The sequence below is a fragment of the Mytilus galloprovincialis genome, chromosome 10 (assembly GCF_965363235.1).
Source record: "Mytilus galloprovincialis chromosome 10, xbMytGall1.hap1.1, whole genome shotgun sequence".
Classification (NCBI taxonomy): Eukaryota; Metazoa; Mollusca; class Bivalvia; order Mytilida; family Mytilidae; genus Mytilus; species Mytilus galloprovincialis.
In genome coordinates this window covers 46145051-46217139 of record NC_134847.1, presented here as the reverse complement: position 1 = coordinate 46217139, position 72089 = coordinate 46145051, and the positions used below count along the sequence as shown (strand labels likewise).

Here is a 72089-nt window from a genome sequence, read left to right as displayed (position 1 = left end):
TTCAAAGAGTATCAACATTAAGGCAAACTCTAAACGCACTAAAAATTCATGTTTTGTTTGTCAGTTTTTATGGTAAAAGAGATGAAAATATCTAAACTGTCCTGAAAATTGTTATCCGAGTCAAAATAACAGTTACAAAACTTCGTTTATTTAATGCTTGATTATTAGGATGTTGGACACCATATCACTTAAATGAAGAAATAGTTACATATCAATGAAAAATAGGAACATTAACTGAATTACTTTCCCAAATATTGGTTTAAAAATATAGTAATGTGCGATACCAGCTTCCTTTGAGAAATAAGTTGGATTATGTTCTCCCAAAATGTGTTCTTACAGAGAAGTGGACATAGATACTTTAACTTCATGACTTTATGGGTTCTTTGCTCAGTGGTAACATGAAAAATATGACGCCAGAAAGATTAGTGTTCAAACCTCACTGCTAGGGTGAAAAACAAAATTTCCAATTCTAAATGAAACTTTACTTTACTTAACTTTACTTTCAGTTTCATTTACACAACTGAAATGCATGCTTAAGTTGAGTTAAGAATAAATCTATATTTCTACCACCCCCTTTCCTCTCTCTGTTTTTGAAAATTCTTAGCCAGGGTACTAAACCATGCCGGATAATCAATAATTATTCAGTGAATATTCTTTCGTGAATGCTTTTACACTAAAAGTATGTTTTATTTTGATCATTAAATGTCATGCACTTGAACTGTACACTTTTTCGTGTGTTTTAGCAAGTCACGTTATTTTGTGAGAGATACCACGTGATCAATGAAAGGATTATTTTCTTTCAGTTAAATTACTGGAAACTTCAACCAATTATCTATCGGATGAGTCCAATATGGCCTTTGTATATTGAAATGTACAATTGATTGAAATGGAACAGTGTTAATTTCGTTTTGAAAACGTCAAAAAATCCATAAACATAAAAGTTTAATAAGCTCTACGACTTAATTCGATACAATTACGGTAATGTATAACATGATCAGAACGAATCATTTTATAGTTTTAAAGTTTTTTTACATTGACTAGAGGTACATGAGAGGGTTGAGATCTCACAGAACATGTTTAACACTGCACATTTTAGCGCCTGTAACAAATCAAGAGCCTCTGGCCTTTGTTTGGTTTGTATGAGTTTTAATTATAGTTTTTTTTATATATTTCAGAGTTTAGTACGACGTCCATTATAACTGAACAAGTACACATTTATCTTTAGGAGCCAGCTGAAACACGCCTCCTGGTACAATATTTTATCGCTGTGTCAGAGACCAATTGGTGGACTTGAGCTTGCCCTTTGGTCGAGTTGTTTTCTCTTGAACACATTCCCCATGTACATTCTCATATTTTTGTCGTTTAAGTTCATTCTTTGAAAACCAATTCATTATAAAAATAAAGCAGGTTGAACTTGACGAAAGCTGTTAAAATAAAATATCCAGATTTTTTCGAACGCCATTAAGCAGTGAACAAGTTTATATAAAAAAACAGCATTTCGATATATATATCGATTTTTTTCAAATAGAATAGAGATAAGAAACGGAAAAGAAAGTCTCACGCATGTGGGTTTTTTTTTCTACGGAGTATCATTGTACGTTTTATTCATACTGTTTGTCATTTAACTTACCACTATTATAAGATTGCGATAATCAATATAATAAACTATATAAACACCACCTCATAAGCATGTTAGATATATATCCTACTGGCTTTCTTTCTTTTCGAGAATTTGATATCCATGAATGATCTTTGGTATTAGTTTCAACTGTTCTTTACTCGAGCGATTTCCCATTGAAAGATTTTTTTCATAACTTGTGTATTCTAGCAGTCAATGTTGTTCTCGTATTTACGCACATCTTATATTCTTTCTTGTTTTTTTTTTTTTTTTCATCTTTATATAAATTAAGAAGACCACTGTGAAGCCATTTGGAAAAAAAATCATTTTGATTTGTAAAAAAATAATTATTACCAGATTAGGTCAAAAGTTCTCCAAAGAAATCAGATGTGTCCATGCTAATACAAGTGAATACCACATATTATCAATCATAACATATACATCGTTACTTCAAATTTGTTGTATCTTAATTTATTTAAGTTCCCTGTAAAAATTCTAACATTCCTTTTTTTGTCATTCAAATTTGTTCCAAACTAGTTTGAACCCGAAACTAGTAAGACATGTGTTTCTCGAAAACTTTAACAATCGTCCTTAAACAAACAATTATTATAAAGAAATTACTATAAAAAGAAAATCATTCAAAAACCGAAACCCATAACTATAACTTATTTGACTGCAACAAATACGCCATAAGATTATGCTTCCAAAGTGTCTACAATAATTTGTCAAGTCAAGAAGAAGTAGTCGAAAATGATAATTGCTGAAACCAAAGGCACTTGCTCGTTTAGTCGATCAAGGTGATGATAATTAACGCTAAACCTCTCACTTGTATGACAGTTGCATCAACTGTCATTATATTGACAACGATACGTGACTAAAACAAACAGACATAATAGGTAAAAATGTAAAAAATATGGGTACAGCAGTCAAAATTGTGTTATAATCTTAATCACAATAAAAGCAAAATATATTTAACAAAGAAGCACAAAAAGATATATATCAAATTGAACAAGCTCGTTCGTTGCTGTTTTTATATATTTGTATTTTATTTATGTATGTTAAATCAACTCATTAAGGATTGAAAGATTTTAAGTAGTGGGACTGAATAGATCATAAACTCTGTCGTGGAATCGCGCGTACGACGTACATCAATTGATCAGAATGTAAAGCTAAAGACAGTATGAAGTATGAAAAGAACAATAATTGCTAGCTATGTAGTGGGCTGGTAGTTTCCGTCGTATAATAATGCACTTGGTTACATGAAATAATGCGAATTGAAAAAGAGAGAGTTTCACATTTAGTCATGATTGAGTTTTATATAGCCATCTATAAGGTACGGTTTTGCTTCAGGCGTGCTTCAATCAACTATATTTATCCTCTGTTAGATATTTTTTTAATTGCAATATTACCACATTTACTTTTTAATGTCAATTTTGAAAATTATAGTTTTCTAAACACAAATTGTTTGTGGTATAGAACACTTTCTGGAGCAAAGACAAAAAAATACCCCAGCGGTTTTATGTTTGTTAACAATGGCAAAAAAGGTATTTGTTATACTGAACACTCCATTTTTGTTACCGGTCATAAATTTCAGGGTGCATAAATTCAAAAGGATCTGTAGTAAATGTGAAAGATTGATCCACAATAGTTCATGAATGAAAATTTTTACCCAATCATGCTGATCTTAGTTTTCAGAGAGGCTGAAGATATTTGATAAAAATTCATGCCGTCGTCAAAGACTTCCAATAATTTTTTTTCGGTCATAATGGTGCATCATTGTATGTCTGTGTTTTTATAAATTGAACCTTGCCTAAAATACTTATACTGTTGTATCATTTATAGAAACAAAAAAGTGATGAATATATAAAAAGAAGATGTGGTATGATAGCCAATGAGACAACTCTTTACAAGAGATAAAATGACATAAAAAGTAACAACTATAGGTCACCGTAAGACCCTCAACAATGAGCAACGCTCATACCACATTGTTAGCTATAAAAGTTCCAAAATTACCAAATTTAATGTAGAACTATTCAAACGAGGAAACGAACAGCCTAATTAATGTACAAAAAAAGAACGAAACACAAATATGTAAAACAGGAACAAATGACCATAAATTAAAAACAGGCTCCTGATTTGGGACAGGCACTTATATACAGAATTGATTTATAAACATCGAAACATACAAAAGAAGCACACATGAAATGACTTTGATGATATTATCACGATTTTGCTTAAATTTTTAGCAATCTTTTTTTACTTTGTATCTGTTTTTGCTGATAAAGAATTCCTCTTTCAGTATATTTGGTGAGTCTTATATAAACGAAACACGCTTCTGGTGTTCTAAATTAGAAGACTTGGATCTTTAATAAAGCTTTATAAACCGCTACATTTCTAGAATCAAAGATGCTACCTAAAACCATAGAATATGAAACAAAATAAAAGGCAGTTTCATCATGTTCATACACTTTGGCGTGAATAGAAAATTTATTTTACCCTTTTTCAAAAGTATTTTTACGACAATATTTTTGTCAATAAAAGAAAGTTAAATCACAAAAATATTTAACTAAAAAAGGAAAGTTCCTTATCAAATGCCAAAATCAAAAGCTCTTACACATCAAACGAATCGATAACAACTGTCATATTCCTGGCTGGGAACATGCATTTTCTTATGTAGAAAATCGTGGGTTAAAACTGGTTTTGAAGCTAGCTAAACCTCTCACCTGTATGACAGTCGCATTAAATTTCATTTTATTAACAACGGTGTGTATATAAAACAAATAAACACAATAGGTAAAATGTCAAAAATAGGGGTATAGTATATAGTCAACATTATAATATAATCTTAAACACTTTAAAAACAATAAAATATGAAACAATGAAGCACAAAATGGCTTAAAGAACAAGCATATGAACAAAAATTAGATAGGTTAGTATGACTTACCCATTTGACGCCTATCGATTTCCGTTGTAAGTCCTCGTTGTTCTAAAATTTGGTAATATCTATACCATGTCCGTACCAATGCCTTTATTTCTGGTACGGACATATTTCTTAAATTGTCAAACTGTGTATTAAAAACAAGGCTAAATGAACAACTAAAAATCAATGTCAGGGAAAACAAAACCTGCAACGATGAAAATTGACATCTGTAATATCTCATTATCTCTGACTCCAATCGTTGTCTAATACCCTTTTTAGTATGTATTGGAATTTATCCATATATTTATACAAACATCTTAATCTGTTTTGGCGATAATCGAATGATCATTTGATGTAAAGGTGATAAAAAGGCGTGGATTATACCATAAAAAAAGTATCAATTGGAACTTATTGTTTATATTTTTTGACGTAATAACAGGTAAAAAATGTTCATTCGTCAACCTAATTTGGTTGTCAAGATCTTAAAATATTTGCTGACAGAAAGGTTTTCTGTGAATTATTTATTACCCTTTTAAAACAACACGGTTAGACAATTTGGTCAGACACGTTCATATTCTATGAACTTTTAAGGGAAGATTATGCCTGCGATTCCAGTATCTTTGATTAAAAAAAAACATCCAGACAATTATTCTGTGTGACAAGGCGTTTATCTCCATTTGTTCTAAATGAAAAAAAAATATTAATTGTCAAATGTAAGAAAAGACCCAATTGTAACCATGTAAGTGCAGAAAAGTATATCAAAGTAAGTCTTATTAATGAGGTCCTAATTCATTTAATTATATGGTATTATTTCCACATTTAAAGTAAAATATTGAAAGTAGCATAAGGAATATAACTGAGATTTCAATCCAGCTGTTCAAATTAAGTTATTTAAACTTTTTTTAGGATTAACCAATTTGATGAAATAAAAAAGGCTTTTGATAAACGTTCATGCAAGTATCCGTTGGAAAGTGAAAAACTTTGACTCAGCCATATTGTCTGCAAGAACAATGGATTTCAAGCGTCATATTGCATTCGGGCTTCGTGAATCTTAACTCATACGCATAGAAATGAGTTAGATAATAGCACACTTCGAGTTCCGAAGTAATCTGTATTCTTTTTATACATACACATCATAAATAGGTGCTACCGCTTCGATTGATCCACAGTAAATTCCTACATTACATAGACGCAGACCATTTCATACTTATAGGGTGTGTTGAAGTACTTTTTCTTTCCGTTGAAAGCACTTAGAATTTAAGCAGAAGAAATATTTATAAAACGAAAAGCGAGAATTATTAACATTTTTATACAAGCATTACTGTCTTAACTCTTTTCTAAAGCACAGGCTCATATTTGCTTTGGAATTACATGCCTCTTATGAGAACTTTTACTGTAACTGCTAACGATAATTCTGAAATCATTTATTTGATTTATGAGTTTGACTGTCCCTTTGGTATCTTTCGTCCCTCTTTTATTTGAATGAAGGGTACGTTACATTTCAGAACAATTTTATACGTATACAAACATTGTTTGAATCTTTTCATTGTTATACAGATGCTGTCATTGTTGTCAAATCAATAAAACAAATGATCTTTTCACCATATTTTTTTAAAATACTGTAACGGTTATAAAATAAGTAAACTTTGAAATTTAGTATTTCTAATAATGGATTGCATTTCATGAGATGGTATTAAAATGATAGTATAGTTCGACTTGTAAATTAGAAATGATTTTTATTAATTTCCTGTGATAAAAAGTGAAATGACAAAAAAACAGAACTCGGAGAAAAATTTAAAACAGATAGAACATAATCAGATATCAAAATCACAAGCTCAAACACATTAAACGAACAGATAACAACTGTCATATTCCTGACTTGGTTCAGGTATTTTCTTATGTAGAAAATTGTTGATTAAATCTGGTTTTAAATCTAGTTAAACCTTTTCTTGTATGGCAGTCGCATCAAAGTCCATTATGTAAATAAACCAAACAGACATAATAATAAAAATGTCAAAAATAGGTTTACAGCAGTCACATATAAGTTACAATCTTAATCACTATAAAACAAATATGTCAACAAAGAAAATCAAAAAGGCATATATACAAATCACATATGCAAAAAACAAAGACAAGATAACAAAATGTGTCATAACACAATAACACAATGATACTTATCAGTAAGTTACGAAGACAACAAAAAGATACTATAACACGTAATACAGATGATAAACAGCGTCAGTACAGAGAATTTATCCACAAGACCGCCGTGTATTATTTGTGAAGTTGATATGAAATATTTACAACAAGGTATTGGTTTCTTCCGATAAACATTTTTAGAAAAATGATAAGACGCTCTTTGACTCAAACCTCGTTCATCAACTTTTTGCTTAGACATTGGTGACTTTTGTAAAGTCTGAGTACCAGCTTCAAGCTCTTGAATACCGAATAAGTTAGGAAATGTATATCTCATATGCAGTATACGTTTTTATATTGCCACTTAGGTGTGGAAAATTGTTATTTTCAAAATTAGAATCATTTCGTTTGTCAAATTTCTGGTACTGAAATGACCACTGTTGACATATTTGAGGCATACACCTGAAAATGACACAGAGGAATCTGTATCTGTTGTTTCATTAACCTTTAGTTCTCAAAGATTTATTTATGGAACCCAATCAGAGAAACAATATCATCAATATATTTAATAAATGTGAAATTAAATGATCTGGCTTATTTGATGTTCTTGTTTTTGACAAGTGCCTGAAGAAAATTCGACTCATATGAAAATAAGTAGAGGATGAGAAGGAGAGGCGCACTGTTTGTAACCACAATTATAATACTGATTTTTTTTACTACTTATTATTGATTTGAAACATATCAACTGTTAAAAAAGTGAGAATAAAAAGAAAACACATTATTTGTGAGATGACAGAATATTGAAGGTCAATTATTAACTAAGTTTGAATGCTATTACATGGCTAAAATTGGTCCAAGAAAAATCGTCGTCAAAAAGTCGCATGGTGCAGTTAGTATTGTAATCTAATTTAATTTAGATTCATGCTGTTAACTTATACATGTATATCTATTGTAATGTTATTCAATAATAATGCATAATACTTTATTCAGTAAGCGATAAAAAAAAATAACTACTAAAGTCTTTCAAACAAAGTTATGAATCTTAAATAATAATCGGGTACAGGTTGTCGTTTCACCAGATATTAATACAATACAGTAAAGTGAATTAAGTGTATAGAAACTAATAAAAATTTATAAAACCACAATTTCCTGTTTCAGACATACAATCAAAATAAGATTTTTGAAAATACGCATTTTAAAATCAAAGTCTTAGACAATTTCCATGAAAGTTGTTTCTGGCCGTCATTGAGCTGAATAATGTTTTATATTGTTTTAGGACTTCATTGTTTTTTATTTTGTTTTTGATTTATTCTTTTTTTTTTTAGTAAGTTTTAGAAATTGAGTTTCAAAACAATCGTAAAGATGACAAAATTATGAAGTCCGTTAAAACTAAGACTTTACACTTCTAAGATGCATACACATTATAACCCATTAAGGAGTTATCTGTCGGAAATCAGTATTAGATTGATTGTTTGATCAATCATTCAAAGTAAATCGTTGTGTTTTGATAATGTTGATACGCGTAATGATGATTTTTACTCGAAATTGATAAGTGACTTTGATTCATTCGATCAAATTCTATACACCTATTGACTGAGTGTGAGGGTGATAGCAAGTTTGTTGTTCCTGAGATACCAATTATTGCTATAAGTGCAAAAGATGGTATGCAAAGGGACAACAAGCTTGACATTATCCACACACCCAGTTATTAGGTGTTTTCTATACTGAACAACAGTCATTGATATAAGTGTTTCATTATACTGAAAAAAAAACTTTCTAAAGGTCTACGTATATCATCATTCTACTTGTCCTGATATATTAATTTGAAATGACAATAGACACGAACAGAGTATACCGATATAAGAGTTTACCATTGTCAAGTGCACAAATCGAAGCTGAATACTTGATAACGTCATAATTGTCCAATGAAAAATAAGTATGAAAAAGTACGGAAAAATATCCAGGGCAATAATCTTTGAAACTATTGACTGGCAAATAGTTTGTGGAATGAAATAGCACAACTATTTCATTATTTTTTATATAGAAAAAAACATACTGAGGTTTGATAAATAAGGAAAATTTGGAGATTGTTGATCATGAAGCATTACAATGTTTACAGTTCACAGTCTTATTGACACTAATCGTGAAACCTTGCTATCTGTTTTTTTTGGCATACATATACAAAACACAATTCATACAGAAACTCCTCCAAGACTCAAATAAAAGCTATATTGTCGAAATTCTGATATATTGAAAATGACCTTACTCTCAATAATTAACATTTCAATCAAAGCTTACATTTCAAATATCCATGTGAACTTGTGATACTCCGGAAAATGTCTATCCAATATCCTGACCTTCTCTTTAATAATGACCAAGCTCAACCACTTCAAAATGAGATCAATGACGAACGTCAAGTGATAATTTCAATTCCCAAATTCTCAATTTCTCTTTTATCAACAGCTAAGCTTGTTTGAGCTTTTGATTTTGCCATTGGATTACGAACTTTTTGTTTTGAATTTTCCTCGGAGTCTGGTATTTTTGTTGTTTTAGTTTTTATAAACCTCTGCTTGACATATTCTATCGACGACTACATTGATTTTGAAGTGCACAAATTGTCGAATCAAATCATGTTGTATATTTTGAATTTAGAAAATCATGACTCTGGTCACCGAACTATATAAGTTCAGAAAACTTTAATGTGTTATTAGTTACGTAGTGTCCAGTGACCTAAAACGAAATAATTCGGTACCTTAACTAATTGAAAATATATTTTTCAATAGGTTACAAGAATTAAGGGTTTTTTTTCAATAGGTTACAAAAATTAAGGTTTTTGTTCAATAGGTTACAAACATTAATTTTTTTTCAATAGGTTACAAAAAAAAGGATTTTTAAAATTAAACTTACAGGTCAAAAGACGGTCTTCAATTGTAACATGGAGCCTTTGCGCAAACCGAATCGCAACAAAGAAACGTATGACATTTGCGCCGATTTTTAAAATTTTCATTCTTTCATTTGCGCCGATTTCATATTTGCTCCTAATTGCATTTACAGTTTAACACATATGAGACTAAGTAAATAATTGTACATGTACAAAACCATGCAGGTATATCGGTAAAATTTGAAGAGTGCATCACTAGCTGTTTTTTACAGAGATTGTCGTAAGGATACACTAGTTTTACCACGCTACCCACCTCATATTTGGGCAGCTGCACCCGTTAAAAACTGGAAGAGGACGAATAAGGGTCCAGAATATTTTAATTCCTATTACAACGAAAATTTTATTACCACCACCCTAACATATGATTTTATGGAGATTATCATGAAAATCCAGGCCGTCACGTATGTTCAAATGAGAACTTGAACTAGAAATGCCCGTACTAAGCCAAAGAAAGAAAAGATAGACTTCGTTATTGACAATCCTTCCGGAGCACATGAGATTGCCCCTATTTTTTGGTGGTGTTCGTGTTGCTTATTCTTTAGTGTTCTATGCTGTGTCATGTGTACTAAAGTTTGTCTGTTTGTCTTTTTTCATTTTTAGCCATGGCGTTTTCAGTTTATTTTCGATTTATGAGTTTGACTGTCCCTCTGGTATCTTTCGGCCCTCTTTTACGACAAATATAGAAGAGACAGGAATATATTAGATGTGTTGCCTATAAATTCTCTGCAAGAACAGATTTATGATTTTAATGTATTCAGTTTTTATGGATTTGAATGTTACAAACATATTTTTTATTCATCATTTTAGTACAAACCGAGGGCTTTTATCTCAGGTTTTTACTTCTTGATTTTAAAGTATCTGAATTTACCATAGTGCTTTTGAATTGACTTATCCTGCTCTTAATCCTACTTCCACCTCCCCATTGTGGTCAGGCCTAGGAACAACAAATGCTATGATTGACAATTCATAACTGGCTAACGGAAGAGGTCTATAATGATAAATAAAAAAATAACATTCACATATAACTTACCTGTAATTTACCTGTAATAAAAATCGGCGCAAACGAAAACAAAAATCGCCCCAAATGAAAGAGAAAATCGGCGCAAATGAAATGCAGATCGGTGCAAATACAAAACGCCGCAATAAAGGGCCCTAAAAAGTTATTTTTTTACCTTTTGATTTTATCGATTTATCTGATTTAATTCCTTGAACAATTCATTGGAAAAATCATATTTGATTTTTGAAAAGGCAAATATTTGATTGGATTATCAGGATACTTTATAGATAGTATGTCTTGATAGATGTTTTAATTCTCATCTATCATATCATTAATAAATATTATACCTTTTTCATCTATTTTATAAAAGAAACATAACACTCTCCTTGAAATTTATAATTTTGTTTCCCCATAATTAATATGTGTCGTCTTTTAAAATTGAAAATGGTAATGGAGAATTTGTCAAAGAGACAACAACCCGACCAAAGAGCAGAAAGCAGCCGCAGGCCATCAATGGGTTTCAAAACTCAAAGTGAATTTGTTAAAATTTTATGTGGGTCTTTTATGGAGTAAACATTGTTTGGATTCATATAAAATAAACATGAATTCTTTATCAAATTAAATAAAGTAAAATGTCAGAATAACTTTCCAAAATTAGCAAACTAATATGCTGTTAGTCTTTTGACCCATGCTATTTTTAGTGCATATAATTATTGTCTATATCTGTCGTCTTAAAACCTCCATCAGTAGTATGTTTTGTTTGTTATGGTTTTTCTTCTACCCTCCTATTTAAAATTTTAAATCAGGGTTTTAAACTCTTGAAAAATCATGTGGTATGTTTGTGATTGAAGATTAATATGCCAGGTTTGGTATAATAAGAGATTTAACAATTGTTATTTTACGTATCTTTGTTATTCAATTACTAATTTGTTTGTCACATTTGTGTATATCTTTTTTTTCAATATCAAGCTTATCGCATTCAGCTCAAATTGTTTCAAAATTAAATCCTAGACATTTAATTGGTCCTTTATTACATTTCATACGTTATCTTTACAATGTTTTCATAACGAAATGCCGTCTGCTTTGATCTGTTTAGTTTTAAACATGATAGTATTCTAGAGATTTCTATAATATTCGGGGTGTGCCGTACTGCATTTTTCGAGTTGGCTTATAGTGAAATCATTAAAATTTGAATTTTGTATCAAGGTTAATATTTATGTATAAGTGTCCATTTGTGGTCTGACTGTATCCTTTGTCTTTTAACTTTACTTTTGAGATTGCAGCGTGGGCACTTGTTTTTCTGTTTTGCACTTTTTGAAATTATCTATAAAAATAGCCTGCAGAATTTTTCAATAATCTGGCTGTATTCAATTCAAAGATCCAGGTTTTAAGTTTCGTTCTCCCACCGACCGTATGAGGGTTGTAAATCCAGTCAAGGTAGTTAAATACTTCCATCATCATCGTTCGCCAACCTAACATTTCGTGTACATAAATTAGAATGCTTTATCAAATACGAATGTTTGAGCTTTTATAATCAACAACTCGAAAAGAGTATTCCAAATACAACTAAGGCAAACAAGTGAGAGGTTTAGATAGCTATGAAAACAGATTATATCCACAATTTCCTACATAAAAAATGACTGTTGTTATCAACTCGTCCGATGTGTTTGAGCTTTTGATTTGTTAAGGAACTTGTTTTGTAACTTCATTGATAAAATGAAGATATGTGATATTGTATTCAAATCAATTTTAATCGATAAGGATTTGAGGTTGAAGGTTATGATGTCACGGAATAGAATTTCCTTCATAATATAAGTTCCAAAAGGAAAAAATGTTCTGGAATATTATTTCCACAGGAATAAATATTACAGTAAATGTTCCAAACGGAATAAATGGTATAGAATATTTGTTCCAACAGGAATATATATTATGACCATATTTATAACAAAGTTTCCATATGAACTTCTGTTAGGTTGATCAAATACACGTTGACAATGATACAGGGATTTTAAAACGTCAGTGTTATTTTACATGGCTTTAGATGAAAAATGATGCAAGGTTTTAAGTATAATATTTCAATTAACGTCTAAGATATATAATACTTATTTGACGTCATGCTTATAAAAGTTTCTGTTTACTTTCAAAAATCATTTTTCATGTAGTCATATAACTACCATGACCACATGATTTGTATCAAACAATGCGTAGTTATTTAGACAAAGTTTGTTCAAAATTTGATTTTTTTATCTTAATTTTTAATTTTTGACATTTCTATAAACATCTCATATGCCTTTTGTATACTATCATATATATATAAAGAAGATGTGGTATGATGATTTCCAATGAGATAACTCTCCACAAGAGACCCAAATGACACAGAAATTAACAATTATAGGGGTCACCGTGCGCCTTTATAGTAGCATTTGGTAATCATTTTTTTGGCATATACTATAAGTTCGTGTTAATACCGTTTCTAAATTATTTATTTTTTAGTCTACAAAAGGCATATGAGATGTTTATAGAAATGTCAAAAATACTTCAGCTACTTATAAATGGATCAGCAAACTAATAACCCTGAGTTAAGTTCAAATATATTAGAATAATTTAATTTTGGATGTAACGCGTCTTCTGATTTGCAGACGTTATTTTGTTATGAGCCCATAGACATGAATTTAGTCATGAGACCGTGACGTAATTAACGTTTTTTCATGGTTTTCTACGGATTTAACAATGGAATTTAGAATTAAATTATAAGAAATGACTGTAATATTTTTTCTGTCTATTCGAAATAACATAAAAAATGTGGTGCACACTGTTAAATACCCGCTACGCGCGTTATTCAGTGTGCACCAAATTTGTTATGTTATTTCTTCATAGACAGAAAAAATATTACAGTCATTCCTTAAATGAATAAGTATTGCTCAATTGTTTTCTGTGTAGTGTTTAGGGGTCTTTTCCTTTACTGTTTTGAGTTATACTTTTGCTCCTGATGTTGTCTTTTTTTTTTTCGATTGAACTCTTTTTATTTCATACTTTTATCATATATCTGATAGTGAGTGATAAGATGAATATAAACTGCTCATATATACCATATTTTGTACGCCAGACGTCTAAAAAAATGAGTATTTCGAAAAGATATCTAAACATTTAACTTATAATTACGACATATGAATAATAATAATTGGTAAATAAGAAATTCCAAACTCTTTCATGTCTTCATGACATGGTTTCAATGTTCATAAGATAGATGATATGTATCAGGAATATGACAGTTGCGATAGGTTTGAGTACATTGTTTTGTTGTTCATTGTCCAATTACCATTACATTTGAGGTTAAATCTCCTTTGATTCGTACTCTACAAATATCATGTATAATATTAACTTACTAACCTTTAATGGTATTTGATATTCGCTAGAGCACATGTTTAAAGTCGAACACTTTTTCTTACTTAGTATAAATAAAATGTGGATCTAGAAACCAGAATTTTCGTATACATAATTTCACCAGAGGTTGGTGCGATAATCAAAAAAGTTCCAAAGCTAGATTATGAAAAGAAAAATACCACTCAGGATGAATAACATTTTATAATTGGTGTTTTCAATTTTAACCAGAAATTCCAAAGAGTATATAAAACAAGGAAAAACAGCAACGAGCAACACATGTTCAATACAGACTGTCTTGGTACAGGCACAGAATCTGGAAGGGTAAACAACTCTTAACCTTGTCTATTTAAAACATATTATGTGTCAAACTAAAACACACATTCTGTGAGAAAAGATTGGCAAAATACACAACATTAACAAAACTGAAAATAAACTACTAATGCAATGACAAAAAGTGAAAAGGAACAAAAGAGAAACAAAAGTATACAAGACACATCATTCAAAACTATAGACTGAGAAAAACGAACCCTACCAAAACAGAAACAGATATGTCATAATGGCCAACCAACTCGTGTTGGCTTCCTTACAAATCTCGAAGGGAAAGAAACTATTGGTTCAAGAGCTGAAATTCCTTGATAGCATGAACTCTCTTTCAAGTAAAATCATGAAAGGAAACGTAAGTTCTTGAATATCATATCAGATTGGAGATTAATACTCCATATGCAGTCGCTGAGAATCCCGTGACATATTCTTATCATGGATTTGTAAATCCTAATCTAAATATTAATATAATATCTTTCATCTATTCATTTAAAGTTTATTTAAAAAATGATTCAAAAGATTTAATTTATTTAAAAAAGCAATGACGGTGATTCACAATAACATTAATCCCAAAACATCAAATGCAGCTTCATGACATTGAACACAGTTGCTTTTAAGTGGACCAAAATAGTCAAGCAAAAATAACAACGATGAAATGACCATTGTCAGATAATATTGATTTCAAAAACGACGAACGACGAAATGACAGAAGGATAAACAAATAAGATCAATTTACGGTCAGGCCACTTAGTGTGGACGAGGGGTTATAAAATAGCTCTACGTTTTACATTATGGAAGATAACAAAAACAAATTCAGATATGTTGAGATATGGGTACAAAACCTTACTGTACCAAATAATAAAGAATTGACTTATCTTCTTTTGCATTTTAAAAAATCGTGATAATACTAAAAAATGTCGAAGAGACATAAGGACAATAGACATATATTGTATTCGATCATCATTTGACAAGTATAACTCACACACAGTCTTTTCAATAACATATACGCTACCGCTTTGTATATGTGTCATATTTACCAAATTATAGAGACTGAAAATGTTTTAAATTTAATATACAATGCGATCTCAAAGTAAATATTTATTATCAGATTGTAGTATTTTTTTATTTGATACTGTGGATTCTTTAATATTCGTTAGATATTAATTTTCGCGGATTTCGTGGGTACAAGGCAACCATAAATTTAATTGATCAACCAGTTATAGATATTTATAATCAATATATGAAGATTTCGGCAAAACCGCAAAATTAAATATCCACGAACATACGAGTTTTCCTCAATCCACGAATATCGGTACCCACGAAAATAAACGAATCCACAGTAATAAAATTGTCTGTGCATACAAATTAGTAAATGTCTCTTATATAGCAAGCATAAAATTTTACACATTAAGGATGTTAGCTGCTCTGTTTAAAAATAATAAGCTTGAAGAAAGGAAATTCATAGCGGTCTATCTTAGAAATTATTATTCTCTACTTCTCGTCAAAATAACCATCTTTTCTTTAATTTGTTTTTTCTACCTATTATTATACTTCTCGTTAAAATTCACATTTTGATCGGCTAAAACATGAGAGATTATTAATTCAATCCAATGACTCAGAGAGAGACACACACACTTCTGAATGTCACACTCTCGTGCTGACAAATAAAAAATCGATAATCGAATTCACTGTAATGAATGAAAGACAGTGTTCTTCGTATTGGCCAAAGACGTTTTTTCAGACTGTCATATAAAATAAGTATATTTCTTCACCAACGTTGCTTTCTTGGTTACTGTTACGTTGTTGTGTACGTGACGTTATAGATTTTTCAATTCAACCTTTAGCTTTAAAAGATAGTATTCAAAGAACATTCAGTTAACACATTGTCGAGATAGTGAATATTGGTACCCAATGAAAATACATAAGCAACTCGACTTCTCTTCAGCTCACAGTGTTTAATTGGGTCACAACCTGTTATTTGTTATTTATATATATTTGTATCTATCGTCGAACATTATAGTGTTATTTTTTACTTAATGATCAGAAAATATTTTCAAATAAAAAAACAAAATAGTTTACTGTATCTATTAGTTTTACATTTTGGCAGAGAATGGTACAACAACTTTAATAGGTGGGGAGTACTGATTAATAGGCAGTTAGTTATCAAATAAACTCATTTAAGGAACATGTTTTCAATCCTTACTGGTACACTATTTTTGTTATATAAAAAAAAATGGTCTTCTCGACAATTTAAACTTACAAGCACACAATTAGATAATAGTTACACCATAATGAAATCGACCTGGCGAATCGACAGAGTAATATATAATGGTATATAACTAAGATAGCTGTATAGTTTGATGAAAATCTAAGAAGATTTGAAAAAGTTATTTAAAAATTAAAGTGTACTATCTCTATTTGGTTCGAACTGCAAATTCTAGCTTTTTTGACCTAGATTAATTTTATTCTTAAATTTGACAGCAATACAACAAAAACCAAAATGACCTGGGATGTAGTAAGCTTAACATGCTTAATGTATATCTAAGATAGCTGCAATGTTTGATGAAAATCCAAGTTGTTTTGAAAAAAGTTATTCAAAAAATTAAAGTGTACTATCTCTATTTTGTTCGAACTGCAAATTCTAGCTTTTTTTACCTAGATTAATTTAATTCTTCAATTTGACAGCGATACAACAAAAAACAAAATGACCTGGGATTCAGTAAGCTTAATATATATCTAAGATACTGCATAGTTTGATGAAAACCCAAGTTGATTTGAAAAAGTTATTAAAAAAATTAAAGTGTACTATCTCTGTTTTGTCCGAATTGCAAATCCTAGCTTTTTTTACCAAGATTACTTTAATTCTTAAGTTTGACAGCAAAACATCAAAAAACAAAATGACCTGGGATTCAGTAAGCTTAATATATATCTAAGATAGCTGCATAGTTTGGTGAAAGTATATTTGAAAAAGTTATAAAAAAAAAATAAAGATGCCTATCTGAATTTATATAATAAATTTTATTTTTACCTATTGTAAAATTAAATTCTTTCATTTCACAGCAATACATCAAGCTACCTAATAAGCTTGAATTTTGTAAGATTAATATTTAATTTAGTCAGATGGGCTGATTTATACCAGTCAAAACTAAATTTGGTCGAGACTGGTTGAGACTGAGTCGAGACTAGTCAAGACAGGTCGAGACAGGTCGAGCCTTGGTCAACACCATTTCAGACTTAACAAAGATCATCAAGTACTGAATCAGACTAATTGAGTAAAGTCGAGACCTAGTCGAGTACACTTAAGTACAGTTAAGTACAGTCGAGACAATGTCGAGACTAGTCGAGTAAAAGGTGTGCTCGATTTTACTGGTCGAGCACAATAGCTGGTCTATTCAGACTCTGATCAGTTTGTAGTGCTAATGAATTATGACACAGATATCGTTTTCTTCAACCAGTTTATGATGGTGAACGTAACATTTTTTGCAGTCTTTCTCCATAAAGCCCCGGTCACAACAGATCGTACGATATTTTGTCGTGGAAGATCTATAAAACAGTTGTCGTGGTGCTGTATTGCAAAATATGCCTGCACGCGTCTGATTAAGCTTGTGTGTCTGGCGGAATATTAGGTATATCTATTAAATGTAAAAGTTATTTATATAGCACTACTAAGCATGTTAACGTTATTTCATATGATTAGGCATACATAAATTATATAACTATCCTCGTCAGTTTGTCTTACTATTTATACACGCCAAGATAGATTGAAAGCTGATAGTTATTTATAGACCCTCTATTTGAATAATATATCATAATACCTTACATATATTATAAACAATTATATATGGTAAAACGTTATATCATGACATGGAATAATTCAGTTGATTTTCATTCAATTGCAAGGAAGGACAAATAACCAAAACAAAAACTTACACCAGCTATGAATAACCCTATTATTCACCGGCGAATAACATTTTGGGTGTCTTGATTTTAATACGAGTTATCTCCAATGAAAATGACGTCACACACAGATGTAAACAAAATTGCAACGTACAATTCACAGAGAGCTCATCGAGTGGCAAGCAACAAGGCTTTAGACATGCATGTAGTTCCGATTATATCTCTAATAACCAGTCCTTTTCTAGGCCTTCAATACTTTACATCAAGAATCTACCTTTGTTGTACAAACGAGGAATTTTAAGGGAGCAACTATTTAACTTCAAAGAGGGGTTATGGTATTTTGTTCGAGTCAGAATGCTTTTTTAACATTGCAATTTCAATGAGAGAATAAAACATAGGTTACGATTGGCTATTTTAAATATTTGAAGGCCTGTTTTGAATTATTCCAACAATAAAGATAGACTCGTTTTGTTATAAAAATTAGATCGTTGGTTTTCCCGTTTAAATGTTTATACATATTTCAATTTTTGGACTCTTTATAACTTGCTGTTCGGTGTGAGTCTATGATGAGTTTATATACACATACTACCTTCACTAGCGACATATTTTTGTCGTCTTAGATCTTAAGATGCAAAAATTGCTTTCTGATCTGTGAAGTAAACCGTTGGACTTTATAACTGTATGTGACAGTTTAATAAGTATGGGTTCGCATGACGGATAATGTTGCATAGCATATTTTAAGTAATGATATGAGCGTCCAATTAGGAGGTAATCTTCAAATTTGCAATACACCCTGTTTGTTGGTATATCTGAGATTGCTGATTACAATAAGGCTATTGGACTAATATATCCATGTCTAAAACCTAGTCATCCCTTCGAAAGTGCGACATCATCATGATTGTATTGACCTTTAAGATATAGCTGTGTCATCGATATCTTCGTATCCACAATCTCGTTCTCGTTTCTCTGAGTGTGACATCATAGTGTAACACTTATCACCGGCTTTGTACTGTTTATGATTAACGTGACGGGTGTCATATGTGAAACAAACTCCGCTCAACATTTTTGGACACTACAAATAAAGGCAACAGTAATATACTGGTGTTCAAAAGTCATTAATCATTTGAGGGAAAACAAATTCGAATTATAAACTAAAGTTAGGGAAACGCATCAACTATAATTAGAAAACAATGGAGCCTAATTTTTAGTGGGGTTCCAATTGCGCAGTTTACAGTTTTCTGTGTAGTGTTTAGTTAAATGGTGTTGTCTCTTTATCATCTCTAGTTTTAGCCATGATATTGTTGGGTTTTGTTTTGTTTTTTTTTAGACTTTTGGTTATCCTCATGGTAAGTCTTAACCTTTTTAGAAAATCAAAAGCAACATGTTCCGGATACAAAACAAGTTTTCGTCGTACAGTTGTAACAAAGGGGAGACATTGAAGCGGATTTTTATGTCCTAATATATTGTTTGAATATTCCTACGTCATTTTGCAATATTTAAACAAACAAACAAAATTAAGAATTGAAATTGGGAATGTGTCAAAGAGACAACAACCCGACCAAAGAGCAGACAACAGCCGAAGGCCACCAAAGAGTCTTCAATGCAGCGAGAAACTCCTGCACCCGGAGGCGTGCTTCTGCTGGTCCCTTAACAAAACTGTATACTAGTTTAGTGATAATGGACGTCATACTAAACTCCGAAATATACACAAGAAACTAAAATTAAAATTCATATAAGATGTTACCATGTTATTAACCAACTAACTCAAACACCTTCAAACATTATCTAGCCAAATTTCTCTTATGAAATATGTATTTCGAATAATAAGACTTTGACAAATCCCCAACGCTTATTCAATTGCAAGCCACTTGTGATCATTGATATCAGTTTGAATACCTTTACACTGCAGATAAAACAGCCGAAAAAGAACAAAGTCTAGACGATGTTAATAAACCAATTTATTTGAAAGGGAATATGCATGTATCACCTTTCATGCAAATGTCAAAAGTAAAAATTGCAACAGCTTAAAACGGGAAGGTACGAAATATAGATTCAGATAGACATTGTTTTGAAAACAAAAAGATCTACCTACGATCAAATGATTTTGGTGTAAGTACATATAGGTCCTCGTATATATTGTATCTGTAAGACTGAATATATATATGGTACATGAGATATTTTAGTAAATATAAGTATTGATCAGTTTATACGCTTAATGAATGTGTAATGTGTAAGACTGTGTGATTAAAGGGACATTGTCGCAATAAAGATGAGTTTTAAACATCATAGTTTTCATCAATGTAGCTGTTCAATTGGAAAATGACTAATAAAAAATACCAGTTAAAATTTCTGTACCTTCGTTTTGACGATGTTTTTCCTAAACATCCTAACAATGTTAGAATTGAGGCTATAGAAACAAAAAGCAAAAAACAATCCTATACGTATCCATCTCTAATGAGGATGGCGGTAATATCTTCTTTTTCATTGTTCACCGATGTCCCGATCCATTACCATTAAGAGACAAGAACAAGAATACACAAAAAATAATTAAGGGATGACTTAGGCTTAATCAAGGTTGTAAACGTTTCCTTGTAAGAATTTACATTGTATGATGCAAATCAAGATAAGTTGCCTCCTCATGACTTAATAAACATGTCAATAAAAGAATTTGGCATTGCATATTTAGATCGAGGTCGTGGAAGAGTTTTATATTATGATGTTCTACGATAAGTTGGTCTTTTTCCGTAACCTTGAATTGCCAATACGATCATTTGGAACTTTTCGCAGCAGGTTAATAACAATAGCGACTGATGACAAAAAATTGGTTCAATTTTTTCCCAGTCCTTTTATACTATAACAAGAAAACATCTTGTCGAATTCTAACAATCAGTGTGTCTCTTAAACATTTTACTATTCGTAAGAATATTTCATCATAAATCCATCAATTATATTTTATTTTCTATTCCACGTTCAAACCGATCCATCCACATAACGTAGTAACTTCACTGCGTGTATTTTATTTGTAGTAATGGTACAATGTCACATAGTGTATTTTCCAAACTTAGAAAATTTGAAGCAAAGGTGTTATAGAAAACATAAACATGTTTACTTTTACTAATACATGCCTCTAGCCATATTAGTGTTGGGTTGACCTATAGGGGAATGCGATGGCTGCTGTGACATTCAAATTCATCAAAACATTTGGCAAAATTACCTGTTTAATCCATAACATTTATACGGGTTACTGTCAAACTTGAATTTAAAAGTAATCCTGGAGGTTCGGGTATTTTTACGGTTGAACAGGTACTGATTTGAATCTTAAGCATTGACGGCCTTGTGCACAACACTAGCTTATAGGGAACACAGGAAAATAATAACTGATCCAGTTTATCAGATTTTCTCATTGTAGGATAGTTTACATTTTTGCCCTACGTCTCCTTAATGTTTCCTTAGAAATGTATTTTTTTAAATCATAATCAGACTCTGATGTTGCAATGCAGGTCGTTTGCAATAGCATAAATTGTTCTATATAATAAGGATGTTCTTATCACAAGCAGAAAACCCTAGCCGTATTTGGCACAACCTTTTTCAACTTTTGATCCTCAGAGCTGTACAACTGTGTACCCCTTTTTAGCTCACCTGGCCCAAAGGGCCAAGTGAGCTTTTCCCATCACTTGGCGTCCGTCGTCCGTCGTCCGTCGTCGTCGTCCTGCGTCCGTCGTCGTTAACTTTTACAAAAATCTTCTCCTCTGAAACTATCAGGCCAAATTTTACCAAACTTGGCCACAATCATCATTTGGGTTTCTAGTTTCAAAAATGTGTCCGGTGACCCGGTCAACCAACCAAGATGGCTGCCATGGCTAAAAATAGAACATAGGGGTAAAATGCGGTTTTTGGCTTATAACTCAAAAACCAAAGCATTTAGAGCAAATCTGACAGAGTTAAATTGTTCATCAGGGTAAGATTTATCTGCCCTGAAATTTTCAGATGAATCGGACAACCCGTTGTTAGGTTGCTGCTCCTGAATTGGTAATTTTAAGGAAATTTTACTGTTTTGGTTTATTATCTTGAATATTATTATAGATAGAGATAAACTGTAAACAGCAATAATGTTCAGCAAAGTAAGATTTACAAATAAGTCAACATAACCGAAATGGTCAGTTGACCCCTTTAGGAGTTATTGCCCTTTATAGTCAATTTTTAACCATTTTTCGTAAATCTAATAATCTTTTACAAAAAATTTTCTCCTCTGAAACTACTGGGTTAAATTAATCCAAACTTGGCCACAATCATTTTTGGGGTATTGAGTTTAAAAATGTGTCCGGTGACCTGGCCATCCAACCAAGATGGCCGCCATGGCTAAAAATAGAACATAGGGGTAAAATGCAGTTTTTGGCTAATAACTCAAAAACCAAAGTATTTAGAGCAAATCTGACTGGGATAAAATTGTTTATCAGGTCAAGATCTATCTGCCCTTAAATTTTCAGAAGAATCGGACAACCCGTTTGCCCCTAAATTGGTAAGTTTAAGGAAATTTTGCTGTTTTTTTGGTTATTATCTTGAATACTATTATAGATAGAGATAACCTGTAAACAGCAATAATGTTCAGAAAAGTAAGATTTACAAATAAGTCAACATGACTGAAATGGTCAATTGACCCCCTAGGGAGTTATTGTCCTTTATAGTCAATTTTTAACAATTTTCATAAAATTTGTAAATTTTTACTAACATTTTCCACTGAAACTACAGGGCCAAGGTTATTATAAATAGAAATAATTGTACGCAGCAAGAATGTTCAGTAAAGTAAGATGTACAAACACATCACCATCACCAAAACACAATTTTGTCATGAATCTATCTGCTTCTTTTGTTTAATATTCACATATACCAAGGTGAGCTACACAGGCTCTTTAGAACCTCTAGTTTTGACTTTCGAACTTTTATATCTGGGCGTCACTGGTAAGTCTTGTGTGGACGAGGTGCTTTCTTGACGTTATGAATTTTAAACCTGATGCCTTTTGTTATCTATTATTCATGTGTTTCTTTGCCTAATACGTTCTCCCATTTATTTGTATTGTAATCCTGTATTATTATGTTGTCATTTTAATGTTATAATATTTAACAATACCATCAAAGTGCGAGGTTTGGCATGCCACAAAACCAGGTTCAACCCATCATTTTTTTCTTTAAAAATGTCCTGTACCAAGTCAGGAAAATGGCCATGTTATATCATAGTTCGTTTCTGTGTGTGTAACATTTTTGTTTTGTGTTTCCGTTGTGTCGTTTGTTTTCTCCAATATTTGAGTGTGAATTCAAATTACTATAAGACGTGTCACGGTACTTTTCTATCCCAAATTCATGTATTTGGTTTTGATGTTATATTGGTTATTCTCATCGGATTTTGTCTAATGCTTAGTCCGTTGCTGTGTGTGTGTTACATTTTAATGTTGTGTCGTTGTTCTTCTCTAATACTTAATGACTTTCCCTCAGTTTTAGTTTGTTACCCCGATTTTTTTTTGTCCATAGATTTATGAGTTTTGAATAGCGGTATACTACTGTTGCCTTTATTTATGACGTGTCCAGAACTTAATCGCTAATAATTTTATAAAAAGTTATCAAAGGTACCAGGATTATAATTTAGTACGCCATACGCACGTTTTGTCTACATAAGACTCATCAGTGACGCTCATTTCAAAATATTTATTTAGCTAAATAAGTAAAAAGTTGAAGAGCATTGAGGATCCAATAGCTGTATTTATCGGCAATTAGAACATTTTCCATTGTCAAACTAATCATTTCCTTATTAGAAACTTCAATACATTTTGTTCTTTATTGGAAATAATCACGTTTTCATTTTTGTATATTCAAGTGAAAAATGTGTATATTTATTGTAATACAACTTAAAACACTTAACACTTATCAATAGTATTCTCTTCTGATTCTGTATACAATGACTCATTTAGACACTTTATTTGCTTCCAAGAAACAATATTTTTGCACAAATTCAGCTTAACCATAGACATGACAAACAGCGTTTTTATAATTGAAATACAAAGCACATGGCGATGTAATAACAATATCATCAATTTACATGTAATTTCTTGAGTTAGATTAATCAGTTAAAACGCAACCTTTTTGATCAGATAATGATATTATGTAAGGTATTTTTCAGACGTATCATTGATAAACATTATCATTAAAGCTACCTACATAAAATGGTACACATTATTGCTCACTTCAGGTTTCTTGTTGTTTCGTTGTTTTCCTCTTATAATAGTTATCAGGTACCAGGATTATAATTTAGTACGCCAGACTGATCTGTTTTCCTTGGTTTTACTTTGAAACCCGGATTTCTTCTCTCTCAATCAATTTATGACTTACGAACAGTGGTGTACTACTTTTGCATTTATTTATTCTATTATTGTTTAATTTATAAATATATAAAGACAAAAACAAAAATTTTATTGCAATAGTTCAATTTATTATTAAATTCATTACGATAAACAGTTTTTTTGTAATGAACGTACGATTACAATATCCATTGAAGATACTACTTAATGCACTTACTACACAAATAAAATAGTTATCAAAAATACCAGGCTTATAATTTTACATAAGACTCATCAGTGACGCTCAGATCAAAATAGTCAGTAAGCCAAACAAGTATAATGTTGAAGAAAACTTAGGACCCAAATTCCAAAAAGTTGTGCCAAATACGTTTAGGTAATCTATGCCTGAGATAAGAAAATCTTTAGTATTTTGAATAATTCATACTTTTGCAAACAGTAAATTTATAAAAATGTCAATGTAATTGATATTCATGTCAATACCGAAATGCTTACGCCTGAACTGGCGATACCCTCGGGGACGAAACGTCCACCAGCAGTTGTATCGACCCAGTGGTGTAAATAGTTATCAAAGGTACTAGTCTTATAATTTGATACGCCAGACGCGTGTTTCGTCTATAAAAGACTCACCAGTGAGCGAAACAAGTATAACGTGTAAGAGCATTTAGGACCCAAAATTCCAAACAAAATGTTGTGCCAAATACGGCTAAGTTAGTCTGTGCCTTAGTTAAGAAATTCTTAGTATTTTGAATCATTCATACTTTTGCAAACAGTAAATTTATAAAACTGTCCATGAAATATATATGCATATCAATACCGAAGTGCAGCTGACTACTGGATTGGCGATACCATCGGGGGAAAAACGTCCACCAACAGTACTTGTTCTCATTCTTGTCATATAATTCCCTCAAAAAAGTAAGAAAACGGTATAGTTTATCATCAAAGCGGTGTCAGTTGTAAGTAATTCATAATCTTTTCTTTTCTTCAATAACAATCTTTTAAATCTTCAAACTTTTTACTTTGAAACCGTCCACTCCTATTCTAAATCTAAATATATATATATATTTGTCTCTCTTCATTCAGCAATGTTTCCCTTATATTAATTGGAACCCTGAAATACAGTTTTTTATCCTGCAATTGGGTGTCCTACTATACAGAGATACAGCCCTACAGATATCGCTATGCTGTATCTGTATACTATACAGATATCCGATTTGCTTTAAAGCTCCGCCCACTGCCGGACTGAGTATTGTTTGAACCTGTGTGACCTCAGAATGTGTATTCCAGTTGCATTCCAATGACGATGACAATTGCCGATTTCAAAACTTGAATGTGTATGATTGTGTTACAAAATCAACCATGTCAATTTCAGCATGCACGCTTAGTGAATTTCAAGTCTGAAGCGTAGGACAACTCATACACTTCTGTTTCAAATATAACAATGTTTTGTTATTTGTTTTTACTGTTGAAATTAGTTGTTATGTTTAAATAGATAATTATTCACCTTGAGCGATGTATTATTGTTGACAACTCGAGATTCTTTTTTTGCGAAGCCGTCTTCAGCTGAATGTGTGAATACTGTATCGTATGACTACACGGGCCTCAAGGGGTTTCAAATCGAAAATAAATGCAAAACACGAGTTTTTGTGTCTTTCAAAACAGAAATAATATGTAGAAGTAATTGCAGGATAAAGACAATAACTGCTTAGTGTCTTTAAATATCAGCTTGATTTGTACTCGGCTCGAAACAGGTGTAGTAGCTCGCTAAAAGCTCGCATACACCTTGTTTCCTAGCCTCATACAAATACAGCTGATATTTAAACACACTAAACAGTTATTGTCTATATATCAACTGTAGAAGGGGAACTTTCTGCTGTTTAGAAACGCCGATTCAAGCACTAAATACATCTGAGTAAATGTTAACCAAATAATGTTTTTATGTACAATATGATTGTGATGGGTTCCCCATAAAACATGTCGGTATTCTCAATGGAAAACTTTGAACTCTTATAAGGCAAAACAGAGTTTGTATTATGGTTTTAGATACATTGATGATGTTCACTATATCAAAATTCATTTAGACAGTTTTTTTCCCTATTTTATTTGAAGTAAAAAGTAAAATCACAAAAAAAATGAACTCCACGGAAAATTTAAAACGGAAAGTCCCTAATCAAATGGCAATATCAAAAGCTCAAACACACCAAACGAATGTACAACAACTGTCATATTCGTAACTTAGTACAGACATTTCTTATGTAGAAAATGGTTGATTAAACCTGGCTAGCTAAACCTCTCACTTGTATGAAGAGTGAAGTATACCTTCAAGGCAGAATCGGTACAACTGTATGTGAAAGGAGTTGTAAGGTTATACTTTCTTGAGACAGCCACCCAAAGAAACAACAAAATACTTTCGACATCAAGAAGTCAACTCACCGCGGTCTACTGTTATATACAGATGTGAGGTGTTAAGACAAGTTCCAGTTGTGTCTTGTTTTTTAATTAACGCTAGGTAAGAATCAAATTTAAGGTGTATGATAAAATGTTATCACATGCTGTTAAGCCATTTTCCTTAAATTTCACAACAAAATAGTTTGAGACATTGCATTGTTGATAGAAATATCTTGTTTTTGGAAAAGATCAACCGTACTTTTAAAAAACATTTAAAATTTAAATAAAAATATCTCGGAGACCGTCATCATCAATATGCAGGATTTTTTTATTAACATAGTTGTTACGTTTGAACACAACTTTTACAATTGAAAAAAAATGTTTTTCAATAAGCACTGATTTTCTTCATACAGGATTATTACTTACATGGACGCTAATGAATCAAAGGTTCCAAATAGTAAAGTTGCACCCATTCTTTTTTTAAGAATTTTTACAGACGCCAGGACAAAGTTGATCTTAATGAATGTCTTTATCACAGCTAACGACGAATATGTTCCAATGTTCGTTAAAACAGTTTTTCGTTTGCCCCGATAAAAACAACAGACACTAATTCAAATTCAAGGCCAGTAACAACTAATAAAAAGACCATGTTCTCAATGACAGAAGTATAAATAGAGATTATTCTAGACAAATTCTAATCTTAATACATGAAATAGAGCTTTGATTGGTTGATATTGGCCATGTTGATTTCTGTAATGCTTGTTATGATTTAAGGGTTGGTAATTTTAATGCGTTGGCTCTATTTGCTCTGATTTTGTTACCAGAGATAAATAATGCATCAAATAATTATTTAATAAAATTAAGAATGGTAAAAGACAACTGTCAGAACCAAATATACCAAATTTTATGATTGACGTGCATACAAGACGTGATTGTGAATACATATAATTCTCTCCAGGAAAAAAATCAAAAAGTTAAAAAAAAAAAACCAAAGGGGCGTAAACAGAACAGCCAGAATTGTCTATGAAAAACTTAGTTAATATAATTTATTAATTAACATTTGTGAGTTCAAAGTTCAATACAGTTTTCCATGTACTGTATTAGATTAACATTTTTTGTTGTATAGACGTACAAAACAATATTTGAACAACACCAGTCACGTTTTATCGAATGAATAAGATTCATAAGACATGTTTGTTTGTCACCGGTTTTTTCTCTAAAATGTAATGTACCAACCAGGTAGATATTTTGTGATCTGTACTAATCATGAGATGTATCAAAAATAAACTCTCACACCTGTGTAAATTTCAAAAAGGTGTATTCATTATCATCTATTATGTTTGACCTTTATTTCTTTTTCTTCTTATCTTGTAGTTTGATGAAAGTTTTTATATATTAATATAAAAACCGTAATTTGAAAATGTGTAGTGTATATTTTTTTTAATTGTATCTTAAATAAGCTAGGTATTGATTGTCAAAAGTTTAACAATCCATCGGATGTTTTGCGGCAAAATTTGAAGAAATGCCAATTATAATAAAATTGTTGCACAAACCTTTGACAGACCTTCTACAATTGTTATTTTCTGGGCCCTTCATAGCTTGCTGTTCTGTGTCAACCAAATTTCCGTGTTGAAGGCCGTATTTATACCTATATTGGTTTAATTTTTAAAATTATGACCTGGATGGAGAGTTGTCTCATTGGCACTCCTACCACATCTTCTTATATCTATCTTAAATGTGTAAATTCCACAGGTTCAACGAATTTTTATTTTTTTTTACTCCGTGATTTTGAGGTTAAAATGGCAATAACTTTTGCGAATATTTTTAAGTTGATATATGTTTTTAAGTACAAAACACGATTAAAGGCATTGTTTTATTTGTTACGATATCGTCTGATTGTTACAATAACTGTGATCACAACAGCCTCCGTTTATTCGCAATTGTCGTTTACCAATCGGTTGACTTTGAGTTTTCTGTCCAAAAACTGTTGTACAAACCTTAAATGAAATTGAACAAAAGATTTATTTAAAAAAAAACGCTACTTAATCATTAAAGGTATTCAATATGATTGTAATAGATAATTTTCATTTGAAGAAAATTTGAAGTCCATGCTATATGTATTACATATAACTACTGATAACAAGTGGCTCTCAAGAGCCTGCATCGCTCGCCTGTTATGTTTTGGCTTAAATCTTTCATAAATGATGAATTTTATTTTCAATATGTATTAATGAGTGGTTAAAAAGTCCCATTTTAATGTTCATTGTATCTGCCATATTTTCTTCAAAAGCAAATAAATGCATTTTATCCATATGTACCATTTTTGCCATAGTGTCTATATTTCTTGACGTAAAAAGAAATAAAATATAAAAGTAATACTAGATTTGTAAAGTTAAAAAAGACATAAACAACTTGTGTAAATTTGATTAATATACCGCAAAAATGACGCTTTTTTGCTACATTCATGATCATTTGATAAATTTGAGTTAAAAATATAAAAATAAAATGTACAAATTTATGCACTATTTATATAACACATAAGTTATAAATAATTTAACAAAAAACAGACCGTGTTTATCTTTTAAAACAAAAAAAGTTATGTAAATCTATCGAAAGGAAAAATACGTCCACAAATCCGTATTTTGAGGAAATATCTGAAATTGGAACCTCAATTTACTCAAAAGGTAACAAATGAAGGTATATTTCTTATTACATATTTGATTTAATTAAGAAAAATATAGCCTACATGCAAATAATTTTGGTCATGTAAAAACTTTTTTGTAGATCTTACTTTGCTGAACATTTTCGCTGCGTACAGTTTATCTGTATCTTCAATTATTTTCAAGATAATAACCAAAAACTGTAAAAGTTTCTCACAAAAAAAAAAAATAAGTGGCAGCAACCCAACAATAGGTTGTTCGGTTTGTTTGAAAATTTCGGGGCTAAGAGATCTTGACCAATTGAACATGTTTACTCAATGTAAGATTTGCTCTAAATGCTTTAGTTTCTGAGATATAAGCTAAAAACTGCATTTGGCCGTATTTTCTATTTTAGCCAGATTCATTTACAGTTTTGAAGTAAGAGGCGCAATAGTTTCAGAGTAGATTTTTCAACTTGACGAACATAGTGTGTAAAATTGTCTTTAAAGGTTTATTACTCCTTAAGAGGTAAATTAACAATTTTGATCATTTTACTTTTTTTGTAGATCTTACTTTGCTGAACATTATTGCTGTTTGCAGTTTACATATATCTACAATAGCATTCAAGATAATAACCAAAAAATGCTAAATTTCCTTATAAACTACCAATTTAGTGGCAGGAACCCAACAATGGGTTGTTGGAGTCGTATGAAAATTTTAGGGCTAATAAATCTTGACCAATTGAACATGTTTACCCCAGTCATATTTGCTCTAAAAGCTTTAGTTTTTGAGATATAAGCCAAAAACTGCTTTTGACCCTATGTTCTATTTTTAGCTATGGCGGCCATGTTTGTCGGTTGATCAAAACTTGGGATACAATTTATAATCTCCATACCCTAAAAAAAAACATTTATTGAAAGTTTGAAGGTATTTGGTCCAGTAGTTTTAGAGGATTTTTGAAATAATTTACGATGACAGACAACAGACAACGACGACAGACGACGACAGATACCAAGTGATGGCATAAGCTCACATGGGGCCCTTAGGGCCCCGTTGATTTAAAAGTACATAAAATATATCTCATATCTTTTTGCTACAATAATTTATGATTTGGTTCCATTTATAAATTTAAATGATGCTTGTATTAAATCAGGATTTTTTATCTATACATGCTCGACCCAATCATGGAACCTTTGAAGTGGTTTTTTTTTACATTAATATACATCTTAATTAGTTTCCTAGTTCCTATTATATGCACAATCCGAATGCATAAACCAAGTATTTCCTCACTACATTATTCAGTCGGATTGTGCATACAATAAAAATACTCTATAACGAGACTTTTAAATATATCTAAAGAAGATGCGGTGAGTTTTTGATGGGTTCGTGTTGCTAAGTCTTTAGTTTTCTATGTTGTGTCTTGTGTACTATTATTTGTCTTTTTATTTTTTACTTTGTTAGCCATGGCGTTGTCAGTTTATTTTCGATCTATGAGTTTGACTGTCCCTCTGGCATCTTTCGTCCCACTTTTGAAAGGGCTTATTATAACATTTCTTTAAATCATGTGTACTATTATGTGTATTATCATATACTACATGTAAACTTAGATGTTCTTTGTATAGTATCTCGTTGCATTGAAGACCTATTGGTGACCTTCTGCTATTGTCTGTTCTATGGTCGGGTTGTTGTCTCTTTGACACATTCCCCATTTCCATTCTTAATTTTATCATATGATTTATAATGAGGAACACTTATAGTTCTCTTAATTAAGAATCTGAATCTGAATTACGAGGCGTTATTAATGGCACTTATAACAAAAGTACATCTTGAGTTCAACAGATAATCTGCAATAATATTATAAACATGACCTGTGTCTAAACTTTATGTCTAACAAATAACAAATGACTGAATTTGCTGTTATAGAAAAAAATGCTTTTCTGCAATAAAATTTGCGATATTGAAGACAATGCTGCTCAAAGGTTTTTTTTTTTTTTTTTCTTTCATTTTATCAGTCTAATAACCATTTCATACGTTACATAGTTATTCGATTTATACGATTCTGCACTTTTATCGATACTATTGTTGAAGATCAAAAGTCATTGTAATTCATGATCTTTCATACTGTAATTGATTGAATGGTGTTTTAGTACTATTTTCAGCATTGTTGTTTTATTTCGTGGTGGTCAGTTTTTATTGGTGAGGAAGTCGGAATCCCCGGAGAAAACCATAGACTTTCGGTAGGAAAACTAACAATCTTAGTCAATATGACACGAGTGCACCTGCCAAGTGCTGGATACGAACACTCCACTTTAGTGGTGACTAGATAGTGATACAGTTGTTCGACTACTCAGATGACGTGCCACAGAGGCCCGATTTTCAAATCGTGATAATTAAAAGACACGCAAAAACAATTTAGTGGTATATGAAAGTGATAGAATTGTACATGTAGTGTGAGAATGTATAAACACACTGCTTGTGTTTCATTTGTCCCAATAATATTTATTTTATTTACTAAAACGGCTTTACTTATGACTACATCGATACAATACAAACTATGGCTGTCGAATGTGTTCGTTCATATTTTCTAATCACCAACAGAAGATTGCACCTTTTCATCCTGCACGGTGGATGGAATAATAAAAAAAACAATAATACCATATGGTCCAAAACGTTCTTATATTGGTCTAATGTCTACGTAGATGTCTACGATTCAGATTTTTTTCATCTTTCTTAATGTTTTCCCAATATTGTTTTAGTGTCATTTCGATTGGTGTATCGAACAAAACTTTGATAATGCACATACCTTAGCGTCCATACATCCAAGTCGAAACTGCGGATTGAAGTTGATATCTAATTGTTGCACTTGTACACATTTCTGTAGAAAAATAGATTCAATATATTTTCTGCGTCTTAAACAATGATGAAACATAATATATATATAATATATACATAAAATATATGTTGTATGTATACCAATGAGACAACTCTCCATCCAAGTCACAATTTGTATAAAATAAACCATATGCATTTATAACTCAATACTGTATAATGTTTTAAGCTTTTGATTTTGCCATTTGATAAAAGACTTTTCGTTTTGACCTTTCGTTGGTTTTAGGTATTTTTATAGAATTACTTTTTAAGTATAATTATGTTTAATAATAGGTGACTATAATGTTTTATGAATGACTATGCTACATTTTTTTACACTAAATACTATTTTAAAATTATATTGGGTACAGTTATATATTATTTTTTCTACAGAAAGACATCCCTTAAGTAAAAATGCATCGGTAGAGTATTGGATACATAGATACAATGTATTTTCAACGTTAATGCTTTAAATAAACTGAATGTAAGTTACAACAAGGATTTATGACTGCCGTTGATCATATTGTATTGACTAAATCAACCATTAAGTATATATGTATCCTTATTTGAATATCATCTTTCATGTAACTTAATGGTAATTTTATTTCACATTCTCAGTGGCTCAAGTGATACTTAATTATGTGCACTCGATACATCTATGTTTACTTTGGACAACATTTATAAACATTTTGAGAACATTTAGTGCAAATAGCTGGGTCCTATATCCATATCGTATTGTCAATATAAATTTCCATTACAGCAAAATAGTGTGTAGCTACAGACATTTATCTGATACAATTACATGTATCAAACCACAAACCCCATCTCCCTTTCATATAATACGAACTTTTTAACCAATATATTTTGACCATTAGCAGGACAATGGGAACCACATGTTGGACAGAATTTGCTTTCTATTCATAGGCACTTGCGTTTACCTTATGGTTTGGTTGGTTTCTATTTTCATAAGTCAAATCTATATTGTGTATAACCTTGAACATATTGTTTTTCACTGGTTGCTGTATTGAGGATATGTTTACCAAACACATTTCGATATATTTATATAAAATATATATATATATATATATATATATATAATAAATTATTTGTCGGCCTTACATGTCTGCCTACTTTTTCTAATTGGAAGTCAACTAAATAAAAAAGGGTTGATTGCCATGAAAAAATACAAAAGACAATAAAATAAATAAAATGTATCATATTTCATCATAGTATCATATATGCTCACAAGGAAGCTATTAAAACAAGAGTTCCAAATGGTGAAGTTGAAATCATCTCTACGTAAATTTTACGGACGCCATCACGAGTTGGTTGACCGTTATGGAATAACCGTTTCACAAATGATATCGGATATGTTCCTTACGTCGTAACTACAATCCCCTTCCCTTTCATGAATGTGACCTACCGAATTAGACTATTTACCGGATTTGTTATCACATAAGCAACACGACGGGTGCCGCATGTGGCGCAGGATCTGCTTACCCTTCCGGAGCACCTGAGATCACCCCTAGTTTTTTGGTGGGGTTCGTGTTGTTTATTCTTTAGTTTTCTATGTTATGTCGTGTGTGCTGTTGTTTGTTTGTCTTTTTCATTTTTAGCCATGGCGTTGTCAGTTTGTTTTAGATTTATGAGTTTGACTGTCCCTTTGGTATCTTTCGTCCCTCTTTTAAACACATCTTAATTGTTACGGTTTTTTGTGCCAGTTTTACCTAAAGTAGTATTTGAATTATTCGGGAATTAATAGAAATTTATTAATCATGCAGGAGTTCTAACGAAATAGTTCACATTCTTTTATAAAAATCATAAATTCTAGTCGTAAATGGTTTTACCTGATCGACGTTGCAGACGGATGTTGTTTTACATTCACTCAGACTGGATATACTATCACATTTTAAACATTTTACTGAAATAAAAGAAAACGATCTGTTAATGTTGTATCATGAATTAGTCTGTAGTTTTCGCGCTTGTCATGTCGGGACTTTTTGTGGCTAAGTATGCTGTATGGACTTTGCTCATTGTTGAAGGCCGTATGGTGACCTATATTTTTTTATTTCAGTGTAGTTGGATATCTTGCAGCGAGTTGCCTCATTGTAAATTATACCTCATCTATCATGTATGTTGTTTATCATACATGTAATTGTGATGTGTTAATATATAATTTTGTACTTGACTGCTTATATTTGGTTTACTTTGTTTAGACTAACAAAGTTTATAGTTTATTTACTTTATTATCATTTTGTAAGGACGATATAGTAGGCATGATCAGTTTGTTTTTGGTAACAATTCTGAAATCTTGTAGTAATAGAGACAATGCGACTTAAGGTAGCACAATACAAAGATTTTATAACTCCAACTCCCAAGTTTTAAAATGCTGTAACTTTCTTAATTATGCTTGAAAATTTATAAAAGTGGTAGTTTTGGATAGCTAACAGAATACTCTTTCAATTTAATGCAATGTTAGTATTATGCAACAATTATGTAGCCAATTATAATGTTAACTGTGTCTAAAATATTTTTCACCAAATTTCCACTTTCAAATGAAATTAGCTTCTGCATAGGTATCCCTAGAGGGTTGATTTTATTATATGTTGTTCCTATGGCCATTATCTACAAAAGGGTGTCTCAGATTTTAGATAGAATGTATAGAACAAATTTTACACCTAATTAAACATTATCTTCTTTTATGTGGTTAGGATGTTTACACTAATTAGAGATTTATGAGAGAATGGAATCCCATAGGGACAATTTGAGACACCCTTTTGAAGCCCATGATGTGTTGACTAAGATTTCGTTAAAATTTTCTGTATAGTTAAAGAGAGGATAGAGCTAAATTCATTCAAGTGAACTTACCCAGATTTTGCCACTAATTACATAATAATTGATTACATAATGATTGCATAATACAAATATTGCATTCATTTAAAAGATTAATCTTTTATCTATCTATATATACCTCTTTTATTATTTTCTATGCATTCATAAGAAAGTTACAGCATTTCAAAGGTTAGTGATTGGAAGTAAAAAAATCTTTGTATTGTGCTACCTTAATACAGAATCTCTAATCATAACTAGCAACAAGACCAATTTATCTCTAGGATTAGGATTTCTGTTTTCCCTTCAGGACCACTTTAGTTCACCTCGGCTTTTATTGTGGCTCCCGTTAGTCAATAAAAAGCTAATTGTGAGGTGTTTTGTTGTTTTGAGTTTTGATCATTGAGTTATCTGAAAAATCTTTACGAGTTATGATTTTTTATTGTTCCCAACGTTTTTTTCGAAAGTGTATCTATTTCGATTGTTAAGTGTATAAGTAGCTTTCTCATATATCTATGAATGTGTTAATTCTTTCTTAAAAATAAACGTTAAAACCTTGTCACGATTGTAACACTTTTGTTCATCCAATTAACTGTCGATAAGACAAAATCAATACTCGTTCGGTAATTTTGTTTTACTCTTTTGTTATGATTAAATATTTCCTTTCTCACTACTCTTTATCCTAAGACAAATTTAGTATTAGAATATTGTTCACACCAAACCCTTCAATACGACATAAATAAATCGTCGTTTCTTCATAATTTATCCATCTTAAGATACGAACAATGCATTCTATATATAGGCTACCAGCAACGGAATCGACTAAGTGTTAAAAAAATAAAATGGTCCTCCTAAAATTTGGTACCACTGAGCGTTTTTCTTCTTTTTTCTGGGGGGATGGGGGGATTACAGTGAAAAGGGCAGTTAAAATAACCTTAATCAAAAACCCTCGAAACCAATTTGAAAAGTCAGGTATACGTACAGAAATTTGGATGATCAAAAGGGATCTACCTAAAAATGTAAAAATAATTTCAGGTAATTTTTTTCTGAGAAAGTGAAAACCCAAGATTCTTGATAATTTCTCAATAAATCAGTAAAAAAAAGGGATGGTAGAATACGAGAATTTTCCACCTGAATAAGTAATATAAAAAGAAATCAAGCCTTTTCTATTTTTTTTTTTTTTTTTTTTTTTTTTTTAGATTAACAGGTTAATATAATGTGGATTCTTTAGTGCTGAAACGTCACTAGTGATGTCACTAACTTTTTTGTTGTTGCATCCGAAGCAGTTTCTGGATTAGCTTTTATCAGGAACACTCAAATCCAAACATTTAAAAGCCCAGTATGTACAAGTATTTAAAAAAGTAGAGAGCTATATGACTTATTGTAAAAGAAATCTAATTTAATAGACAAATTCATCTTAGGTCAACTTTGCCTGAGGAGTTTTCTTTTGATTCTCTAAGATTCTTTTGTAAATAATTTCCAAATTTAGATACGAACCATTAAACTCTTATTAATCATGTCAGTACCTAAGCACTGACCTCTGAGCTGATGTTACCTTCGGGGAAATAGACCACCTGCAGTTGTATCGACTCAGTGATTTAAAAAATGATCATGTTAAAATATACTTCATTAATTATTTGAAGTTATTTTGAATCGATAACCTGTGACATATACTAGCCTCTATTACAGACCCTTACGCATGTTTGTCTGTCTAATACCAGATGATTTATAAAAAGAAAAGAGCATTGCACTAACATTAATGACTAGCATCTCTAGCAGAAAATATACAAGAGATAAAATTATAAATACTCATCATGCTCATGTTATAATCCATTCCAATTTATTTGTTAGTACAAAACTTTAAAACGTTAAAAAATAATTATTTTGAAACATGGAATATACCAATAAATTGGGATACGATCTTCATGCATGTAATTTATGCAAACCATAGATGTTTTGAAAATTCTCACATGGCCCTTACTGTTAAATTCGAATTATATGACGAGTGTTAACGAGGGATATAATAAACGAGTATAACTGCACAGAACATGTGTGAATTCTCAACAACTCAGTGACTTTTATAAACAACATGCAGATTGTATCCTAGATGTTCAAACGTTTCGTTAAGCTAACGCAGTCCTTAAAGTGTCGTTAAGATAACGTAGTCCTTAAAGTGTCGACAAACGACAAAAGTAATGATAAAGAGTCGTTAACTTTCATATCTTCAAGGAGATCGATTAAATATCTGAGTTATGAAATTGGGCTGTCTTCATGCAAGTGCCTGTTCCACCTCACAGAAAAGAAAGGCAGTTTCGACTCAAAGGTACGAAACCAGCAATCAAAAGTTGTGTAAACATGAATCACAGACATACATCACAACTATTTAAAAAATTCAAACAAACATACAAATATTTAAAAAATTGAACAAAGACTCAACAAAAATGTGTAGTAGACAGTACAAAAAAAACGGTGTCCTTGATACTAGTAGTACATACGCTTTCTAAAAAAATTAATATGCATTAAAAGTCGTCTTATATAACAATTTTTTGTTTGATATCAGTCGATTTAAAGATTTACCAAACCCAGAAATATGAAGTTTTATTATATTTAATGTCATACTTTTTCAATGAATTTGTCAACTTAGATATGCATTCGAATAAGAATAAGAAATCTATAAGGACTTTTGTCAATTTTAATGTTCACACAGCGAAATCAACATGCATGTGGTTACGATCAGTACATATATACGTTGGTGTTACCTAAACAGTCCGTAGAATGCATCTTTTATATGGCGCGTAGTATAGATATATCAAAATGTGTTTACAAAGCAAAGGCAGCACGTCATAAAATACATTGGAATAGATTAGTTTGAACCATGATATAGAACTCAATCTAAGGTGTCAAAACGCCTTTAAAAAAAAATGGTGTAGATATCAAAAAAATGTGGGCTTCAAAAAGGATATGATTTGATGCCTGTCAACAGCGGAATTCTATCTCAATGTAATCCTATAAAAAAGTACGATTCCCTTGAATGAGGAATTTAGAAAGTATTCATTTAGTTTATAATCATAGAAAATTGCCATTATTAAATTCTAGTATTGAACTGGCTAAATAAACTAACTTTTTCTCGAGTTTTGAATAGTCATAGCTGTATTTGAAACTTTTTTTATAATCAGCGTTCTTCAATTTAAATGATACTTTAACGTAAAGGCACATCAAAGATACCAGGCTTTAAGTTTTGTACGCCAAACATACGCTTTGTTTACATACGACTCGTCAGTAGTCCTCGAAGTAAAGTACAAAAAAAAATGTACTTGGAAGACTAAAATCAAATAAAATGGTGTAGAGCTGTTAAAACTGAAACGCAAGTCTGTTATATCAAAGAATGAGCCAAGCATGCTCAATTTCAAAAATTACATACTATTGTGTCAAGAGGAACATATTACAAAAAAAAAACATTATACAAAAATAACAACATATCATTATAATAATACATTTTTCAACTGATGTTTTAAACTGCGTCAAAATACTACCAAGAACATCATAAGTTGTAAACAAATAAAAGATGAAGTGCAGTGTGTGTCACAAACTTGTACCAGAACAAATTTTTAATTTTTTTTAAACCATAAGGAAAACTATTTGTATGAAAGATAATTTCTTACAAACAAATGTTAGAATCGACTTTCCTCGACCCGAATGACGATCGATCCTAGTTCTAACACTGCGAAAAAGATACTGCAAATTGAAATATGTATTTCCCTAATAAACTACTGGTATTGACTTTAATTTTTTTTAAATTGGAAAAAGCATTGTATCTTGTACATTTTTGCCCCATCTGTCTCTTAAGGTCTTCATCGGTTGTATCTAAGAAACTTTGTTACATCTATTAAAATTTTATTTCTAAGCAAATCATTGAGTTTTGATTTTAATTTAATTTTTTGGCCAATAAATGTCAGGTAATTTTATCTGCACAACTGATCTTTGGGATGGTCTATCTTTATATAAATAAAAGTTATTTTGTCATGTAAATAGATCATATAAGCATCTTAGTTAAAGATGTAACACCATTGTTTTTTATATGCTTTTGTAATCCTGTTTTTGTGTAACATCTTTCAAATTTTACAATGTTCTTCTGTTTTCCTGTCACGTGTTATTTCTTGACTAATCACGTGACTTATAAAAATATCAATTAAAATGTTAAGGTGAAGACTGGTGTTTATAAAAATTTTAAGTATTGAGTTTATATAGATTATTGCAATATTAACGGTTTGCGATACTTGTGAATGACTTTTGGAACGCAAATTTATGCAGAACGGTATAGGATTATTGTGACAAATATCCAAAATCTCTATCTTAAAGCTGAAAGTTATGTTATCCATTCATATGATTTATTAAAATTGAGGGAAATCGCACTTAAATTTATGAATGTTTTTCTTTTATAACACCTTATTCATTTGGAACGGCAAATATTTCTAATTCAAAGAATTCTATACTCAACATCCGTTTTAATAATAAATTTTAAGAGCAGAGAATAAATATACAGTGAAACCTGACCAAACAGGATAACAAATTCGAAAACCGGCTAATTATTTATTTTCATGGTTATCTCCAAGGAAAAATACGTCATGATTCTCTCACAGAAAGATTTATTACTGTAAGTTTAGGAAATCTTTTATTTTGGTTACCAGATTTTACCCACCATTTGCTTCGTAAAATGCTTTTACCAAGTCAGAAATTTGCCAGTTGTTTTTTTGTTTTTTTTTTTTGTTATTATTATTTCTTCTGTTTATTAAAAGCGTTTGATTTTGTTAGGTTTTATAAACTTTTCGTCCTGAATTTTCTTTGGAGTTTAGTATTTTTTATATTTTTCTTTTCATAGATAGCGAAATTTCATCTCGTAGTAATCCTTACGCAATTATTTCAATTGTCACTATTTCAGAATTCCCACTCAATTAACGAGAACATTTTCAGTATTATCATCTACTATAATTATGCCAATAGAAAACTGCCATTGATATCCCGAGTAAGATTTTTGATAGATTATAGTTTTGAGTTGAAATGAAATAAACAAATTGCTTTTCCAGGTCATAGACAGAGAAATGTGTTGTAAAACCTAAATCAAATCAATTAATACATTGATGTATAATTTTAAAAAAATGATTCATGTCTGCGTTAATATATTCTAATAAGAAGGTCAATATAGACTACAAATGAAACATTGGAAAATAAAATAACAAATACAAAACTCCAAAGAAAATTCTAATCTGAAAGTCCCTAACCAAATGGCAAAATCAAAAGCTGAAACACATCAAACAAATAGATAACAACTGTCATATTCCTGACTCGGTACAGGCATTTTCTTATGTAGTTCAGTATTGATACAGATTCAAAAAGTTTAAAAAAAAATCCTAATTGAGAAAAAGAAATATCACCATTAGCTTTGCAATTAAAAATGTTAAACTTTAAATTAATATCAATCCTCAAAAATACAAAACAAAATTTAATTATAATGCTCTTAATAATCTTTCACAAAGAAAATACGTGTTAAAGATACTAGTAGTTCATTATTTATTCTGGATGTTAGATAACGTAACTATACAACTTATCGCTATATGACCGTCATTACCTGACATCCCAAAGGTCCCAGTAAACTGTTGAAGCCATTATACAAAATAGTTGACGCCACATTTGAAAATTGTTGTTGTATGACGTCAATAGTTCAAACGGCGCAGATTCCCATAAAGAAAAATCACAAAAATACTGAACTCTGAGGAAAATTTAAAAAGGAAAGTCCCTTCTCAAATGTAAAAAATCAAAAGCTCAAACACAGCAAATAAATGGTCATAAGGCGATAAGGTGTATTGAATTCATGGTCATGAACTTATTCTTTAATAGTCAGAGACTGTATTTGATGTAATGTTTGTGATAAGTTTCAAAATATGTATCGAACTGATATACTCATTGCAATGCTCAGACTTGTTAGAGATAAAATTTTGTAATAAAAAAAACAATGAAGAAAGATTATGTCATTTTGATTTTCAAATGTTAAATCAAATATATTTCTAAGTTAATGTTTTCCTGATTCTTTACAAAGACTATCCATAAACGGATATTTATAATGACAAAGAATCATATCAACTACAAGAGTAACAGAATATGTTTGCAAATAAGACTTATTACCGGTTATGTAATACAATATTAACACGCGCTTACGACTAGTGCAACATAAGGAGAAATATCTGCCTACACTTTCCCAGTAACTAAGTTTATCCCCGGGTTTTTTTATTAGATGTGTAATGGCCTGACCATTAAGTTTAACCGACGATTGGGCTCAAGCAACAAGACTATCAGGTGCTGATAATTTATTCTTAAACCAATCTAACAAATGGTAAAAAGCTGAAAAACAAATAAAATACAATTTTACAATGTGTTCAATTAATGTTATTAAAACGAAATGTCAAAAGTAATAGATAGCACAGTCCGTTGAATCCGAGAAAATGTTGTACTTTCAAGAGCAGTTAAATTTCCAGTGTTTCACAGAGAGAATGTTCAAATATGTATAGAGTAATTTGAAGGTTTCAAAAACAATGTTGTAAAGTTAACTCACTCTGTGGTTAGCCACGAATTGTGTCCTAGATGACGTTTGTCCTTTGAAAAGTTCTCCAGAACTGGTATGACCTTGCAATGTTCAGTTTGAGATTTGTGTGAGCAGGGGGAAGGTAGCGATGATACGATGTTTTAATGTTCTTATAAGGTTAAAGATGAATAATCCTCCTAGACTGGAACACATAAACAGATTAAGAATATAATCGAAGGAAATACACAAATTGAGGAAAGGTGTAACAGAATACTCCCCGTCTGATGTCTATCTGATATCACTATTCCATAAATTAATCGCATATGAACATAAGATCTAGATAAATGAATAAATCCAAATATAAATTAAATATATACAGGTGAATTATCCACTATTTGTCGTGTGAGAAATATCAGGTCTGAACGACTTTTCACTATAAAGGTTCCTGAATGTATACATTCCACGGGAAACTGGGTTGGCACAGTTTCTTGTCCTTTGGATAAAGGGTGTCTCGGACGACATTGTTGTGTTCTGTAGAATGTTCCACTTCTGTTGTATCAATTATATGAACTGTTTTCTCTAACGTTGTTAGACGGCGATGACGATCGAAGATGGTCGTCCAATAATCATGACAAGTGTAAGTAGTTGGTACTTGTCCGTTTTGGCGAATTGTCACATTCTTTTGTGTATCAGACGAAATAAGGCGTTTCGTCATAACGTTCAATCCTGCAGATCTAGTCGCTCTATCTGTAGAGTGGCGTCCTCTATGTTTGATTTTGTCGTAGTAATGTCCAAGAAAAGGTGTTACTCTGTGACGATGTCCAGATAAGACTACTGGTTCCTTTTCACTTATATTCAAGTCAGATTTGGCAATATTGCTTCCTTCTCGTAGTAGACGTTGCTCATGCAATGGCAGATTGAGATTGGCAATAGGTCCTTCTTTCGGAATAAGTTTGTGAATGCTATTGATTTCCTCTCCATGAACTTTAGGTTCTGTTGATTTCGGATTGAAACTTTCTTTATCTATAGATTTTTCTATAGAAGTCACAGATTTTGCTTTTAGTGACGCGAGTGATGTCCCTTTAGATGAATTTGTGCGTTTACCAGGCTTGGTACTAGGTCCTGTACATTCAAGGGATTGTATTGAATGCGATTTAGCGACCTTGGCATTCGAATGAAAGTTTTTGTCGTTAGACTGAACAACAATTGGATTATTGTCCTTAACGGCTATTTCCGGTCTTGAGGCAAGACGTTGTTTTGATTCCGTGATTGAAACGTAAGTTATCTTTGTGTTGACTTCGATAGGAACAGTTTGCTTGTCAATGTATGTATTTCCAATTATGACCCAACCAAGTCTCAACTTTTGGGCAAATGGAGTTCGGGATGGTCCTAGGCGTTGTTCAAGAACGTGGTGTGCCTCTATAAGGTCCCTTCCAATTAGGAGTAGAATTTGACAACGTTCCTCTAGTGGTGTAATACTTCCTCTGAGTTCTGTCAGATGAGGATGATGCATTGCAACTTCAGGAGTAGGAATTTCGTCTCGATTATTGGGAATATTATTACATTCAATTAATGTAGGCAGATCAAATTGTACGTCACTATGTACAGATTTTATGACGAAATCTTTTCCTCTTTTCCCGGAAGTAGCTACTCTGCCGGAGCATGTCGTAAGAGAGTAGTTTTCAGGTTTCTCCCGAACGTTGAACAGACTGAAGAATTCAGGCGAGGCAAGAGACCGGTTGCTTTGGTCGTCAATAATGGCGTACATCCTGATAATTTTGTCTGTCTTGTCCTTGTGGTACACGTCCACGGGTAATATCTTGGCATAAGATTTCTCGCTCTTATGATCTTTGTAGATCTCTGTGCAGATCGAACTTACAGAGGTTAACTTTGTTTCAGCTGACTCTGTCTGCTCCCCGCCGTAGACTTGTGTTAGCTCCCCGCCGTAGGCTTGTCTGGGTGAGCTAAACTGGGAACTTTCAGATTGTTGTGGTCTAGTGATGTGAAGTGCTGTGGTATGTCGTTCACTTCCACACTCGTTACAAATGATAATTGCGTTGCAGTCCCGACTTCTGTGTGTGGTTGACTCACAACACTTGTAGCACACATTGTTTTGTCTTAACAGTTCCTTGCGTTCCTCGATTGGTTTGGCTCGGAATGCTCGGCATTCATTCAAGGTATGCTTTGTCTTGTGTAGGATACACAGATTTTGTTGTTGACTGCTGTCCTCAGTTTGCTGTTCAACAGCCGTCTTATGGACGTTGACTTTAGAGTACGTCTGAGGTGTGAACCTTGGCGTAGAGTCTTTTGTATTTGGTGTTACTTTTGATCCAAAGATGAACCCAGGATCGTTCTTAATTTTGCTCATTTCCCTGATGAAGACAGAGAATTCTGTGAATGGCGGAAAGGCAACTTCATATTTGGACTTGTATCTTGAAGCCCTTGTTATCCACTTTTCTTGGAGTCCGTATGGTAGTTTTTCCACAATAGGATTTATACCGGACGAAGAATCGAAATAAGCAAGCAAACATCCCAGCTTGGGATTTTCCTTGTGATATTCGATTTCTGATAGAATATCAGACAAGTCATAAAGACGTGCGTTATCTTTGTTCGTCAAGGTAGGAAAATTGACGAGTTTACTCGTGATAGATGCTTCCAACATTTCTGGAGCACCATATCGCTCATCCAGTCTTTGCCATAACCTCTGTAGGCCTCTAGTAGGGTTGTTGGCATTTGATGCCCTTATACTCATAGCATGTTTACCTGACTCTGGTCCAAGCCATTTAATAAGTAGGTCTATCTGTTCCGAGTCTGAAACTTGTAGTTCGTCGATGACATTTTTAAAGCTGGCTTTCCATGTATGAAATGATTCTGCCTGGTCGTTAAAGCTTGTTAGCCGGGAGAACAGCAAGTCCTTGCGAAGGAGAAATCTGGTTATCTCTAACGTAGGATTGTTTTGCTGCAGGTGTGCAGAAGGGGTCCCTTCTATTACGCCTTGTTTTTGGTGTGAAACAGGGATCTCTTCTATAACGTCTTGTTTAGTGCGTAAGACTGGGATCGCTTCTTTAACACCCTGTTTTTGGTGTTCAGCAGGGATCTCATCTGAAAGGCCTAGTTTTTGCATGCCAGTTACTAATCCCAGATCTGGGATAGAGGTAACTTCCGGTGACTTAGTATCGGAAGGCAAGACAGCAGATGTCTGCGACAGTAAGTTCAGTGCCACGGATGGCACGAACGCTGGTGCTTCGTGACTCAGCTCGATATGAACAGGAATTTGTTTTTTCTTTTGAGGTCCTGTTACTTCCTTTACAGTAGTTGATACAGGAAGTTTATTTACGAAATCTTGCACACGCTGGAGCGGGTCTTCCTTTTCGTTAGGGAGATCGCTAAACGCTTGGCTGTCGTCGTATTCCAGGATACGAGCCTCGGCTTCTGCGGCTGCAGCCTCTCTGTGTGCTTCTAGAAGGTTTAACTTGGCCTTCAGCTCGGCTTTTTCTCGGCTAACACGTGCAGCCTCTTGTTTGATTTGCGCTTTTCTGCGTATGGCCTCTTGTTCTGCCTCATGTTCCATATTAGCCTTTTTAAGTGTGGCTTCCCGTTCCATTTCAGCCTTTTTAAGTGTGGCTTCCTGTTCCATCTCAGCCTTTTTGCGCGCTGCTTCCTGTTCCATTTCAGATTGTCTGAACAGGGCTTGTTCCTCTATCATTGCCTCTTGTTGTAGGATAAGTGAATGTTGTTCAACAAAGGCTATTTTTGATTTAGCGGCCTCTGCTTTGGCACGCTTCCTCCGTGCTAGACTTGACATGTCTGACACGTTAGAGCTACCGCTGTGTGAGGTTTTCTTACCCTTTGAGGTCTTTGTTTTAGTTGATTTAGCCTTAGTGAGGGCAAGGCGATGCTCGTGTAGAGATTCCATGGCCAGTTCCACTTTGGACAGACGAAGATCCAATGTGAGGTTACATGCGTCAATGTCTTTTTGACTGTCCAACGTTCTGGTCCTTTTTAGGAAGTCCAGATACTCGTCTGTGAGCCTACGATAATTTGTACAGGCTTTTACAAGATTGTCCTGAGATGTTAAGACTTGCTGAAGTTCATTGGGAGGTGTGGTGATTTCCAATAACTGGGTTGTTATATCTGACCAAAGGGCCTCTAGTTCCTCACAGAACTTGTTACGTTTTTCTGTGTAAACGCCTTTACCTTTTTCTGTGAGGTCGCGTACTCGCCTCGTCTCGGGATTTTCATCTACATGTGTGGTTATAGACGGATTCTCTATAGGTTCTTCAGTGACATCTCCCTCTGGGGGCTGAACCTCTTCTTGCTGTTCCGCGTGACTGGGATCCATGATGTAAATCGGCAATGTTCGTTCAACGTTGTTGGTTTGCTGCCTAGGACGCACAAGCTGTGTTGCGTAGTGTCGATGTAACAGCTACGAACGATGCTCCGTTGTATTTCCTGATCAGGAGATGTGTAGACAAGTTGTTGTCAATTTACTATACGTCAAGGGATGACGCGTACATGCAGGGCTCAACAGGTAGGTTGCTGTGTAGCTGTGGAGTGGCGTTATCTGTGAGACACAACAGGCAAGTTGTAGACTTTTTACTGTAATGGCCTGACCATTAAGTTTAACCGACGATTGGGCTCAAGCAACAAGACTATCAGGTGCTGATAATTTATTCTTAAACCAATCTAACAAATGGTAAAAAGCTGAAAAACAAATAAAATACAATTTTACAATGTGTTCAATTAATGTTATTAAAACGAAATGTCAAAAGTAATAGATAGCACAGTCCGTTGAATCCGAGAAAATGTTGTACTTTCAAGAGCAGTTAAATTTCCAGTGTTTCACAGAGAGAATGTTCAAATATGTATAGAGTAATTTGAAGGTTTCAAAAACAATGTTGTAAAGTTAACTCACTCTGTGGTTAGCCACGAATTGTGTCCTAGATGACGTTTGTCCTTTGAAAAGTTCTCCAGAACTGGTATGACCTTGCAATGTTCAGTTTGAGATTTGTGTGAGCAGGGGGAAGGTAGCGATGATACGATGTTTTAATGTTCTTATAAGGTTAAAGATGAATAATCCTCCTAGACTGGAACACATAAACAGATTAAGAATATAATCGAAGAAAATACACAAATTGAGGAAAGGTGTAACAGAATAAGATGTGTGAATCTAAGTCTTTTTTTTTTGTGTTGTCTTTCTGGTGCTGTATAACAATTATCGTCGTTTTTCTTGGGGGAGGGAGGGGGTGTCATGGAATTGTCAGTTTATTTTCGACTAATGACTTAGCATGTTCGTTAGATATATTTTTCGCCTCTCTTTTACAATAATATCCAAAAATACATTCTTTCTCTTATGTAATTAAATGTTGGTGAAATTTGGGATGTTAAGTGGAGAGGGTCAGATGCTGGCAGGAAAATGGGGGAAGAATTGGATGAAATAATACAATGCAACGGATATTAAATCTTTGCAACTATCTTGTGTATAGAGCCCCACAAAATAAATAAAGGATAATCATACAATTATAAAAACTATTACTATTGTTATTCGAACAGAATATGTACGCATACAGTGCCATCGTTTAAACCATTATAACTAGACTATATATGTGTGAAAAATGCAATCTGCAGAAAAGCTATTTGAATCGTGCCTTTTGTAAATAGATTGAACGATACGTCAAATCTGACGACTTTTTTTATTCGCTGATTGTTATGCCAAACTCAAAGAAAAATATAAAGTGTAAAAGAATTGTAAAATTTATGACAGTTGCTTGTGAAACGTTTCATTGACGATAACTATTATTAAGTACCAATTGGTTTAGTCAGATATTATCGACTTCCCCATTTTGAGTTTACATTGCCGATACGGCCTGTTTGGTGTACTCTTTTATTAACAGATATATGTTTCGCACATTTAATTGTTTTCAAAATCGGGTAGGTATAAAAACAAAAGATAAAAACAATACTTGTTTTGCATTGGAACATTTATGGCAAGTTTAAAAGAATTATCACTATAACAATAAACTCATGAATATAATTTTGTGAATGATAATGTCAAATTCAGACCATACAACTGCAGAATCCTCAGTCAAATTTAAAGACTAACAAGAACTAACCAATCGTAATCAAAGTCAAAATATAAACTTGAAGGACGTTTTATACTTAATGCAAACATCATTTTTTTTAAGAAATTTTGTAACCACATTCTGACGAAACTACTTGACATGTCAGAACAAAATGTCATTCTAATTAAAAAGCGCTGCTCTATGGGTGAAATGGCATTCAACATCTATATAAATGACAATATTTATATATGTTTGAAAGGTCATTGCTTTAATATAGGACACGTTCCAGACTTAATTCGTAAACCTACTTTTTATGCAAAATGAACCATTACCACCGACACAACATCATTTACTGAAAGCGATAAATTTGCTCTTCACATACACAAGACACAATCGTGATATCAATTGACATAGTTAGCAAGTACACAAATAATAAAGATACATATTGCACAAAGGCATTGCAAAAAACTGAAAGAAATTTTCATATACCAAGTGCATATAACACTTAATATACTAGTATTTGGTAAAATCTATATAAAGAATGCCCAATTTGAAAAAGTGGAAGCCAGGAATTATGAAATCCTTGATGATCTGTTAAAAAAGAACGCATTTTGTCTACCTAAGATTTATCGGCGGGAATCAAATTCAGACCTTAATAAGATCCAAACAATTTAAAAGACTATTTGCAAACATAAACTTGAAATTTATAATATTTTAAAATTAATAGGCTTGATCTTTGGTGACTCCAAAAGGTAGTCTTATTCTTTAAATGCTCTAACAAGATTTTCTATTAGCTGTATTTTTTTCGATAACATGATAGTTCAATATACCTAGCCCTAAACACTAACCATAGAGCTGGCGTTGTAATTTGCAAGCCAAACAAGTACAAAGTTGTAGATCATTGAAACCCTAAAACTCAAAACGTTGCCACTATACTACGCAGTGTTTCGTATGAGTTAAGCATTTTTAATGTATTCACTTGAAGCATAATGTTATCATTATGACACAAAATTATTATTACTGGACTATGGCGTAATTCCTCCAGACAAAAACTTAACATAAAAAATAGGATAAGAAACCATTGAGAATAGGCGTAATAAACATAAGCTTATAATGTTTCATAAAATATCAAATGAGATTACACCTAAAACATATATGTGCAAGTCAAGTTATATTTTCCTAGCCAAACCCATTTCACTTTGACGAATTAATAAAATTCTCATCTACCCTACTTGCTTCAACTATTTCTTATATTAATAGTGTAAATCCTTTCACTTCACTTTAAGGCTTTGGAAAAACCTTCCTCTAAGTATGAGAGAATCCTAAAGATTATGTCTATTTAAAAGTAGACTAGACGGATTTTATGGTACTGCTTAAATATCTAAACCTTTCAATTATGGGGTAATGCAATACAATATTAGTCATGTGTTCAATCAACTTTTTTGTGTTCGTTGAGAATGAATAGCATCTATTTTTTTATTTTCCTTAATAGTTACCAAAAGTACCAGAATTATAATTTAATACGCCAGACGCTCATTTCGTTTACATAAGATTTATCTGTGACGTTCAGATCAAAATAGTTATTAAGCCAAACAAGTACAAAGTTGACGAGCATTGAGGACCAACAATTTCAAAACATTGTGCCAAATACGTCTAAGGTAATGTACGATGACTTAAGACTAATCTTACTTGATTTCATTTACTCAATTGTTGATTTAGACATAAATATTAACTTTTTGTCCATCTTTGAAAACAGATGACTTTCGTATGGTGTAGAAATCGCTACTTTCAAAATCTGTTCAGAATTTTTTCTGTCACACTCATCGTTCTGTTTGAACATTTTTTTTTAAATATTTCATATTTCATTTAAGACACTTAGTATTCATATTGTCTCTGATGCTTTATATATTTCTAATGACTAATAAATAGCGTTGATATATACATGTCAAACAGTACTTGAATATCTGGTAACTTACTGCCAACAAACTTAAATATAAAATCTATTTTGAAATTGGCACTGAGATATGTATTTGTGTGTATTTCCTCATAAGTAGCAGCCATTAATCCACTGTCGTTTTACAATTTAAAAACTAATTTACACCTTGTACATGTAATGTGTAGAGAGCTTTTGAAGGCTGTATCAATCCTATTCATATCTTCATGAAGAAAATGTGTTTTAAATTAAAACACATAAAACTTAAACATAGCAACAAAACAGTCGGATTAGAATTTAACAAAATTAGCATTATCCGAAAAAAACAAACATTTCTCAAGTAAAAACACTAATGTATATTGCACACAACAAAATGTGTGAGGTATCTTTCTAATGACCAAAATTCAACAGTAGTGACATCGACCCAAGAGAATTAATACCAAACAATTTAGTACAGTAGAATTGTTTTCAAATAAATGAAATTGAAATAGAAAACAAAATAACTTCCAGATTCAAATGCATTAATACAGTTAAAAGAAACAATATATGTGAAAAATCAAATACTTAAAAGTTTGACGCACAAAAATTAGGAAATCTGAAACGTAAAATGTTGTTTAACTATGACGTACCACAAGTTTGACACATTCCTTGGCACAGCTTCTCAGCCACGCAATGTTTGGAACAAACGTTAGGATCTGCAGCTTTTAACGCAGCACATGCAGTTGCATTCAAATCATCTCCAGTACATAATATCTGACTTGCTTGATATGTTGGATTCACACCTTTAAAACAATTTTAAAATATTAAGTCGTATAGTATACGTAGTTATAAGTTAATAACTAATCATAGACAAATACGATGGTAAAAGAAACACCATAGTATGAGAGACATTACTTGAGGAAAGTCAAATAGCCAATCATATATTTATTTCTTAAATTGGGTTTAAGTTCATTCCCTTGGTCGCCATTTTGAAGGTGAACATGTTTGTTTTTGACTTACCAATTTAAGACATGTGGTACAAACAAATTAAATGAGATATATCGTTACAAAATCTGTAAGCAAGAGCTGAAATTAAAGTATAAAAAATTAATGACAGTATTTCTGCACGTAGATCTCCAACCTGGCGCCAGAAGGAAAATAAAATTGGATCAAACTTCTTAACTCAAAAACTATATTTTGAAATAACTCAAATAACTCCAAAACATCTAAATAAATTGAAATTAGGTATTGCTTATACCGTTTACCTCAATCTTTTTATTTCTTTAAATGTGATTTAACAGTTACAAATAATTCATCTGCAATGTCCACAGATACCAACTTAAGTATATGAGTTTGCAGCAGCTTTTGAAACAAAATTTCAAATCCTTTTTAAAGGTTTTTAGTTGGAAGAAATGGAGATCCAAACTTTATTAAAGAAGCTTAATGTAATTATTTAAACATGGGGTTTTTTTTAAGACTGGAGATCCAACAGTCTGGGACTGCATGTCATTTGATCTGCCACGGGTCATACACCGTGAACTTGTTTAAGCATTTGAGATATAAAAACCTCTTGGATGAAATTTTGTCCGGCTTTTTCTACAAAACTTTTTTCAAAAAGACACAAATACAGACAAAGTGCATGGGTGGTCGATCTCATACATTTGTGTTGCCAATTATTCTCACAAATTGTTTAATAGATAAAGCCACTTGATTTCTTTAGAAATCAGTTTCTGAATAACAGCCTGTTTAAAGGTATTGTATACCACTTAATATGTAAATGTATATAACGCTAAAAATCTATGTTGTAATAATTAAGATAATATGAGTAAAAATTTATTAGGGTCGATCCAAAAATCAAAATTGAAGTCAAAATTCATAAGTTAGCAGTTGAACGTAACATTTCAACACAGTGTGTTTCCTTGTCTAATATCAAATGTTAGAAGTGTTCTTTCTCTTCCTTTTTAAATACAAAATAATTTGGATATTAACTAAAAAATCAACCTTGTGAATAGTATCATGAAGTATCCTTTAGTACGTATTGAATACAAAGTCAGGAATATGGTAGATGTTATATAATAGTTCGTTTCTATGTATGTTGCATTGTTGTTTGTTTTCTGTTGCACTTCAGTGTTCTAATTTTCGTTATTTTCCACTTATAGTCGATGTGTTTCCCACGGTTTTAGTTTGTAACCCAGATTTCCTTTCCTTCAATCGATTTATGACTTTTGAACAACGGTATACTACTGTTGCCTTTATATAGTTTTATTAGATAATTACCATTAGGTATAGTTGTTCTGACGTAGCCTGGAGGTTCGGTTGGTTCATTTTCTGGGTCATGAGAGTTACATTTATCTACGTCACAACAGCCACCTTTCAACGTTAAAGCTCTTGGATGGAGTGGATGATCCCCAACCGATCTCCTTATGTTAATATTACCAAACACTTTCATGCATACCTTTAATGGAATATATAAGATTTGTGTTTTATCAAATTAAAAAAAGTAATAGGTTTATAACATGAAAAAAAACATAACTAATTTGTTATTGATCATAAACCAGAGGTCATGCTTAAGGTTAGACTCAAAAGATGTTTTAAAAAACGCATATATCTATATGACAAATTTCAAGTGATACGATGTACATATGAATATCTATAATTGGTATGTAAAAAACGCATTACCGACTACTAAATGTTGCATTTTATGTTATTGACAAATAAAAGTACAAAGTTAAAATGTTGAACTGACGTTTACCTGAAAGAGTGAGCTCTTTTATCAAATAAAATTCATAGTGTTTAGTAACATTCAGAAGAACTGAAACTGGCGAAGGTCATAAGCAAACTCCTTACAGTGATCATTTCCATTCCGAAACTATTTTCCCTATTTTTGCTAGAGTAGTATGCGGTTCAGGGCAGGAACTGACGGGAGTTTTGGTCATAAGGAGTACCGTAATGTTTGTCAATAAAATTTCATTTCATCTTGGTTTGGTTTTTTTTATCTGTATTGTTGCACAAATCATTAGATTTATATAACTGTTTTTGTTTGTGCGGCAGTTAAGTTCCGGTTAAGTTTTAAATTTTCTTAAAATATGAAATGCGTTTAATGTGTAATTTTCTAAACATTGAGCATTAAACCTTGCTGATAAAAAGGTTTATCTGAAAAAGAAATGAAATTTTGAGGTGTAATTAGTTTTTAATCAAAAATTCCACGGTAATCTCACGTTTACCTGTTAACTAACATGACGAATTTTAAACGAAAGTTTTGGATTGTCAAAAAAAACTAAACTGTGCACTGCATTTCTAAGTAACAATGACGAATTCATTAATTCAGTGCTTTCAAAGAGCATGTTTCTTGACAGGTTCCATAATTTCCATCAGATCTTATGACATATGACATAAAACCAATTTTTTTTTCAACAAAGAATAGTCATTGGGTGTAGACATTTTTTTATTTTCTTTTCAAATTATTTAAGCATGTTTATACTGAGTTCACACGTAATTCGAATTCGATTCGCATTAACTAATTCGAATTAGTTTAGTTAGCATTCGAAACGTTTTACGTCCTAACGTCAATTCTTATTCAAATTGCAATGCGCGTCAAATTCGCTTTACTGTCCGAACGACGTTATCTTTTAATTCGTATTAACAAAAACGTATTTCTAATGCGAAATTGGATAAATTGGTAAATGTACGTGTGAACGAGGCATTAAATCGGCTTTCTGTTAATACCTTAATCGGTAACGTTTAAAGCCGTATTATACAAGCCGGTATTGTATAAATAAAGGAGGAGTTATATGATCCCACGTTGTTTGATTGCTAATTTCTGATTGATATCTGTTTAAATGAGAGTTTAGTTTCTACGAACGGTTTACATTTCAAGTCGGTTCTGAAGAACAGATTAATGGGTCCACAAGTACCTTAGATTTATTTTTAATTTGTGACTTATATTCACTAATTCTTCTGATTTTCTAGGTCGTCACTATAACGGTCAATTATGGAAAACTGTCAAATATGCAATTTTATCACGATTTATTTTCACTTGAGGAAAATTGACCAAAGGTTACAGTACACTGTGCCTTTAACAATTAGGTCAGTTAGGTTTCTCAATACTCATTTATAGACGTATTCAATGTATGGACTCTTTAGGTGGCATAATCCAGTTTTAAGTGACAATATCCACTAATTATTATATTGAAGTGTCGAACTATTCTAGTTGATAGTCATCGAAATCTGTCGCAGACATACATTTTGTAATTAGCATTTGAAAAGAAAAATGTGATTTAATTCGATATTTCCAAGGTCAGAAGGATACTGAAGATATTCATGCCTAATATGTCATTAAACAATCAATCTCATAAAAAATGAAAGCACAGCTCAGTCAATTAAATACACTTCTAAGAAGACAAATTTAAAAAGCAACGTTACTTTTATTTATAGTATATCAATAAGTGGGGTGACAGGTTGGATTCTGAGCTGTAATGTGTCAACTAATTTTCCACCTTAAGCACTTGAACCTGTTTTCATATTGTGGGGCTTCAAGAACATAGCGTTAAACAAATATTTCATACTTATGTTTCACGTTTTGGATTGTAGGCATTTTCTACCCGATAAGACTCAAATTCCAATCAGAAGAACAATTCAACAGAAGCAATTATAATCTTGCCATTATGTGAAAGAGCATTTATTGAATCTGCCACCCAATCATGTTTTACTTTAAATCACTCTAGGCGTTTTTAATAAGAAAATGTAAAATAAGCATACAATTTGGAGACAAATTATGGTTAAAACAACTTGTTTCCAACATAGTATAGTGTTTAGTGTAGATACAAGAAAGAGTTTAAATTCGAATGGAAACCTAAAAAAAAGGTGAGGGAAATAAGTTCATGTAAAAGACATTATCTATAGATACGTTAATAAACATCCAACACAATTCTTGAATAAGTATGTGACAAATACGATCAAAATGCTGATATCAACGCTGTTTGATTGCTTACATGCTTTGTATTTATTTTTGTTCAAGCGTAGTAATTAAAATTGACAACTGAAAAAAATATATAAAAAGGCGGAGTTAAACTTCTATTCTTATATCTAAAATGATTTGGCATTATCAATTAATCAAATTTACATATTTACAGGTTTCAATATACCTACTTTTATGTTTGCAAATGTCACTCTTAAATACAATGATTGAGTCAACTTTAATACAAACAAAGCAAGCATCCAAAGAAACCTTTAACTTGCTTCGTTTCTAGTAATATGATAACAGCTGTACGAGTAACATTTTGACCTGTTAACCTTATATGTGCTGAAAGTCAAATGTACAGTACGCTTACAAATTTTACAATATAACAGTTGTCTTGACAACTGGACTTTCAATATAAAAGTCTCGACAGAAATGAATCGGGTTCACTACACACATCAAATAAATTTTGTACTTCTAACACGTTTTATTCCATTTTCGTAATCGGAAAAGCTCAAACCCCAAAATACGAAAACAAGGGTAGATATATACTTTAACACATCCGGACTTAGTGATTGCGGTACATATTTACATTCTATCTAAAATATACCTTGTTGTAAAATACTATGAAATATGAATAAACGGCAACTCTTTAATTCATATACATATAATCAGATAAGTATATAAATGTTGACAGAAATTAGGATTTAGTTGTTAAGAGATGAATTATTGTAATGCTTATAAGATTAAAACGGCTTCCTAAGCTACTAGAGTCGCTTCGTCTATGACTTGATACATCCATTATCAAAAAAGATTTGTTTGGATTAGCTAACTTTCAGAAAGTAGTTTTTGACATTATTATTTGACACGTGGATATATTAATTGATAAAGTAAATATTGTTTACTTGCCATGGCGTTGTCAGTTTTTCGACTTATGAGTTTGAATTTACATTTGCTGTCTTTGGTCTTTTTTTGTTTCGATTATTTATTCAGTGTGTGTAATTAAGTAAGATTTATATGACATCATATCAAAACGAATTCACAAATCGGTTTGAAATTAAAGAAAATTACTGAATACTTGTGCATTAAACCTATTAATCTATAGAAGTTTCAGCTATAAGAGATTAATTGTAAATTTTGTTTCTTACATCTCTTGTTTCACATCCTGAAGAAAACAATGGTATAAAATCTGGCGTCAATCTTTGGATAGCGAGGCAGACCTGCAAAAAGAAAATAATGGTATAAAATCCGGCGTCAATCGTTGGATAACGAGTTATACCTGCAAGTAGAAAACAGATGTTTGTTATAGCCATTATTATTCATTTTTTTATATATAAATAAGGCCGTTAGTTTTCTCGTTTGAATTGTTTTATATTGTCATTTTGGGGCCTTTTATAGCTGACTATGCGGTATGGGCTTTGCTCATTGTTGAAGGCCGTACGGTGACCTATAGTTGGTAATTTCTGTGTCATTTTGGTCTCTTGTGGAGAGTTGTCTCATTGGCAATCAAACCATATTTTCTTTTTATATATATTGTTTAAAAACTCTTATTCATTATTTTCATCTTACACAGTCGGTCCCAAAACAAGTTTATCTAGGTATATTGCCCAGTTGTACACAATGTAAAATAGCCATGGCATTAAACTGGTAAAACTTCAATACAGTGTGTGAAAGACTCACGGGTATAATATTATACAAAATGATGAGCTGAGTTATTTCTATTTAACATGTCTTATTGCAATATTAGACACTATATTATGATTGAGGTGAAATACCACCATTCATTTCTCATAAATTTGTATTTTTCAAAAATTTGTGCAGAATTTATCTTTGTTTCAAACTAAGAAATACTTGGCATAGGTAAAGTTTTATCCTATTAAGTACCAAATACAAAAATTCACATCACATATCATTGCATACACGAAAATCATCATCACTGGAAGTTGAATTATTAAATTGTACCCCTTTTTTCCTATGTACAAGCTTAAGAAACAATGAAACCTCAAGTTTATAAAATATATTATAGAAACACCAAATATAAAAATAATGATGCCTTGAAACACCCAAGATAAATGTTTATGGCTCTAAAACTTTTTACTGCAATCAATGTGGGATAAATTTCCTGCAACCGTCAAATTCACGAGAATATTTTTTTGACCCTTTTTGTATGCAACCGGATGTGAAATACTGTGATTTGGTTGTATTACAGCTTGAAAAGTTTAAATAATTCACCTTCTCATTGAATATAGCACAATATTAATTTTTACAGGAAACATGGATACATCAGCAAAACAAACAGTATTGTTGTCTTTTGTAAATTATAATTCATAAAATTGTTCTGTATTTTTAGATGTTGTTTCATGAAACGGTATTCTTTTTTTACCTTGGCGACAGTACTGAAAGTGTCTATAGATTCTGGGTACTGACGTTTTTATCGTCTTAATAACGTGTTACATAATTCTTATTTTGTCTTTATGATATTACTTTTACTGTTAAGTCTGTTGGGTTTTTTTGTGATATCCATTAGACGTGTACTTATTTATCCCGATATTGTTCTATGATCATTTTAGTATTCTTGTCTTTCATTATTCTAACGTACTTTGTCTTTATATGCCTTTTTGTGTTTCTTTGATACATACAATGTGGTTCTAGGTTTATACATCCCGTCATTGTGTCATTGTTTTATGATAATTTTTGTATTCTTGTATTTCATTTTTGTTAATGTGCTTTGTCTATATACATATAGATATAAGAACATGTGGTATGAGTGCCAATGGGACAAATCTCCATCCATGTCACAATTTATAAAAGTAAACCATATTGGTCACAACACAACAACGGTCTATTCTATATAAAACACATATTTATGAACTACATCAACAAACGACAACTACTGAACGAACATTAGTACAGGTGCAAACAATAGCAGCGGGTTTCAACGTTTTAATAGGTACCAACCTTGACCCTTATCTGAAACAATAATATAACATCACAACATAGAAAGACACGCTGATACATATTACGTGCCTGCCTCTGTACTTATATATTCCGTCATTATGTTATTGTGCTATTGTAAATTTTTGCATTCGTGTTTTTCGTTTTTGTCGGTGTGCTTTGTCTATATGCCTTTGTGTGCTTCTTTGTTGCATATTGTTTTGTTTATAGTGATATAAATTATAACACAATGTTGACTGCTGTACCCCTATTTGACATTTTTACCTTTTATGTCTGTTTGTTTTGTGCACACATCGTTGTCAATATAATTGAATATGATGCGACTGTCATAAAAGTGAGAGGTATGGCTAGCTATAAAACCAGGTTTAATCCTCCATTTTCTACATCAGAAAAATGCCTGTACCAAGTCAGGAATATGACAGTTGTTATCCATTTGTTTGATGTGCTGAGCTTTTGATTCTGTCATTTGATAAGGGACTTTCCGTTTTGAATTTTCCTCTTCTTCATTTCAAGAAATACTTGCTTTGTATGCCAAAAAATCAAACATCTTGTTATCAAACAAATCAGGCTTTCAATGAAGTTTGGACGTGATTTAATATACATATAGCAATGTTATGTGTAATAACAAGTTTGCTAAACAGTATCTAATATTTGTTCCGAATCAATTATTTCTGCTGCTTAACAAAAAAATATTTTTTCAGAGTTTGTACTTTATTCTAAATATCTAAAGGCCGACACATCTTATGAAAATTGAAACCGTCTAGCGTACCACATTATATATCAAAAAAAAGATGTGACAACTATCCACAAAAGACCAAAATGACACAGACATTAACAACTATAGGTCACAGTACGGCATTCAACAATGAGCAAAGCCCATACCGCATAGTGAGCTATAAAAGGCCCCGATAAGACAATGTAAAACAATTCAAACGAGAAAACTAACGGCCTTATTTATGTAAAAAAAATGAACGAAAAACAAATATGTAACACATAAACAAACGACAACCACTGAATTACAGGCTCCTGACTTGGGACAGGCACATACATAAATAATGTGGCGGGGTTAAACATGTTAGCGGGATATACCTGTTTTTTTGTCAGAGTTTGTACTTTTTCCTAAATATCAGAAGGCCGACATATACCACAGAGTAATGTGATTTGAACATTTTGGTACGAAATATATTGATATTTGATCCTAGTGTTATGTGATATTTAGGGTTCATGTGACACTTTTTAATACTTTATTCATTTAGTATTTTTTTTTTAATCTTATTCATTTTGTTATTGTCTCTCGTATCTTTTTTTTTAACAAAAAAAAATTAATATGAATATTTATTAGATTTCTACAAACCTTTTTTTGACCCTATCATTACTCTTAGGAAAAATTTATAGTCATTTCATAACAAGGTTCTCTTGATTTGAACATAATGATTCATATCTTTGAAGTGTTATTATATTGAAGTTTATTACGAATTTATATCGGTTAGCCGAGTTCATTGTAGGATTACTTACATTTTGTATTCTACAGAAGCTCAAAATTCTATGATCACAAACCTGACAAAACTTGTTGTTTCGAAAATAAGCTTATATAAATCTGTTCAGTTTGGTTTTTATAAAATTACAATTTTCGTTTATTATTTCAATTGGTGTTGTAAATAGGGTCAACAACCTCACTGGTTTAGGTTCATGACGTCAATCATGTATATTAGGTTATTGCAGGTGCAAATCCTCTTATCTCCAGGTATAAACCTATTAACGCATGTTGTTTAACTCTTTATTCCTCTTATCTACTGACAATGATGTCATACATGCGGGATATGAAGTCATATGATATCTTCTAACGCTTGATATAGTTGCTGAGTTTTATTTCTTAACAGGGGAGGTATAGGCTTTTAATCATCTTAGTCTGTTCATAATCATCATATCAACGTGGGAAACTCCTCTATCCGTTTAACACTAGCTTATCATTTCGTTTGTTATTCTTTTATTTCAAGCGGTTTTAAAAATCTATTCGTTTTTTGTTTTTTTTTTTTTTTTTTGTTTTTTTTTGCTTGTACTATTCTGTTTCGTTTTACGGAACTGTCTCTCTCGGCATTTTTAATCAACAATTACTTAGCAAAATCATCAATCATCTTATGAAACAATTGTATGTGCCCGTAGCTATAAAGTCATTCAAAAGGATACAACATCGAAAATAAAATATTCGAAAAAGAGTTTGCAGGGATGTGGCAAAATTTTTGGAATTGTGCGTCCTCTTTGTTCTTCAAATTCTACCTTATATTGCTTTTTAACTTTTTGATTCGAGCGTGTTTATTAAGCCCTTTGAAGACAAACATCTATAAAAAAAAAAAGATATGAACTCGATGTCTATAATGAGTATTTAAGGAACAATAACCCCAAAACAAGTTGTTTTAATTTTCTGATTATTTCAAGGGAGCTATTTTCTGGAAATTTTTATTCTTTTTACTGTTCTTTGCCTGTTTCTGGATTTTAAGATATAAGAAAAATGAACCAAAAAATCCTTTAAAAAAGGGTCAAATGATTAACATAACTTCGTTATTGAAAGATCACTTGTAATAAGTAACAAATATAAACTCAATATTTGTTGGCATATTTAAGTACCTGTCCACGTCCATTTTGTGGTTTTATTAGAGGTATTTCTATTTGTATAAATCTGATGAGCTTAGTATTTTTAACTGATTTTTAAAGAGTGTTCCTATTTTGTTATGTTACAACACTCTCCCAGGTTAGGAAAGGGTTAAGCGCTCATGTGTATAATTGCTGTGTTAGTTGGTCTCTTCTGGAGAGTGGTCTCATTGGCATTCATACCAAATCTGCTTTTTTATATTAGCTCCTCCACATTATTTATGTGCCTGTCCCAAGTCAGTAGGCTGTAGTTGGTTGTCATTGATTCAGGTCTGTCATATTTGATTTTGTTAAATGTTTTGTTATAATTTTTTTCACGTCGGGGCCTTTTATAACCGAACTTACGGTATGTCTTTTTTCTCAATGTTGAAGGTCGTACGATTGTCTGTAATTGCTTACATACACTTCATTTGAACTATGGGGAGAACATAAGCAACACTATGAAGACAAAATATTTCAAATTAGAAATAGAATTGATTCGTAAAATTTTCAAAACAAAAACAATGTGGCGTGTCTGTGAAGTTAATAGATGATTAAACGGTATGCGTTTTATCTCAATGTTGCAAGCCGTACAGTGACCTTCAATTGCTTCTATCCACGTCGACGGTACTCTGGTAAATAGTTGTCTTATTTTTAGTTAAACACCATCTCCTTATTTTTATACTAAACAAATACTTAGTTATAGTCAAACAAGTATATTTTGTACAATGAAACAATTATCATTTCATTTAAAACTGTTAGATAGAATGATTACGTATAGTTTTCAATCAAAGGAATATTTTTCGGACAGAATTGTTTCTTTATTAAATTTGTGTATGCATTTAACCTAAAGTAACATCTGACAATAAGGAAATCACGCCATTAGACTGGCATATTACACAGAAGATTTAAGCACTAATTTCAATTGTTCTAATCAGCACATTTTATGATAAGTGCTCTTTGCTTCAATTGGAAAATTATATAGATGTTTGCACATAAATACAATGTTAAGGAGACAGGTTTTTATAAGCATGTTGCTTGCTTGAATTCTTATTGTGAATGTGTTTATAAAATATACTTATATTATGCATAAAAAATATTGTTTACACCAAACACAATGTTTAGAAAACTTTAGGGATTATTTTAGAAGGATTAAGGTACAGGAGAAGAGCTTTTTTTCGAATTAGGCAACATTTGTTTGGTGTGTTAGTGGGTGTTGATGGCTAGTAGGAGTATCAATGGTAGATCAAAATCTGTTTAGTCACTCAGTAAGGATTAAACGTTTCAAAATACTAGTATCTCGTCCAGGATTTACAGTCTCGTCTCAGGTCTAGATCGTGTCTCAGATTCGGGGTATCGTGTTTTAGACTCCAGTTAGAATCCCAGATTTAGGATAAGACGTTTCATATTTCCGATCATCGCCTGGTGTTGCTTGAACTACTCAAGTAATTATTTGTGGACACTTTATTCCTTATTTTTTTTTTTAAATCCCTTGTGTGATGTCAAAAATCAGTATAAACAGAATCAGGTAATGTATTTATTTCTAAAAGGGAAATGCATTTCTTGTTCAACAGACAATGTTTCAGTCAGGATTCTACTTCGTCAAAATTATCTCCCCATTACGCTAGTTCATTTTCACAATCGTAGAAATGGAAGCCTTTATAGGGATGACGCGTTGCCAATTTTCCTCAAGAAAACCGATAAATTTATCCACATAGCATCATTAAGATCCTTATGTCAGTTGTATTTTAAAAGGCAAATGTATCTACTAGCTAATGAGCATTACTTAATGATCTAGTCTGCATTGATTCAACTTAAAACTATTGTCTGATCGGTTGTCAGGTGGAATTTTCGAAAATTCATAAACATTTAAAAAAAATCTAATTAAATATTTCGTGGAAAGGCAGACTAAAATGTTTTGTGGTTGAAGATTATAAACCCTGGCTATCACACACAAAAAATATTATTTTTTCGAAGATATGCACTTTCATCATCCAGCTTAAAATACTCAGTCAGGATTCTACTTCGTCAAAATTATCTCCCCATTACGCCAGTTTATTTTCACAATCGTAGAAATGGAAGCCATTGTAAGGATGACGCGCTGCCAATTTTGCTCTTGAAAACCGATAAATGTATCCACATAGAACCATTACGATCCTTATATGTCAGTTGTATTTTAAAACACAAATGTATATTCTAGCAATGAGTATCAGTTAATGATCTTGTCTGCATTGATTCAACTGAAAACTATTGTCTGATCGGTTGTCAGGTGGAATTTTCAAAAATTCATAAACATTTAAAAAAAATCTTATTAAATATTTCGTGGAAGGACAGACTAGATTTTTTTATTGGTTGAAGACTATAAAACCTAGTTATCATACACAAAAAAAAAATATATTTTTTCGAAGATATGCATTTTCATCATCCAACTTGAAAGACTGTCGTCAAGTACTTTTAGTAAAAAAAAATAGCTATTCGAACACATCTACTCTGTTTTTGTGATTCATTAGATAGATATTTCACTTGACCCATATATTTCATCTTTTAGTACTGTGATTTTTTTATGTTATAAAGTCAACCTGTAGCTTTGATAAATAAAAATGATAGAATCTGAAGCGAGATGATATATCAAATACTCTTCCTTAAAGACAAAATATACACCCCAAACACGCCCTAGCACAAAAAGGTGCACTCGACTTTCTCTTTTCGATACAATTGTTATGCATTTTTTGGATTTTTTCTTGAGTCACATAATGGAAGGGCAGACACGAAAATTAATGAACTAATAGATTGATATGATCTCCGTCCGTGTTATTATTTTTTTTTTAATCAGAGGTTATGCATTTTCTACATCCAACATGAGAGGTACCCATGTCGTCGACTTGATATTTAATTTTTCTGTTTAACTATGTAATAGATAAATTGAAAACTTATGCAATGGTGTTTTTAAAATAAAAAACTTCGTAATAGAGAAGAAAATTGTCGTTTTATTTGTTTCTATTAACTTTTAAAAATTGTGTTACTATAGTAAACATTACAGTAAGCATTTATCGCCTTCTCTAACAAAGAGCTTCGATTCTTTTGATTTATTTCAACTGGGTTTCCGTCTGGTTTGTTACATTAGGCATTCTAGATCAACACATATTCTAAAATAAATTTATGCTAGCAATTTCTCACAAATTTGTTATTTATAGCTATTTTAATGATACATAGCCGAACAAAAATATATTTGGAAGACTTGAAGGAATTATGAGTATGTTATAAGTAGGTCCAAATTACAAAATACAGAAACGAAATATATGATAAAAGTTATTTCAACAGGAACATAATATCAAGGAATCTTTGATGGTAAAGTGTTCTCTTGGAAATTTAATTAATAGCCGGTATAATATGAGAGGAAATTTTAATAATGAATCTTCTATTTAGTGTCACCACAGCAACTCTCTGTTATTGAAAAAAATCCTTAAGAGAACTTCTTGGCATGGAATTTTTTACATAGTTTTTTCAATGACACTTTGGAATTAAATCTACTACACAAATGATGCCTAGCCTAACATTATACGTAATAATAGTGATTGCTAAAGGAACTTATCATAGTTACCTGTTCAATGAAATTTAATATAATGAATCTAAAAGAAAGGTTTTCGTCATTTGAACTTACTAAAATTGAATACATTATAAAACTAAATTCCTAAATGAATCTTCTGCGACAATTCAATTTTATATACATATGCATGTTCACTTGGATGAATCAAACAGGTGACTGTTTTATTCATCTGCACTTAGAACAGCAGTAAGGTTTTCATTTTACATCTTTTACGTTGGAAGCAAGTTGCAGTAGATAGATAAGCAGAAAAGAAAGCAGAAAAAAACTGAATCGCCTACTTGAATTAAGTAAAATGTAAAAATTCCAACAACTATATGATTGATTAATCGGATATTTTAGCAGAACGTTTCTATACCTAAGGACACCAAGTTATGTGTAGTTTTCGTGCTGACAAAAAGTTTTAATTTAATTCTAATAGAACATACTGGCTTATCAGTTATAAATAAATAACTGCTTATATTTCCGTTATGTTTTAAGTACTTATAATTTTGGTTGCTATTACTATATTGTTCATGGTCATGCATTCCATCTACAGTTAACTCATATACAAAATGTTCATTATGTTATTAATGCATTGAGATCAAAGAGTACAAAGGAAGGGCAAAATGTACGTCTTTTATGGGAACGTATTACATATATAATAACCAAACCTCGTCACTTCTTTGACACTGTACAACTGTTTTACAGTCTTCGGGGTTCAGTTGTTCGTCACAATGGTAACATTTCAAAGCTGAAAATTAAAAAAAAATCTTATTAACAAGAAAACTTAATTGTGTAGGTACTGCACTAAGTTGGTTTTAAATGTGAATACAGATCTCTACAATAATTAAATGTTGTATAATTTCGTCAAATTGAAAATTCTGGATGAGAACAAAATGGATGATAAATGATATGTACGTCGCTCGTGTTGAAGGGTGAAGAAATAAAATGTCAATAGAAATGGAGATGTTTCTGTAGGTGTAGAAAAGTTTACCTACGGGAAATCGAATCTCTCGTTTCAATTGTGACTGGAAGTGACTGCATAGTTATTCACCCTACGCGTGCAGAGAAATCCGCTCCTCTGCCTTACCATTAAACGAGGAATATATAGCTATATGACCAAAAAAGACCGAAGATAGTCAATTATATCTACGGTCAACTTTGCCTGAGGGAATTGAAATCTGAGTAAACAATTTCAAAATGTTTATATAGACAATTTTATACAGGTTTGTTATTAATCATGTCGAACCCAAGTACTGAATACTGAACTTAATATACCCTCTGAGACTTATAGTACACCGGCAGAGGTATCGACAGAGAGCTGTCAAAATGAAAACAACACGAAATAAATTCCATACGTCCGAAGCGCTATTCAGGAACGCTCAGAGCCAAATATTTGAAACCCAATGATGAATAAAAACCTTAACGGTTGAAGAGGTATACAGTCAGGATTCTACTTCGTCAGAATTATCTCCCCATTACGCCAGTTCATTTTCACAATCGTAGAAATGGAAGCCATTGTAGGGATGACGCACTACTAATTTTGCTCATGGAAACCGATAAATTTATCCACATTGTACCATTACGATCCTTATATGTCAGTTGTATTTTAAAAGACAAATGTATCAACTAGCTAATGAGCATCAGTTAATGATCTTGTCTGCATTGTTTCAACTTAAAACTTTTGTCTGATCAGTTGTCAGGTGGGATTTTCGAAAATTCATAAACATTTAAAAAAATTCTAATAAAAACATTCGTGGCAGGGCAGACTAGATTTTTTAGTGTATAAAGACTATAAACCCTAGTTTTCACACACATAAAATTATATTTTTTCAAAGATATGCATTTTCATCATCCAACTTGAAAGACTGTCGTCAAGTACTTTCAGTAAAAAAAATAGCTATTCGAACACACCTTCTCTGTTTTTGTGACTCATTAGATAGGTATTTCACTTGACCCATATATTTCATCTTTTAGTACTGTTATTTGTTTGTGTTATAAAGTCAATCTGTAGCTTTGATATATAAAAATAATAGAATCTGAAGCGAGGCGATGTATGAAATAATAATGTTTTTCGTCAGTGGTAATTTTTTCAAAAAAAATCGGAGGTTATGCATTTTCTTCATCCAACTTGAAAGATACCCATGTCGTCGACTTGAAATCTAATTGTTCTGCTTAACCATATACTAGATAAATTGAAAACTTATGCAAATGGTGTTTTTAAAATAAAACACCTCGTAATTTAGAAGAAAATTGTAATTTTGTTTGTTTCTATTAACTTTTAAAATTTTTGTCACTATAGTAAACAGTACAGTACACATTTATCGCCTTCTCTAACAAAGAGCTTGGATTCTTTTGTTCTATTTCAACCTGGTTTCCAACTGTATACGATCAAAATATCTTTTTTAAATTAATCATTAATTTACTTACGACAGTTATTACATGTGTCACTACAGAGAACAGTAATACAAGGATCATCACACATGTTTGGCACCATTGTCATTATCGCAGCACATGCATCTTTATCGAGGTCTTGGCAAACAGAATGTACCAAATTGATAAATGAAACTGGAATATTAAGGTACCTTTTGTTGATTTTTTTTTTAATAGAATGGAAAACAACTAAACCAACCACTGCAAGCCAATGGTTTGTATGAATTACAATCAAAAATATATGTTATGACCAAAATACAGAGTATTCTGACAATAGTTTTGGACAATAGAATCATTTACTACTAATCTATAGAAGATTATGAATATGTATAAAAGACTTAATTATATTGTCATACATAAATAAAGGCAACAGTAGTATACCGTTGTTCATTTTACACTGGACGTTAATCAAACAATGATAACCAATTATTTTCAAATTCTTCACTTTTCAAGCATTCTAAATAAATGGTGACAGATTGAACAGCGAAATCAATACTGCTTTCTTTAAGTTGTAAAGAGGTACTTTAAAAGATTAGAGCAATATTTAATTGTTTTTGACACAGTTTTGAATGAATTGCTTTGAGACGACAATTAAAAAACAACGATTGAAACTAGAGGCTCTAAAGAGCCTGTGTCGCTCACCTTGGTATATGTGAATATTAAACAAAGGACGCAGATAGATTCATGACAAAATTGTGTTTTGGTGATGGTGATGTGTTTGTACATCTTACTTTACTGAACATTCTTGCTGCTTACAATTATCTCTATCTATAATGAACTTGGCCAAGTAGTTTCAGTGGAAAATGTTAGTAAAAATTTACAAATTTTATGACAATTTTTGAAAATTGACTATAAAGGACAATAACTCCTAAAGGGGGTCAATTGACCATTTCAGTCATGTTGACTTATTTGTAAATCTTACTTTTCTGAACATTATTGCTGTTTACAGGTTATCTCTATCTATAATAGTATTCAAGATAATAACCAAAAACAGCAAAATTTCCTTAAAATTACCAATTCAGGGGCAGCAAACTAACAACCAGTTGTCCAATTCATCTGAAAATTTAAGAGCAGATAGATCTGGACTTGATAAACTATTTCTCCCACTGTCAGATTTGCTCTAAATGCTTTGGTTTTTAAGTTATAAGCCCAAAACTGCATTTTACCCCTATGTTCTATTTTTAGCCATGGCGGCCATCTTGGTTGGTTGGCCGGGTCACTGGACACAATTTTTAAACTAGATACCCCAATGATGATTGTGGCTAAGTTTGATTTTATTTGGCCCAGTAGTTTCAGAGGAGAAGATTTTTGTAAAAGATAACTAAGATTTACGAAAAATGGTTAAAAATTGACTATAAAGGGCAATAACTCCTAAAAGGGTCAACTGACCATTTTGGACCTGTTGACTTATTTGTAAATCTTACTTTACTGAACATTTTTTCTATTTACAGTTTATCTCTATCTATAATACTATTCAAGATAATAACCAAAAATAGCAAAAATTTCCTTAAAATTACCAATTCAGGGGCAGCAACCTAACAACGGGTTGTCCGATTCATCTAAAAATTTCAGGGCAGTTAGATCTTGACCTGATGAACAATTTTACCCCCATGTCAGATTTGCTCTAAATGCTTTGGTTTATGAGTTAAAAGCCAAAAACTGCATTTTACCCCTATGTTCTATTTTTAGCCATGGCGGCCATGTTTTTTGATGATATGGGAATTAAAACACAAACTTTATTCTAGATACCCTAGGAATCAATCAGATGAAGTTTGGTTTGAATTGGTTCAGTAGTTTCAGAGGAGAAGATCTTTGAAATAGTTTACGACGACGACGACGACGACGACGGACGGACGACGACGACGGACGGACGACGACGACGGACGACGACGGACGCCAAGTGATTGCAAAAGCTCACATTTCCTTTTAGGAAAGGTGAGCTAATAAAAAGGCAAGATGATGTGCTGGTATGTGTTAACTTTGTTTCAACTGAAAAAATTTTCAATATCAGTATCGTTTCTAAAGGATTGAATTTTTACCAAATTTCTACAGTATGAACAAAAGCGAATAATGAAATACTTGTTCAATTAACTAACGGTGTCAGTTATGTTGTATTTTTGAAAGAAAGAAAGATACCAAAAAACAATACTATTTGGTGATCAATCTATGAGTATTGAAGACAATGTGTAGATAGTTAAGGCTGTTCATGAAAACATAAAAAAAAAATCCGAGAGATTTGTATAATGAAATGTATTTTATATTCCAAAACCAGACAAAGTTTTACTTTGTATGTCTGTATTTTTTTTTTTTTTTATATTCAAGCTCCTCTACCCCAACCGGCTGAAACATAATTAGAATTGAAACACAAGTTAAAAATCAAACGACAGTACATTGAAATTAATATTATAAAAGCTAAAAAAAATAATAAATGCACCTTTATTCCTATATAATTCATAGTTTCTTATATCTGTTGTTTTCTTATAATTATTTTTTAATTATTTTATTAACATTCTAGATTCTTTTTATATTATTATGATTCTTTAATGTATCAATATGGTTATTACTCACTGTCGTTATTCTTCAGGTTCAACAAATTAGTACAAATAAGTACATGATATCAAACATGTTATTTTAAAAATGAGTTATCAAATTTATTATTTTAAATAGCTAACTGGAGACCATTTGATTTAATGTGATACCTCTAAATCAATGTTGGAGTTTATTACCTAGAATATTTAATTTTTTTTTTTTATTTTTTTTTTTATCTGAGTTAACAATTTGGAGCATTCTTAAAATAGTCATGCTGTTGATCTGAGTTAACTATTTAAAGCATCATTCCAGTCAGCTTAGATGTATTTTTGAAAAAAATAATTCTGTGTTGTCATTATGTTAGTGTATGTGTTGCTTTGAATACAATATATTGTACCTTGTTTTGTGGAGAAGGCTTACATAGGCTATGCCTCAATCCAATTCGTTTTATTTGAATAAAATATTGTTTAAACGAAATACTCATAACACTGCTAAATTTATAAATACCATTTTTTTTCTTGGGGATAGGGGACTGTGGAGGTGAAGCAATTTAATCGTAATGTTTAAACCTATAACTGTTTTTGATTGAACAGCACTAGTATGTTCTCTAAATATGTCATAAGGAATTTTTTTTATTTTGTGCATTTGGTTTGTTTTATTTCATTTTTCATAATCTTAAATAACAAAAATAGCAAAATCACAAAAAAATGAACTCCGAGGAAAATTCAAAACGAAAATCAAATAATCAAATGGCAAAGCCAAAAGTTTAAACACGACAGCAAATGTCATATTCCTGACTTGGCACAGGCATTTTCCTATTCAGCAAATTGTGGATTAAACCTGGTTTAACTACAATGTCATCAAATATTTCGAATCTTGTTTGATGAAATAGTATTAAATTGATTATCTAAACGTTTTAAATAAGAAATTATATAAAGAAGGTATAGATGTCTGCGACTTACAGGGAAAATAAACCATTGAGTCATACTCTAGTTGTACAGTCTCGATTCTGATCAATGTTACTGGCAAGTATGAAGAATGAAAGAAAGTTGTCATTAAATTGTGTTCGTATCCCCAATCTTTCTACTAAGAGTACAAGTTAATGACGCTGAACTTGGAAGGCATAAATAGATTAACTATTGTTCTTGACGAAATTAATTAGGGATATCTTTAAGATTTTGTTTCAAACAAATAATTTGGTTTCTTATTCCCTATTTTCTTACTAGAAAGAAATCAAGAGATGTTGCGTATACCAGGTTGGAAACCGATCTTTTTTTTAAATATCATATTCTTGATTTGCTTTATAAAGAACGTTCAATGCCAATTTTATTTTCAAACATTTCTTTTGTTTCATGCCTGTTTTTATACAAATTCATTTGGTTTTTATTAGAAAAATGTTTTAACTGTGCTTTGAAAAAATAGGTCTAAGTAACGCTCCTGTGCAGTGAAATGAATTAAGTCTAAAGTATAGATTATTGTTAATATATCTATTTGGTTTGTTTTTATCATAAAATCGTTTCAACCTTGCTTTAAAGATGGAAGTCTATGTACCGCCCCTGTGCAATGAAATTGATTAAGTGTAAAGAAAATTTTATCATGTTCAGTCTTCCAAAAAAGCAGAAGTTACAAGGTATACCTTGACCTTATCATGAATAATGAAAAATAATTAAGTTTGAAATTTCTCCTTGCAGTGGTTGGAAAAAAGTGAAAAGAGAGTGTAAAATTAATTATAGTGAATTAAAAATTCGTATATTTTGCAGATACATATGTATTACTACATATCTCAAATTTACAATCGAACGATTTTGGGTAAAAAACGGCTTGAAGCGATCCAAAATTATCACGTCCTGTTCTCATGTTATGGTTCTCGTATTATGATAGATAACAGACAAATCAGCTAATAAATACCGTTCTCTGTTTTGAACATTAAAATCCATGGATATTTGATAAAATGAATCTTTTAGTTCGAATATGATTGAAATAATACGGGATATTATAGGTGTGTTTACTATGCTCGGTTCAATGAAGTGACTTGTGATGTGTTCTTAATGAAATATAAGAAGGCCTTGTTCATGCCGACATGATCTTGGTAAAATTTCAATTTTAACAGAAATACCATACAGTGCTATTACAACCAACAATAAAAATAACTTACCAAAAACCAAAAATTTGATTATTTTGGCCGCCATATTTGACTTGAGTGATATTAAGTACTGTCTTATCTTTCGCCTTGGATTCGTAATCGTGACATCAATTGAAACCAAAAGGCTTTTATGTCATAAAGCGTCCTTGGCATTCAGGAAGATCTTATGGTGTCAACCTCCAAATTTTAATACACAGAGTATTAGAATATGACAGAAATATATCTTTTCGAAATTCATTAAATAGATATAGAAAAATGTGATATGAGTGCCAATGCGACAACTCTCCATCCAAATAATTTATAAAAATAAACCATTATAGGTCAAGTTACGGCCTTCAACACGGAGCCTTGGCTCACACCGAACAGCAAGCTATAAAGGGCCCCAAAAATTACTAGTATATAAGAGACATTCAAATTCATAAGTTTTTTAAAAAAATATATAAACTGACAACGCCATGACTAAAAATAAAAGACAAACAGACAAACAATAGTGCACAAATACAACATAGAAAACTAAAGACTGATCAACACGAACCCTATCAAAATCTATATGTATTTAGTAAACTGTGTAACAGTCAGTCTATAGTACATTGTGTATACAGTCATGCAGTCTATAGTTCATTATACATTTTAAAAAGATATCGGTTGAATGTTCTGGTATGTGATGGTTGTCATAGCAGCATATTGATGGTGGGGGGTAAATTTGAACTCCATATTTTTAACCCTCCAATGTAATTTGCAAGCTACAATTAATTTTCATAAATGTGTAACATCTGATTGTTTTTGTTATTTTTGCATAGATACAATCGAAATAATAAATAAGAAAGTGACTTGGCTTTTGTGTGTTTTATTCTGTGCATGTACTTATTTTGTTTCATGGGTGGATACCCCCATATCCTTTGTTTCTCTGTAATATCTAGTAAATTAAAATCACTACAAAAATTAATCAGCGATCTATTTACAACTAAAAAAATATGCGTGTTCACACTGTTTACACATATTTTATCACATTGATTGATTCA

General features: G+C 31.6%; 2 protein-coding genes and 1 long non-coding RNA gene across 3 annotated transcripts in view; all 3 read right to left on the bottom strand.

Moving 5' to 3' along the window:
- The window catches only part of LOC143049198 (uncharacterized), a 10501-nt gene extending 5707 nt beyond the window's left edge, over nt 1–4794 (bottom strand). Inside the window, exon 1 of the long non-coding RNA XR_012970116.1 lies at nt 4563–4794. This is a non-coding gene — a long non-coding RNA (uncharacterized LOC143049198). The remainder of the gene's footprint in view (nt 1–4562) is intronic.
- Nucleotides 4795–28808: 24014 nt separating this feature from the next.
- On the bottom strand, nt 28809–71199 carry LOC143047653 (uncharacterized). The gene is made up of 9 exons (XM_076220839.1): nt 71080–71199; nt 66393–66530; nt 64634–64713; nt 55942–56013; nt 52114–52291; nt 50487–50639; nt 34304–34377; nt 32392–32463; nt 28809–28946 (listed from the first exon to the last, which is right to left on the bottom strand). Exons 1-9 carry the CDS (start codon nt 71111–71113, stop codon nt 28830–28832), a joined length of 918 nt encoding a protein of 305 aa, XP_076076954.1. The 5' UTR covers nt 71114–71199; the 3' UTR covers nt 28809–28829.
- On the bottom strand, nt 44544–46976 carry LOC143048795 (uncharacterized). The gene is made up of 3 exons (XM_076222668.1): nt 46778–46976; nt 44996–46566; nt 44544–44576 (listed from the first exon to the last, which is right to left on the bottom strand). Exons 2-3 carry the CDS (start codon nt 46202–46204, stop codon nt 44544–44546), a joined length of 1242 nt encoding a protein of 413 aa, XP_076078783.1. The 5' UTR covers nt 46205–46566; nt 46778–46976.
- Nucleotides 71200–72089: the final 890 nt, after the last annotated feature.

Coding starts and splice junctions, on each gene's coding strand:
- LOC143048795 (XM_076222668.1), bottom strand. CDS start 46,204: ATGGATCCCAGTCACGCGGAACAGCAAGAAGAGGTTCAGCCCCCAGAG. Junction 44,577..44,995: donor CTATCCCAGATCTGGGATTA/GTAACTGGCATG, acceptor CAACCCTACTAG/AGGCCTACAGAGGTTATGGC.
- LOC143047653 (XM_076220839.1), bottom strand. CDS start 71,113: ATGGCGGCCAAAATAATCAAATTTTTGGTTTTTG. Junction 64,714..66,392: donor TGACACATGTAATAACTGTC/GTAAGTAAATTA, acceptor TTTAATTTTCAG/CTTTGAAATGTTACCATTGT. Junction 32,464..34,303: donor CCGTCTGCAACGTCGATCAG/GTAAAACCATTT, acceptor ATTTTTCTACAG/AAATGTGTACAAGTGCAACA.